At 39.2% G+C, this 72,089-nt stretch overlaps 1 protein-coding gene and 1 pseudogene across 1 annotated transcript; both read right to left on the bottom strand.

Annotated features, from left to right (window-relative positions):
* Positions 1-27,679: 27,679 nt before the first annotated feature.
* Positions 27,680-44,607, bottom strand: LOC117074157 (annotated as a pseudogene).
* Positions 44,608-46,362: 1,755 nt separating this feature from the next.
* LOC117075428 (40S ribosomal protein S18-like) lies at positions 46,363-46,905 on the bottom strand. Its single transcript, XM_033197774.1, has one exon. The coding sequence runs from the start codon at positions 46,861-46,863 to the stop codon at positions 46,405-46,407; it is 459 nt and encodes a 152-aa protein (XP_033053665.1). The 5' UTR covers positions 46,864-46,905; the 3' UTR covers positions 46,363-46,404.
* Between the last annotated feature and the right edge of the window lie 25,184 nt (positions 46,906-72,089).

The raw sequence follows: 72,089 nt of genomic DNA, 5'->3' as shown, positions 1-72,089 counted from the left end.
TGTTTGTGGCTCCTGAAGTGGATCCTCATCTCAGCACCAGCCCTATGGATCAAGGCTCTGGAAGCAGCCCACATTATCCAGGGGCCAGAAACCCACTTCAGCCCCTGTTAACAGGCCCACCAAACACAAGTCATTTGAAATCAGACAATTAGAGGAACAAAAACAAAAAAAAGAATGAGAAAGAGTGAAGAAATATCAAAGGACCTACAGGACACCATCAAACATGCAGATATTTGAATTATGGAAGTCCCAGAAGGAAAAGAGGAAGTAAATATGCTTTAATGAAATACTGTATAAAAACTTTTCAAATTTGGTGAGTAATATCAACATCCAAATTTATGAATCTCGAAAGACTCCAAGCAAGATCAACCTAAAGAATTCTCTGAAGCATATTATAATTAAATTTTCAAAAGTTAAAGACAATGAGAATTCTGAAAGCAGTAAGAGAAAAGATAATCATCATATAGAAGGGAAATCCATAAGGATAACGAAGATTTCCCACCAGAAACTTTGCAAGCCAGGAAGCAGTGGGATGATGTATTCAGAGTGCTGAAGGGAAAACAAAACTTGCCAACCAATAGTACTAAAACCAGAAAAGATGTCCTTTAGAAATAAAGGAGAGATAAAGACATTTACAGACAAACAAAAGCAGAGAGAATTCATTACACTAGGCTTGAAAAAATGCTGAAGGGAGTTATTTGAATTGAAATAAAGGATGCTAAGCAGCAACATAAAAACATATGTAAGTGAAAGACTCAAAAATACAGTCAAATATGCAGTCAAATTCATAATACTTTAATACTGTATTGGTTGTGTATAAATCACTTATATCTATATGCCGATGTTAAAAGACAAATCTCTTAAAAATAACTATAGCTGCAATAATTTTTAAGGGATATACAACATAAAATATATAAGTTGTAACATCAAAAACATAAAATGTGTGAGAGTAAAACTAGAATTTTTTAATGCAATCAAATTTAGGTTGTTATCAACTTTGTGTTGGAAGAATGAGTATTGTAAAAATGTCCACACTACCCGAAGTGATCTACAAATTCAGTGCAATCTCTATCAAAATTCCAATAACATTTCTGACAGAAATGGAAAAAAAATTCTAAAATTCATATGGAGCAACATAAGACCATAAATAGCCGAAGCATTCTTGAGCAAAAATAACAAAGTTGGATGTATCACACTACCTTATCTCAAAATCTACTAGAAAGCTGTAGTAATCATAGCAGTATGGCACTGACATGAAAGCAGACAGACAAATGGAACAGAATACAGACTAGAAATAAATGCAAGCTTATGTGGTCAACACCAAGAAGACATCATGGAGAAAAGACAGTCTCTTCCATAAACAGTGCTGGAAAAACTGGTGTTGGGGATATCTACATGCAAAAGAATAAAATTGAATCCCTATCACACTATATGCAAAAATCAACTAAAAAATACACCAAAGATCTGAGTGTAAGACCTAAAACCACAAAACTCCTAGAATAAAACATGAAGAGAAAGTTTCTTGACATTGGTCTTATCAGTGATTTTTGGATAATATACCAAAAGCACAAGCAACAAAAGCAGAAATAAATAAGTGGGACTGCATCAAACTAAAAAGCTCCTGCACAACAAAGGATACAATCAAGAAAGTGAAAAGCAACCTATGGACTGATAAATGTTTGTAAACCAGTTAATTCTTAAGGGATTAATATCTAAAATATGTAAGAAACTGACATAATTCAATAGCGAAACAATGAATAACCCAATTTAAAAATGAGCAAAGAGAGGTTCCATCAAGTAATGGTGAGCACTCTGGACTCTGAAAAAATGAGCAAAGGATCTGAATAAACATTTCTTCAAAAAAGACATATAACAACAGATATATAAAAGGATGCTCAACATCAGTAATCAGGGAAATGCTAATCAAAACCACAGTGATATATCACTTCATATTGATCCATTTTGCATTGCTATAACAGAATATCTGAGACTAGATAATTTGTAAAGAAAAGAGGTTTATTTGACTCATAATTCTGCAGGTTGTGCAAGAAGCATAGCACCAACATCTGCTTGGCTTCTGGTAGGTATCTCAGGAAGCTTTTACTCATTGTTTTTTGCTCAGTTTTCAATTGGGCTATTCATTGTTTTGCTATTGTGTTAGGTCAGTTTCTCATATAATTTAGATATTAATCCTTTCAGAGTTAAATGGTTTGCAAACATTTATCAGTCTATAGGTTGTTTTTTCACTTTCTTGATTGTATCTTTTGCTGTGCAGAAGCCTTTTAGTTTGAAGGCAGAAAGCAAGGGGAGCCAGCGTGTCACATGGTGAAAGAGAAAGCAAGAGAGGGAGGACAAGGTGCCAGGTTCCTTTTAACAACCAGATCTTATGTGAACTAATAAAACAAGAGCTCACTTATTACTGTGAGGGAGGACACCAAACCATTCATCAGGGATCTGCCTCCATGATCCAAACACCTTCCATTAGGCCCCACCTCCAACACTGGGGGTCACATTTCTGCATGATATTTTAAGAGAACAAATGTTCTAACTATATCACACCTCTCATCTCTTAGGATGGCTTTTGTCAAAAGGACAAGAGATAACAATTGTTAGCAAGGGAGTGGAAAAAAGGGAACTCTTGGACACCATTGGCAGGAATGTAGATTCGTGTAACCACTGTAGAAAACAGTATACAAATTCCTAAGAAATACTCCATGGAAATGAAACCACCACCCCTTGTAAATATATATGCATATACATGTTTATAGCAGCATTATTCACAATAGTCAAGATATGTAAACATCCAAAGTGTCCATTGATGGAAGAATAGATAAAGAAATTGCTACATGTATATACACACACACACATATGCATATATATGTATATATAATGGTATATTATTCAGCCTTTAAAAAGTGGATCCTGCCATTTGTGACAACATGGATGAACCCAGAGGACATTATGTTAAGTGACATAAGCCAGACACAGAAATAGAAATACTACATGATCTCACTTATATGTGAAATATTTTATATATATATATACTGGATACATATAGTAGAATAGTGGTTATGGGGGTGGTGAAGAAGGCAAGGCAGAGGAAATGGAAACATGTAGGTCAAAGTATACACAGTTGCAGTATGTAGGATGAATAAATCTAGAGACCTAATGTACAACATGAGCATAGTTAACAATAGTATATTGGTATTGGTGAGTATTGTATTATATTTCATTGTTAGCTAGTAGATTTTAGATATTTTTACAATGAAAAAAGGTAACTATATGAGATGATGGATATGGTGATTTGATTGGTGTATTAAAACATCATGTTGTATACTTTAAATGTAGACAATTAAAAATTAATAAGCCATAGGCAACTGGGTAAATACACATTGGGTTCTTTGAATGGTAAAGGAGGCTGTGACTGATTGTTGATAGGTATTGAATAGAACATGGTGCCCAGATCCACACAGTCAACACACAAGATGATCATTGGAGATCTTCAACTAATTTCATTATGTTAAGTACTGAAGCCTTGATGGTGGAAACTTGAGCACTGAGACTTCGATAATTAATAGTTAAGTTCCATTCATTAGAGAAATCCTTTTAAGACTGGCCAAATAAAACTACTGGAAGGAGAAGTTGTGATAATAATCACATTTTCTTTGAGTAAATCTTGAATACCAGGTCAAAGGCCAGCAGTACCTTCTTTCAAGAGATATTGTGGTATGTTCACTACGTTTTCTCACAGGGACAGCTCTACAGGTTTTCACTTTGTGCCTCTAACTGGGTCAGGGACTTGGGCTTATTCCAGTGTCACAGACAGTAGGAAATGGCATCTTTTCTATGCCTATAATAGGAAAACTCAAAGCAAGAGGAGCCATCACAATGAACAGCTGTTATTTACTTATTTATTGTTGATTGAAATATTTATTCTACTTTTTAATTTTTGGGGGTACATACTAGGTATATATATTTATGGAACACATAACATATTTTGATACACACATGCAATGCATAATATTCACTTCAAGGTAAATGCAGTATCCATCTTCTCAAGCACTTAATTCTTCATGTTACAATCCAATTATACTATTGTAGTTATGTATGTTTTTAGCTTTCTTTTATTTGTTTGTTTATTATTATACTTTAAGTTCTAGGGTACATGTGCACAACGTGCAGGTTTGTTACATATGTATATATGTGCCATGTTGGTGTGTTGTACCCATTAACTCATTATTTACATTAGGTATATCTCCTAATGCTATCTCTCCCCACTCCCTCCACCCCACAATAGGCCCCAGTGTGTGATGTTCCCCTTCCTGTGTCCAAGTGTTCTCATTGTTCACTTCCTACCTATGAGTGAGAACATGTGGTGTTTGGTTTTCTGTTCTTGTGATAGTTTGCTGAGAATGATGGTTTCCAGCTGCATCCATGTCCCTACAAAGGACATGAATTCATCCTTTTTTATGGCTGCACAGCATTCCATGGTGTATATGTGCCACATTTTCTTAATCCAGTCTATCATTGATGGACATTTGGGTTGATTCCAAGTCTTTGCTATTGTGAATAGTGCCACAATAAACATACATGTGCATGTGTATTTATAGCAGCATGATTTATAATCCTTTGGGTATATACCCAGTAATGGGATGGCTGGGTCAAATGGTATTTCTAGTTCTAGATCCTTGAGGAATCGCCACACTGTCTTCCACAATGGTTGAACTAGTTTACAGTCCCCCCAACAATGTAAAAGTGTTCCTATTTCTCCATGTCCTCTCCAGCACCTGCTGTTTCCTGACTTTTTAATGATCGCCTTCTAACTGGTATAAGATGGTATCTCATTGTGGTTTTGATTTGCATTTCTCTGATGGCCAGTGATGGCGAGTGTTTTTTCATGTGTCTGTTGGCTGCATAAATGTCTTCCTTTGAGAAGTGCCTGTTCATATCCTTTGCCATTTTTTGATGGGGTTGCTTGTTTTTTTTTCTTGTAAATTTGTTTAAGTTTTTTGTACATTCTGGATATTAGCCCTTTGTCAGATGAGTAGATTGCAAAAATTTTCTCCCATTCCATAGATTGCCTGTTCACTCTGATGGTAGTTTCTTTTGCTGTGCAGAAGCTCTTTAGTTTAATTAGATCCCATTTGTCAATTTTGGCTTTCATTGCCATTGCTTTTGGTGTTTTAGACATGAAGTCCTTGCCCATGCCTGTGTCCTGAATGGTATTGCCTACGTTTTCTTCTAGGGTTTTTATGGTTTTAGGTCTAACATTTAAGTCTCTAATCCATCTTGAATTAATTTTTGTGTAAGGTGTAAGGAAGGGATCCAGTTTCAGCTTTCGACATATGGCTAGCCAGTTTTCCCAGCACCATTTGTTAAATAGGGAATCCTTTCCCCATTTCTTGTTTTTGTCAGGTTTGTCAAAAGTCAGATGGTTGTAGATGTTTGGTATTATTTCTGAGGGCTCTACAGCTCCAGGTTACAGCTCCCAGCATGAGCGACACAGAAGATGGGTGATTTCTGCATTTCCAATGGAGGCACCAGGTTCATCTCACTGGGGCATGTCAGACAGTGGGTGCAGCCCACCGAGTGAGAGCCGAAGCAGGGCAAGGTATCACCTCACCCCGGAAGTGCAAGGGGAAAGGGAATTCCCTTTCCTAGCCAAAGAAAACCATGACACACAGCACCTGGAAAATCGGGTCACTCCCACCCAAATACTGCGCTTTTCCAAGGGTCTCAGCAAACAGCACACCAGGAGATTATATCCCGTGCCTGGCTTGGAGGGTCCCATGCCCACAGAGCCTCCCTCATTGCTAGCACAGCAGTCTGAGATCTAACTGCAAGGTGGCAGCGAGGCTGGGGGAGGGGCGCCTGCCATTGCTGAGGCTTGAATAGGTAAACAAAATGGTGGGAAGCTCGAGCTGGGTGGAGCCCACCACAGCTCAAGAAGGCCTGCCTGCCTCTGTACACTCCACCTCTGGGTACAGGGCATAGCCAAACAAAATGCAGCAGAAACCTCTGCAGATTTAAATGTCTGACAGCTTTGAAGAGAGTAGTGGTTCTCCCAGCATGGAGTTTGAGATCTGAGAATGGACAGACTGCCTCCTCAAGTGGGTCCCTGACCCTGAGTAGTCTAACTGGGAGGCACCCCCCAGTAGGGGCAGACTGACACCTCACACAGTTGGGTACCCCTCTGAGACAAAGCTTCCAGAGGAACGATCAGGCAGCAACATTTGCTGTTCAGCAATATTCACTCTTCTGCAGCCTCTGCTGCTGATACCCAGGCAAACAGGATCTTGAGTGGACCTCCAGCAAACTCCAACAGACCTGCAGCTGAGGGTCCTAACTGTTAGAAGGAAAGCTAACAAACAGAAAGGACATCCACACCAAAACCTTATCTGTACATTACCATCATCAAAGACCAAAAGTAGATAAAACCACAAAGATGGGGAAAAAACAGAGCAGAAAAACTGAAAATTCTAAAAATCAGAGCGCCTCCCCCCTGCAAAGGAACACAGTTCCTCGCCAGCAATGGAACAAAGCTGGATGGAGAATGACTTTGACAAGTTGAGAAAAGAAGGCTTCAGACGATCAAACTTCTCCAAGCTAAAGGAGGAAGTTTGAACCCATTGCAAAAAGCTAAAAAACTTGAAAAAAGATTAGACAAATGGCTAACTAGAATAACCAATGTAGAGAAGTCCTTAAATGACCTGATGGAGCTGAAAACCATGGCACAAGAACCACATGACGAATGCAAAAGCTTCGGTAACCGATTCGATCAACTGGAAGAAAGAGTATCAGTGATTGAAAATCAAATGAATGAAATGAAGTGAGAAGTTTAGAGAAAAAAGAGTAAAAAGAAATGCACAAAGCCTCCAAGAAATATGGAGCTATGTGAAAAGAGCAAATCTACATCTGATTGGTGTATGTAAAAGTGACAGGGAGAATGGAACCAAGTTCGAAAACACTCTGCAGGATGTTATCCAGGAGAACTTCCCCAACCGAGCAAGGCAGGCCAACATTCAAATTCAGGAAATACAGAGAATGCTACAAAGATACTCCCTGAGAAGAGCAACTCCAAGACACATAATTGTCAGATTCACCAAAGTTGAAATGAAGGAAAAAATGTCAAGGGCAGCCAGAGAGAAAGGTCAGGTTACCCACAAAGGGAAGTTTATCAGACTAACAGTGGATTTCTCAGTAGAAACTTCACAAGTCAGAAGAGAGTGGGGGCCAATATTCAACATTTTTAAAGGAAAGAATTTTCAACCCAGAATTTCATATCCAGCCAAACTAAGTTTCATAAGTGAAGGAGAAATAAAATCCTTTACAGACAAGCAAATGCTGAGAGATTTTGTCACCACCAGGCCTACCCTACAAGAGCTCCTGAAGGAAGCACTAAACATGGAAAGGAACAACTGGTACCAGCCACTGCAAAAACACGCCGAATGGAAAGACCACCGATGCTAGGAAGAAACTGCATCAACTAATGAACAAAATAACCATCATAATGCCAGGATCAAATTCACACATAACAATATGAACCATAAATATAAATGGGCTAAATGCTCCAATGAAAAGACACAGACTGGGCCGGGCGCGGTGGCTCAAGCCTGTAATCCCAGCACTTTGGGAGGCCGAGACGGGCGGATCGCGAGGTCAGGAGATCGAGACCATCCTGGCTAACACGGTGAAACCCCGTCTCTACTAAAAATACAAAAAACTAGCCGGGCGAGATGGCAGGCGCCTGTAGTCCCAGCTACTCGGGAGGCTGAGGCTGGAGAATGGCGTAAACCCGGGAGGGGGAGCTTGCAGTGAGCTGAGATCCGGCCACTGCACTCCAGTACGGGCAACAGAGCGAGACTCCGCCTCAAAAAAAAAAAAAAAAAAAAAAGAAAAGACACAGACTGGCAAATTGGATAAAGAGTCAAGACCCATCAGTCTGCTGTATTCAGGAGACCCATCTCACATGCAGAGACACACATAGGCTCAAAATAAAGGGATGGAGGAAGATCCACCAAGCAAATGGAAAACAAAAAAAGGCAGGGATTGCAATCCTAGTCTCTGATAAAACAGACTTTAAATCAACAAAGATCAAAAGAGACAAAGAAGGCCATTACATAATGAGAAAGGGATCAATTCAACAAGAAGAGCTAAGTACCCTATATATTTTTACACACAATACAGGAGCACCCAGATTCATAAAGCAAGTCCTTAGAGACTTACAAAGAGACTTAGACTCCCATACAATAATAATGGGAGACTTTAACACCCCACTGTCAACATTAGACAGATCAACGAGACAGAAAGTTAACAAGGATATCCAGGAATTGAACTCAATTCTGCACCAAGTGGACCTAGTAGACATCTACAGAACTCTCCACTCCAAATCAACAGAATATACATTCTTCTCAGCACCACATCGCACTTATTCCAAAATTGACCACATAATTGGAAGTAAAGCACTCCTCAGCAAATGTAAAAGAACAGAAATTATAAGAAACTGTCTCTCAGACCACAGTGCAATCAAACTAGAACTCAGGATTAAGAAACTCACGCTAAAATGCTCAACTACATGGAAACTGAACAACCTGCTCCTGAATGACTACTGGGTACATAACGAAATGAAGGCAGAAATAAAGATGTTCTTTGAAACCAATGAGAACAAAGATACAACATACCAGAATCTCTGGGACACATTTAAAGCAGTGTGTAGAGGGAAATTTATAGCACTAAATGCTCATAAGAGAAAGCAGGAAAGATCTAAAATTGATACCCTAACATCACAATTAAAAGAACTAGAGAAGCAAGAGCAAACACATTCAAAAGCTAGCAGAAGGCAAGAAATAACTAAGATCAGAGCAGAACTGAAGGAGGTAGAGACACGAAAAAAACCTTCAAAAAAATCAATGAATTCAGGAGCTGATTTTTTGAAAAGAGCAACAGAATTGATAGATCGCTAGCAAGACTAATAAAGAAGAAAAGAGAGAAGAATCAAATAGATGAAATAAAAAATGATAAAGGGGATATCACCACCAACCCCACAGAAATACAAACTACCGTCAGAGAATACTATAAACACCTCTATGCAAATAAACTAGAAAACCTAGAAGAAATGGATAAATTCCTGGACACATACACACTCCCAAGACTAAACCAGGAAGAAGTTGAATCCCTAAATAGACCAATAACAGGCTCTGAAATGGAGGCAATAATTAATAGCCTACCAACCAAAAAAAGTCCAGGACCAGATGGATTCACAGCCGAATTCTATGAGAGGTACAAGGCGGAGCTGGTACCATTCCTTCTGAAACTATTCCAATCAATAGAAAAGGAGGGAATTCTCCCTAACTCATTTTTATGAGGCCAGCATCATCCTGATACCAAAGCCTGGCAGAGACACAACAAAAAAAGAGAATTTTAGAACAATATCCCTGATGAATATTGATGCAAAAATCCTCAGTAAAATACTGGCAAACCGAATCCAGCAGCACATCAAAAAGCTTATCCACCATGATCAAGTGGGCATACTCCCTGGGATGTAAGGCTGGTTCAACATATGCAAATCAACAAACGTAATCCAACATATGAACAGAACCAAAGACAAAAACCACATGATTATCTCAATAGATGCAGAAAAGGTCTTTGACAAAATTCAACAGCCCTTCATGCTAAAAACTCTCAATAAATTTGGTATTGATTGAACGTATCTCTAAATAATAAGATCTATTTATGACAAACCCACAGCCAATATCATACTGAATGGGCAAAAACTGGAAGCATTCCCTTTGAAAACTGGCACAAGACAAGGATGCCCTCTCTCACCACTCCTATTCAACATAGTGTTGGAAGTGCTAGCTAGGGAAATCAGGCAGGAGAAATAAAGGGTATTCATTTAGGAAAAGAGGAAGTCAAATTATCCCTGTTTGCAGATGACATGATTGTGTATTTAGAAAACCCCATCATCTCAGCCCAAAATCTCCTTAAACTGATAAGCAACTTCAGCAAAGTCTCAGGATACAAAATCAATGTGCAAAACTCACAAGCATTCTTACACACCAATAACAGACAAACAGAGAGCCAAATCATGAGTGAACTCCCATTCACAATTGCTTCAAAGAGAATCAAATACCTAGGAATCCAACTTACAAGGGATGTGAAGGATCTCTTCAAGGAGAACTGCTCAGTGAAATAAAAGAGGACACAAGCAATGGAAGAACATCCCATGCTCATAGATAGGAAGACTCAATGTCATGAAAATGGCCATATTGCCCAAGGTAATTTATAGATTCAATGCCATCCCCAGTAAGTTACCAGTGACTTTTTTCACAGAATTGGAAAAAACTACTTTAAAGTTCATATGGAACCAAAAAAGAGCCCACATTGCCAAGACAATCCTAAACCAAAAGAGCAAAGCTGGAAGCATCACGCTACCTGACTTCAAACTATACTACAAGGCTACAGTAACCAAAACAGCATGGTACTGGTACCAAAACAGAGATATAGACCAATGGAACAGAACAGAGCCCTCAGAAATATTGTAGTTATTTTTAAAGGTACAATTATTATTGACTATATTCACTCTGCTTTGCTATCAAATACTATGTCTTATTCATTTTTTCTATTGTCTGTACCCATTAATCATCTCCACTCCCCTCACCTAACCCCCACTACTCTTCCCAGGTGATTATCCTCCTTCTATCTCCATGAGTTCAATTGTTTTAATTTTTAGCTCCCACAAGTAAGTGAGAACATGAGAAGTTTGTCTTTCTGTGCCTGGCTTATTTCACTTAAAATTATGATCTCCATTTCCATCCATTCTCTTGCAAATGACTGAATCTTGTTTTGTTGTTGTTGTTGTTGTTGTTTTCCATGTTATCGGGGTACAAGTGGTATTTTGGTTACATGAGTAAGTTTTTTAGTGGTGATTTGTGAGATTCTCCACAGTTTCCCATGGTGACTATACTAGTTTACATTCCCACCAGCAGTGTAGAGGTTCCTTGCTGAATAAGGTGGTATCACACTGTGGTTTTGATTTGCATTTCCCTGATCATTAGTGATGTGGAGCATTTTTTCACATGTTTGTTGGCCATTTGTATATCTTCTTTTGAGAACTGTCTATTCATGTCCTTAGCCTACTTTTTGATGGGATTGTTTGTTTTTTTTCTTACTGATTTGTTTGAGTTCGTTGTAAATTCTGGATATTAGTCCTTGTTCAGATGTATTGATTGTGAAGATTTTTCTCCCACTCTGTGGGTTGTCTGTTTACTCTGCTGACTGTTCCTTTTGCCATGCAAATGCTCTTTAGTTTAATTAGGTCCTAGCTATTTATCTTTGTTTTTATTGCATTTGCTTTGGGTTCTTGGTCATGAAATCTTTGCCTAAGCCAATGTCTAGAAGGGGTTTTTTCAGTGTTATCGTCTAGAATTTTTATAGTTTCAGGTCTTAGGTTTAAGTCCTTAATCCATTTTGAGTTGATTTTTGTATAAGGTGAGAGACAAGGATCTAGTTTCATTCTCCTACTTGTGGCTTTGTTGAAGATCAGTTGACTGTAAATATTCAGGTTTATTTCTGGGTTCTCTGTTCTGTTCCATTGGCCTATGTGCATATTTTTATACCAGTACCATGCTATTTTGGTAACTATGGCCTTATAGTATAGGTTGAAATCAGGTAGTGTGATGCCTCCAGAGTTGTTCATTTTGCTTAGTCTTGCTTTGGCTATGCGGGCTCCTTTTTGGTTCCACATGAATTTTAGAATGGTTTTTTCTAACTCTGTGAAGAATGATGGTGCTATTTTGATGGGGATTGCATTGAACTTGTACATTGCTTTTGCCAGTATGTCATTTTCACTATATTGATTTTATCCATCCATGAGCATGGGATGTGTTTTCATTTGTTTGTGTCATCTATGTAAGAACAGCTGTTCAATAAAGATTTTTGTAATAGTGACAGCTAGTGGCATCTGTTTGTCATGAAATGATTTTACTGGCAATACCCTCTAGTATAAAAGAGGTAGTTCCTTTAAACTTGGATAGTTTGCCCAGAATGACAGTAATGTGGGCTGCTGTATCTAATAAAGCTAGAAAATGTTATCTATTTGTAGAGTTCCAATGAACCACCAGAGTCATACAGAGGCAATTGTCACCGGGTGGTGGTGGGACAAGGCACAGGGATTGCCTGAATCCCTATTTGAGAGGCCATGGTGATTACCAGTTTCAGGGGTCTGGGAATTAGCCAGAGGCATAATTAGTTGGATATGGAAGAGTGGTCTCAAGAGATCCCAGATCTGTGGGCAAGTGATGAGGACTTTTTAACATAATCTTCTTTAATTGTTGCAATTTGGGTGCGGCCTGTCTAGTAATTCTTCGCAAGGCACACAGGGACCTCTAAATTGCCAATAAACAGGATGAACTACATCACCCAGCGGTAATGGGGTAATCTGAGAATTGGAAAAGAAAGGGAGGGCTGAATAGTCCACTCGAGGGGTTCCCTGCACTAGGAGGCAAGGTTTGTTAGGTCAGAATTGTGAGTCAGGATGGACCGAACCCTCACATTGTGCCAGCAGACCAATTTCATTCATGGCACTTAGGATGGTATAGGACATGTGAACAAAGTTAAGCAACATGATCCTGTAGTTGGATGGGGGCACCTTCAAGACCTCTCAGGAGTTTATGTCAATGGGGGCTTTCTTAAAATTAGCAATGTGTTTAGTCTTCCTTCTCTGAATATTCAAAGAAATAATAGACCCATTAAACCATACCAAATTCATGGAGAAGCATGCAGGTCTCCTCAATAGTTTTCCATTGGACTTCCTTAGCAGCAGTGACCACATGGAAGAGTGAGTCAGACTCTAAGCCTTGAAAATCAGTCAGTAAGGAAAGGGCTCTGTAGTTCTTGGTGGTGGTAGAAGTTTTGGGTTCCTTATTTGAGATTTCCATAACCTCCTCAAAAGTGTTGGTCTCTTTATCAAGCCTGCCCTTGTGTTTTGGATGCCCTTTACCCTCTTTGGGTAACTCTGGCTCCAAAATATTATATAAAAACTAAGCTTGAAAGCAAAAGGATCTTTAAGTGAATTATGCGTCTCAGGATCTTAAGTAATGTTGATGAGCAGCCTCATCTCTGGGGTGATGACAAAAGCTTCACGCCTGTGTTAAACACTCTCAGTAACTAATTGGCTCCTTTCTTTTTATCTTTTGGGAAAAAATTGAGAATAATTTGAATTCCTAGACTTGTGATTTTGGGGTTTCAGCTTTTAGTTCCTGATGATCTCTCATGCTTTTTCTGGTTCTTTTTATTGTATCTATTGAAGGTGTGCAACTCTCACCTTTTCTGTTTAACAATAAGCAATCAGATAAGAAAAGGAAATGAACGGCATCCAAATAGTAAAGACAGAAGTAAAATTACTGCTGTTTGCAGGTGACATGATCCTATATATAGAAAACAAACTCCAAAAAGAGGACTCAAAAAAAAAAATCTTTAGAACTGTGAAAGCTGCTGATGCCAAGACGAAATCACTTAAATCAAACCCAAATCAAAGTAGAGCCAGCAGATTGTAAGGGAGGGGATCTCATGCTTGTACATCTGAGATAACAACTATAACAAAGACACTTTGATGGTCCTTCTGCACATATGACTATGATAACAAATATTATAAGAACTATCTGACAGCACAAAAATTCTATATATTTCTATGAAGACATTTCCCCAGCAACAGTGTCATCAACAAGTAACTGCTTGCTCCTGCAGTGAGCCTCTGTAACTAGTAAACTTTGATTTTTTTCATCATTCCCTTTTATTTTATCAGCTTTGTAAGAATTATATTTGACTTATGGATGTTCTTAAAGGGAGCACTGCCACAGCCCATGGAGGCCAGAATCAAATAATTGACCAAGTTAAGCTGGTAAGGCTTTATTCATCACAAGTTGAAGCCATTAGAATTTTCTGCGTAAAGAGAGAACCACCAGTCTACAGTCAACAGCCTAAACCAACAATTACATATTTATACACGTGAAAATTTAGCTTGTCCTTTAACTCTTTCTGAAGTTGAATTGTCAATTACGATCGCAACTTTAAAATCAAGGTACTTAACTAGCTGGCTGAGTGACTGGCCAAACCACCAATCAGGAAAAATGAATTAGTTGAGAAGAAAAGCAGTAAGACTTGAAGAACTCAATAGTGCCTTGGACGTTACCTGGTTCAACCTTTTCCCTTAGCCTGCACATACACACACACACACACACACGCACACACACACACACACACACACACGGGGGGGGAGAGAGAGAGAGAGAGAGAGAGAGAGAGAGAGAGGGAGGGAGAGAGGGAGGGGAGAGAGAGAGAGAGAGAGAGAGAGAGAGAGAGAGAGAGAGAGAGAGAGAGATAGATCATAAATTAAATTAAGACCCAGGGCCGGGCGCGGTGGCTCAAGCCTGTAATCCCAGCACTTTGGGAGGCCGAGACGGGCGGATCACGAGGTCAGGAGATCGAGACCATCCTGGCTAACACGGTGAAACCCCGTCTCTACTAAAAAATACAAAAAAACTAGCCGGGCGAGGTGGCAGGCGCCTGTAGTCCCAGCTACTCCGGAGGCTGAGGCTGGAGAATGGCGTAAACCCGGGAGGCAGAGTTTGCAGTGAGCTGAGATTGCGCCACTGCACTCCAGCCTGGGCGACTGAGCGAGACTTCGCCTCAAAAAAAAAAATTAAGACCCAGAACTGCAGAACTTGTAGGTGATAAAATCTGTCCAGGACCAAAATTCATACATCTTGACAACATAATGTCTTTCAAAGGGTAATAAGCTGAAAGAATATATCTCCCGGATTCCTTCCTTTTTCTCAATTTCTCTTGGTAGCAATGGTCATATTGTTGAAACCTCTTGCTTATCACAACACTGCTGGAAGATTTGTAAAACTTGATTTTGATGGTTTACCTCCTCTACTCAAAAATCTTCCATGTCTCTGATTACTTAGAAAATAACAAAATCTTTAACCCAGCATTCAAGGCCCTCAAGCATCTGGTTCTGCCTTCTTTTTCTTTTTATTTCCCTTTAATGTAACTCTTTTTTAGTTTTTAATTTTTGTGGTTACATGGTAGGTGTATATATTAATGAAGTACATGAGATATTTTGATACAGGCATGCAATGCATAATAATCACATCAAGGAAAATGGGGTATCCATTCCCTCAGGCATTTACCTTTTGTGTTACAAACAATTCAATTACACTTTTTTAGTTATTTTAAAGTGTACAATTAAATTATTTTGACTATAGCCACCCTTTATGCTATCAAATATTAGGTATCGTTCTTTTTTTCTATTTTATTTGTCCCCATTAACCACTCCCACCTCCCTGCCACACTCCACTACCTTTCCCAGCCTCCCAGTAGAAGGATATTAGCCATCCTTCTACTCTCTATCTCCATAAGTTCAATTATTTTGATTTTCAGATCCCACCAATAAGTGAGAACATGTGATGTTTGTCTTTCTCTGCCTGGCTTATTTCACTTAACATAATGACCTCTGGTTCTATCCATATTGTTGCAAATGACAGGATCTCATTCTTACTTATGGCTGGATAGTACTCCATTGTGTCTAAGTATGGCATTTTGTTTATCCACTCATCTGTTGACACTTGGGTTGCTTCCAAATCTTGCCTATTGTGAACAGTTGCTACAACAAACATGGGAATGCAGATGAGTCTTTGATATACTGATTTATTTCTTTTGGGCATACATTCAGATGTGAGATTGCTGGATCGTATCATAGTTCTATTTTTGTTTTCTTGGGGAACCTCCAAACTGTTCTCCATAGTGATTGTACTAACTTACATTCCCACCAACAGTGTATGAGGGTTCCCTTTTCTTCATATCCTCACCAACAATTGTTCTTGCATGTCTTTTGTATAAAAGCAGGTCATTTGTAACTCTTTTTTTTGAGAAATGCCTATTCAAATCTTTTGCACATTTTTAAAATTAGATTATTAGAGTTTTTACTATGGAGCTGTTTGAACTCCCTATATATTCTGGTTATTAATCCCTTGTCAGAGGGGTAGTTTGCAAATATTTTCTCTTATTCTGGGAGTTATCTCTTCATTTTGTCATTTCCTTTGCTGTGCAGAAGTGTTTTTTTTGTTGTTTTTTTTTTTTTTTTTTTGAGAGGGAGTCTCGCTCTGTCACCCAGGCTGGAGTACAGTGGACGGATCTCAGCTCACTGCAAGCTCCGCCTCCCAGGTTCACGCCATTCTCCTGCCTCAGCCTCCCCAGTAGCTGAGACCACAGGCGCCCGCCACCTCGCCCAGCCAGTTTTTTGTGTTTTTTAGTAGAGACGGGGTTTCACTGTGTTAGCCAGGATGGTCTTGATCTTGTGACCTCGTGATCCGCATGATCCACCGGTCTCGGCCTCTCAAAATGCTGGGATTACAGGCTTGAGCCACCGTGCCCGACCGTGCAGAAGCTTTTTAACGTGATGTGATCCCATTTGTCTATTTTTGCTTTCATTGCTTGTGATTATGGGGTATTACTCAAGAAATCTTTTTCCAGACTGAAGCCTTGAAGAGTTTCCCCAATGTTTTCTTTTAGTAGTTTCATAGTTTGAGGTCTTAGATTTAAGTCTTTAATACATTTTGATTTGATATTTGAATATGATGAGAGATAAGGGTCTAGTTTCATTCTTTTGCATATGCATATACAGTTTCCCAGTATTGTATGAGTGTCTGAAGACACAGTCATTTCCCCAGTATATGTTTTTGACACTTTTTGCAACTAAATTCACTGTAGATTGTGGATTCACCGTAGGTGTGTGCATTTGTTTCTGGGTTTTTTATTCTGTTTCATTGATCTATGTGTCTATTTTATACCAGTATCACACTGTTTTGGTTACTATAGCTCTGTAGTATAATTTGAAGTCAGGTAATGTGATTCTTCCAGTTTTGTTATTTTTGCTCAAGGATGCTATTCTGGGTCTTTTGCAGTTGCATTTTTGGATTGTTTTTTCTATTTCGGTGAAAAATGTTATTGGTATTTTGATAGGAATTGCATTGAATCTGTAGATTGCCTTGCAGAGTATGGACATTTTAACAATATTGATTCTTACAATCCATGAATATGGAATATCTTCCCATTTTCTGGTGTCTTCTCCAATTTCTCTCATCAATGTTTTATGGTTCATTGCAGAGATCTTTCACTTCTTTGGTTAATTCCTAGACATCTAATTTTATTTGTGGCTATTGTAAATGGGATTACTTTTTTCCACATTGCTCATTGTTGGTGTATAGAAATGCTACTGATTTTTATATGTTGATCTTGTATCCTTTTAACTTTACTGCATTTACCAGTTCTAGTAGTTTTTTGATGGAGTTTTTAAGTTTTTCCAAATATAAGATTGTATCATCTGGAAACAAAGATAATTTGACTTCTTTTTTTTTTCCGATTTGGGTGCCCTTTATTTCTTTCTCTTGTCTAATTGCTATAGTTATGACTTTCATTGCTATATTGAATAACAGTGGTGAGTGTGGACATTCTTGTCATGTTCCAAATCTTAGAGGAAAGACTTTCAGTTATTCCCCATTCAGTTTGATATTAGTGTGGGTCTGTCATATATGGCTTTTATTATGTTGAGGTATGTTTCTTTTATACCTAGCATTCTGAGGGTGTTTCATCATAAAGAGATCTTGAATTTTACCAAATCCTTTTTCAGCATCAATTGAAATGATTATATGGTTGTTGTTCTTCATTCTGTTGATATGATGTGTCACATTGATTGATTTGTGTATGCTGAACCATTTGTACATTCCTGGGACAAATCCCACTTGGTCATGATGAATAATCTTTTTAACATAATGTTGAATTTGGTTTTCCTGGTATATTGTTGAAGATTTTTGCATCAACATTCATCAGAGATATTGGTTTGTAGTTTTATTTTTTAACGTTTCTTTGTTGGGTTTTGGAATTAGGGTAATACTGGCCTTGTAGAATGAGTTCGGAGGTATTTCCTCCTCCTATTTTTTGGAATAGTTTGAGTATAACTGGTATTAGTACTTCTCTATGCTTGGTAGAATTCAGCAGTGAAGCCATCAGGTCCAGGGCTTTTCTTTACTGACAGACGTTTGCTTGTTTGGTTGGTTGGTTGGGTTTTTGTTTTTGTTTTTGTTTTTGAGATAAAGTCTTGCTCTGTTTCCCAGGCTGGAGTGCAGTGGTGCAATCTCGGCTCACTGCCATCTCCCCCTTCCAGGTTCAAGCGATTCTCCTACCTCGGCGTCCCGAGTAGCTGAAATTACAGTCGTTTGCCACCATGCCATGAAGAAATCCAAAATCTGAGCAGACCAATAACAAGAAACAAGATTGAAGCTGGGACACATTATTACAGCTTCAATATTATTACTTGTTATTGGTTTGTTCAGGTTTTGGATTTCTTCATGGTTTAATCTTAACAGATTTTATGTGTATAGGAATTTATCAATTTCCTCTAGATTTTTCCAATTTATTGACATATAGTAGCTCATAGTAACCACTAATACTCCTTTGAATTTCTGCATTATTAGTTGTAATGTCTCCTTTTTCATCTGTGATTTTATTTATTTGGGTATTCTCTCTTTTGTTCTTTGTCTGGCTAAAGGTTTGTCAATTTTGTTTATCTTTTCTAAAAACCAACTTGTTGTTTTCTTCATTTCAAAATCATTTATTTCCACTCTGATCTTTTATTCTTTTCTACTAATTTTGGGTTCAGTTTGCTCTTACTTTTCTAGTTCTTTAAGACATGTAGCTTTTTCCTTTCATCAACTTTTATTTTAAGTTCTAGGTTACATGTACAGGACATGCAGGTTTGTTACATGAGTAAATCTCTGCCATGGTGGTTTGCTGCACAGATCAACCCATCATCTAGGTATTAAGCCCAGCATCCATTAGCTATTCTTTCTGATTTTTCTTCTTTTTTGATGTAGGCACTTAGAGCATAAATTTCCCTCTTAGTACTGCTTTTGCTGTATCCTACAGGTTTTGGTACGTTGTGTTGCCATTATCATTTGTTTCAAGAAATTTTAAAACTTCCTTCTTAATTTCTTCATTGACCCACCTGTCATTTAGGATCATATTGTATAATTTCCATGTGTTTGTATGGTTTCCAAAACTCCTATTGCTGATTTGTAGTTTTAATCCATTGTTTTCAGGGAGTATGCTTGATATTATTTCAATTTTTGCATGTTTTCAGATGTGATTTGTGACCTAACATATCACCCAATCTTGAGAATAATTTGTATGCTGAGGAGAATCATGTGTATTCTGCAGTCTCTGGGTGAAATATTCTGTAAATATCTATTAGGTCAATTTGCTCTATAGTGTAACTTGCATTCAATGTTTCTTTTTTGAGTTTCTGAATGGGAGATTTGTCCATTGTTGAAATTGGGGTATTGAAGTCTCCAGCTATTAAAGTATTGAGGTCTATCTCTCTCTTTAGTTCTAATAAAATTTGCTTTATGTATCTGGGTACTCCAGTGTTGGGTGCATATATTATAGTCATTATATCCTGCTGCAGGCTGATGTTTTTATCATTGTATAATTATCTTCGTCTCTTCTTACAGTTTTCATCTGAAAATCTATTTGTCTATAAATGTAGCTACTCCTACTCTTTTTGGTTTCCATTGGCATGGAATACCTTTTTCTATCCCTTGATTTTTAGTCTATGTGTCTCTTTATAGGTGAAGTGTATTTCTTGTAGGTAACAGATTACTGAGTCTTGTTTTTTCATTCATTCAGCCAGTCTATGTCTTTTGATTGGAGAGCTTAGTCCATTTACATTCAATGTTACTGTTGATAAGCAGGGATTTACTCATGCCATTTTGTTAATTGTTTTCTGCTTTTTTTGTGTTATTCTCTTCTTTCCTGTCTTCTTTTAAGTGAAGGTAATTTTCCCTGGTGGTATAATTTTATCTTGCTTTTTGTTTTTGTGTATATGTTGTATGTTTTTTTATTTGAGGTTACCATGAGGCTTGCAAATACTATCTGGTAACCCATTATTTTAAACTGATGACAGCTTAACACTTATTGCATAAACAAACAAACATGCAAAAAGAAAACTAATGCAAACTCTACACTTTAATTTCATACTCCCACTTTTTAACTTTTTGTTGTTTCTCATTATGTCTTCTTATATTTTCTATGACTTGAAAAGTTGTAGTTATTTTTCATTGGTTAATGATTTAGTTTTTCTACTTAAAAGTAGTTTGCAACCACAGTTACAGTGTTATACTGTTCTGCATTTTTCTATGTGCTTACTATTACTAGTGAGTTTTGTACCTTAAGAGGATTTATTTTTTCTTTTTCTTTTTCTTTCCATTTTTTTTTTTTTTTTTTTTTTTTTGATGGAGTCTTGCTCTGTCGCCCAGGCTGGAGTGCAGTGGTGCCATCCCTGGTTCACTGCAAGCTCCGCCTCCTGGGTTCACGCCGTTCTTCTGCCTCAGCCTCCTGAGTACCTGGGACTACAGGCACCCGCCATCACGCCTGACTGTTTTTGTTTTTGTTTTTGTATTTTTAGTAGAGATGGGGTTTCACCGTGTTAGCCAGGATGGTCTTGATCTCCTGACCTCATGATCCAACCACTTCGGTCTCTCAAAGTGCTGGGATTACAGGTGTGAGACACGGTGCCCTGCCTACCTTAAGAGGATTTCTAATGTCCTTTGCTTTCTGATTGAAGTACTCCCCTTAGCGTTTCTTGTGGGACAGGTCTGGTGTTGATGAAATCCCTCAGCTTTGTTTGTCTGGAAAAGTCTTTATATCTTCTTCATGTTTGAAAAATATTTTTGGTGAATATACTATTCTAGGGTAAGTTTTTTATTTTTTTCCCTTAAGCACTTTGAATATGTCATGTGATTCTCTTTTGGCCTGTAAGGTTTCCATGGAAAAGTCTGCTGCCAGACATATTGACACTCCGTTGTATGTTATTTGTTCTTTTCTCTTGCTGCTTTTTTCTTTATCTTTGACCTTGAGAAGTTTGATAATTAGACGCCTTGAGGCAGTCTTCTTTGGGGTGAATATATTTGGTGTTTGATATGGTTTGGCTGTGTTCCCACCAAAATCTCATCTTGAATTGAAACTCCCACAATTCCCACATGTCACTGGAGAAACCTAGTAGGAGGTGACTGAATTATGGGGGTGGGTCTTTCCTCTGCTGTTCTCTTGATAGTGCATGAGTCTTATGAGATCTGATGGTTTTAAAAATGGGAGTTTCCCTGCACAGGCTCTCTCTTGTCTGCCACCATCCACGTAAGACATGACTTTCTCCTCCTTGCTCCTCCTTACCTCCCACCATGATTGTGAGGCCTCCCCAGCCACCTGGAACCGTAGGTCCATAAAACTTCTTTTTCTTCCCAGTCTTAGAGATGTCTTTATCAGCAGCATGAAAACAGACTAATACAATGTTCTATAACCTTCTCATATATGGATATTGATATCTTTCTCTAGGATTTCTCTATTATTATCCCTTTGAATAGGCTTTCTATTCCTTTCTCTCTCTCTACCTCCTCTTTAAGGCCAGTAACTTAAATTTGCCCTTTTGAGGCTATTTTGTAGATCCTGTAGGCATGCTTTATTGTTTGTTATGCTTTTTTCTTTTATCTGTCTCCTCTGACAGTATTTTCAAATAGCTTGTCTTCAGGCTTACTAATTCTTTCTTCTGCCTGATCAATTCTGCTATTAAAAGACTCTGATGGATTCTTCAGTATGCCATTTGCATTTTTTTTTTTTCAGACAGAGTCTCACTCTCTCACCCAAGCTGGAGTGCAATGGCATGATCTTGGCTCACTGCAACCTCCGCCTCCTAGGTTGAAGCAATTCTCCTGCCTCAGTCTCCCAAGTAGCTGGGATTACAGGTGCTTGCTATCATGCCTGGCTAATTTTTTGTAATTTTTAGTAGAGATGGGGTTTTGCCATGTTGGACAGACTGGTCTCAAACTCCTGACCTCAGGTGATCCACCCGCCTTGGCCTCCCAAAGTGCTGGGATTACAGGTATGAGCCACTGTGGCCAGCCTGCCATTTGCATTTTTTTTTTTTTTTTTTTTGATGGAGCCTTGCTCTGTCGCTAGGCTGGTGTGCAGTGACACGGTCTTGGCTCACTGCAACCTCCGACTCCTGATTCAAGTGATTTTCTCCTGCCTTAGCCTCCTGAGTAACTGGGTTTACAGGCACGTGCCATTACGCCCAGCTAATTTTTGTATTTTTAGTAGAGACGGGGTTTCACCATGTTGGCCAGCATGGCGTTGATCTCCTGACCTCAGGTGATCCGCCCATCTCAGCCTCCCACAGTGCTGGGTTTACAGGTATTAGTCACTGTGTCTGGCAGCCATTTGCATTTTTTAGCTCCAGAATTTCTGCTAATAAATGTGATTTAAAAAAATTATTTCAATCTGTTAAATTTATCTGATAAAATTCTGAATTCCTTCTCTGTGTTATATTGAATTTCTTTGAGTTTCCTGAAAACAGCTATTTTGAATTCTGTCTGAAGGGTCACATATCTCTATTTCTTCAGGATTGGTCCTTGGTACCTTATTAAGTTAGTTTGGTGAGGTCATGTTTTTCTGGATATCTTTATATTTGTAAATATTCATCAGTGTCTGGGCAATGAAGAGTTAAGTATTTATTGTAGTCTTTGCAGTCTGGGCATGTTTGTGCCCATCCTGTTTGAGAAAGTTTTCCAGGTATTCAAAGGGACTTGGGCCCTAAGTCCAGTAATACTCTTGTTTATGAAGACTTGCAGAGGTACTGCCTTAGTGGTCTTGGATAATATCCAGAATAATTATCTATATTACCAGGCAGAGACTCTTGTTCTTTTCCCTTCCTTTTTCCCAAATAAACAGAATCTCTGTGTGTACTGAGCTGCCTGAAACTAAGGCAGTGGTAATGTAAGCCCTCTGTGGCCACCCATCACTGGGGCTGTACTGGGTCAGACCTTGATATGGTTTAAGTGTGTCCCCAACCAAATCACATCTTAAGTTGTAACTCCCATAATCCCCACATGTCATGGGAGGGATGCATTGGGAGGTAATTTGATCCTGGGGGTGGGTTTTCCGATGCTGTTCTCATGATAGTGAATAAGTTTCATGAGATCTGATGATTTTATAAATGGGAGGTCCCCTGTACATGCTCTCTTGCCTGCCACCATATAAGATGTGGCTTTGCTCCTCTTTTGCCTTTCGACATGATTGTGAGGCCATTACTGGGTATATACCCAAATAATTATAAATCATTCTACTATAATGACACATGCACACGTATGTTTATTGCAGCACTATTTACAATAGCAAAGACTTGGAACCAACCCAAATGCCCATCAATTATTGAATTTAAAAAATGTGGCACATATACACCATGAAATACTATGCAGCTATAAAAAAGAATGAGTTCATGTTCTTTGCAGGGACACAGATGAAGCTGGAAGCCATCATTCTAGCAAAGTAACACAGGAACAGAAAACCAAACCCTGCATGTTCTCACTCATAAGTGGGAGCTGGACAATGAGAACACATGGACACAGGGAGAAGAACATCACACCCTGGGACCTGTTGGGTGGTAGGGGGCAGGGGGAGGAGAGCATTAGGACAAATACCTAATGCATATGGGGCTTAAAACCTAGATAGCAGGTTGATAAGTGCAGCAAATCACCATGGCACATGTATATCTTTGTAACAAACGTGCATGTTCTGCACATATATCCCAGAACTTAAAGTAAAATAAAGAAAAATAATTAAAATAAATGTGGTGTTCCTGTGAGGGGAATTAATGATGTAAGATTCTATTCTGCCATCTTGCTCCACCCTCTTCTAAACTTTGTTTTAAGACAGTTTACATAAACTTTTACCTTTAGTAACTTCTCCTTTGCATAATTAACCTCCTCACATATGCCTATGATCTATGATAGCATGCATATCCCACATTATAACCTCCTGCTTATTCCCAAATAAATGTTTTCTTTGGAGAGCCACTCTCTCTGTTGTTACTTTAGGTTAACATAGTGGGGTGTCAGAAGTGAGATCCAAGCAAGCTCACCTTGCAAGAAATCGGCAGCCCCTGGAATTGTGTACAGTATCCACCTGAGCTTCTTAGGCTCTCTGCATCTGTTGAGTTGCCTTCTCACCTTAGTGAATCTCCTCTGGGATTCTTGAACTTCCTCCTTTTGATTAAGTTTTTTTCTTTATTTGATATCTGATTGAGATAAGGCTGCTTTAGTAAAGGACCTTAAATCCCGCTTGGGACTATAAAGACTTTTATGTCTTTTCTGGTAAATCTTTTCTAGTATAAAGTTGGTTTATCTTTCTGGTAAGTACACTTGGTTTAAGTTTTGGTTACTTATGCATGTCTGTAAATTATTTTGTCCTTTTACTTTTCTTCTCTCTCTCCTCACATGTTTCTGAACATCTTTCAAAAGCGAAGATAAGGATATTAAGCTGATAAGATTTTCTTTTGGCACACGAGTGATTAATAAGAAATAAAATGAGATTCTTCAATTCTAAAGCATACAACACTTTCAGGAACTCCAACTGGTTATATGTTCAAACATTATGGCCCTTCTTAGTGCACATTTGTAAAACAATGAACAAATTTCACCAAAAATAACTCAGAATTCCCATCTCCATATCATCCAATCATTCAAACTTTTCAAAATTGTTTTTCTTAGCGCTATATTAGAAAATTATGTCTATAAAGTTAAACAGTCCAAATGAGACGTCCATTCTTAATTGTCATCCTGAGGCTTCAAAATGCATTTAGAACACAAGCATTACTTCACTGCACAATACTGTCTCAAAGCTGACTGAGTCTTTTTCTTCTCCAAAGACTTCCTCTTCTCTTCCTACAACTCCTCCTCTTCTTTATTCTTCTCTGGCAGAACGTTTATTTTTTTCAAAACTTCTCAGGTACTAACACAATTCTCTTCACAGCCACCAACTCAGATTTTTATATGTGAAATTTCTAAGATGTTAAAATATGCTATTCTGGCATATTGACTATTTAAGTTAAAGACACTTGAGGGCTGGGTGTAGTGACTCGTGCCTGTAATCCCAGTACTTGGGAAGTCAAGGTGGGAGGATCACTTGGACCCAGGAGTTCAAGACCAGCCAGGGCAACATGGAGAGACCCTATCTCTATTAAAAAAAAGAGAGAGAGAGAGAGAGAGAGACTTGAAAAATAGTAGGTACATAAAGACCACTTTGACCTTCATTCTTTTTTTAAAAAAGCAGAAGATAAACTTCCCATGTGAAAGTCAGCCTCCCTATACTGGAAGAAAAGGCACATCCTTATCTTCAAGAACAACACATATACACCTTATTAGAATAACACAACTTTTAAGCCTCCTCGTAGTATTTAGTCACATTTTTAGAGTTTACTATTCTTTGTCCAATCCAGCATATTGGTAACTGACTCTAACTGCTTCTTTGGGGCCTTTACTTCCTTATGTGGGCTCCCATGCTACATAAAATTTGTATTGAGTTTTTCTCCTGTTAATGTATTCTATGTTAATTTAATTTTTGGACCTAATTGTGACCCTAAAGTCTGGTACATTTCACTTACTCTAGAGCCTTCAGATGAGACTCAGGAGCCAGTTACAGAGGCTCATACTTGGCTCACTCTTTCTAGACTTTCTCCAAGCTACTCAGAAGACTGAAGCAGGGGGATCACTTGAGGCCAGGAATTCAAGATCAGCCTGAGCAACATAGTGAAACCCTATCTCTAAAAATACCAAAAAAAAAAATAAAAAAATAAAAAAGACGTGAACCTACGAAAAGTAAGAATTCAGCTTTCTTAAATCTTTATCCATAATGCCTGGTTGAGAGAAAAAAATGTTTAAAATTTTGTCTTTATTTTTCTAAATTTGGACTAAGAATAAAGAAATACATTTGTATAATTTTTTAAAATTTTAACTGTTATTAATATGATTTCAGGTGCCCATTAATTATTGATCCACAGCCTCCCAGACATAGTCCTTGTTTTCCTTGTCTCTATTTTTTGTGTGATTTTTTTCTAAAGAAAAATTATAGTATACCTATTACCATATTGTAGCCCTGTTTATTGTCTTTGAGTTTTTGTTATTTTACAATCTGGACTAAATCTCAAACTCTTCTAGTTTTCTCTAATTTCTCACTACCATAGGTCTCCATGGCCATTCAATTTGTTTAGTTGGTTGCCTGTAAACCTAGATCCATAGCTGAGAACCATTATACAAACTTGAGTTATCATGTTGTGGTTGTATTATTCTTTTAAAACTTTGTACCTGTTGTTAGTCAAATTTCTACAGACATACAACACCTAACAGAATAATGTTGTCAAGCACTTCAAAAGAATACTTCCAAAAACTATGGAATTGACAAAATTGAACTTGCCAGTGAACTCCAGGAAAACTTAGCCTGACAGCCACTCCTTATAGACTTCCTTGTTGCTCAAATGTGGCCAGAAGAATCTTGACATTGACTCAGAATTGTTAGCTATCATCCCTCCCTCCCAATGTGGGACCAGACCAACCAGGACAGGTCGATTCCAGCACTGAAGGACAATTAAAACCTAACTACAGATTGATTTAGCAGCAACGCTTTCAGAGAAAGGTCTTGATCAAAAGGGGAAAATATAAAAGCTGCCTATGGCAAAATTGAGTCACTTATGTCACACCCAAGGCTGCAGAGCTGGCAGATCATGAAGGAGGGACCTCATGCTTATATGTCTGAGCTAAGAACTATTACCAAGACTCTCTGAAGGCCTTATGCACATATGCCCATGGTAAGAACTATTATAAGAACTCTTTGAAAGCATAAAAAATTCCAGATAAATTGCTTCTATGAAGACATCTTCCCAACGGCAATTAGTGTTACCAATGAGTAATCACCAGTCCCTGCAATGGGCTTCTGTGACTGATCAACTTTGTTTTAAGACAGCTTGCATGAACTTCCCCTTTTTGCCTTAATAGCTTCTTCTTGTCCTAACATCTTTGAATATGCCTATGATCTGTTCTAGCAATTGTATCCCAGATTATAATTCCCTGCTCATTCCTGAATAAATGTATGTCTTTGAAGAGCCACTCTTTCTGTTGCTTTTAGGTAGACAAAACTTATAAATGAATTCAGTAAAGTTTCAGGATACAAAATTAATGTTAAAATATCACTTGCATTTCTTGCATCAATAACACACTATCTGAAAAAGAAATCAAGAAACAAACCTATTCATGAAAGCATTAAAAAGAATAAAATAGCTAGGAATACATTTAACCAAGGAAGTGAAACACCTGCACACTGAAAAAATCCATAAATATCCAGTGTTTATGGATTAGGAGAATTAAAATTGTCAAAATATCTATACTACCCAAAAAGGTCTACAGATTCAACACAATCTTTATCAAAATTCCAAATGCATTTTTTTGAGAAAAAAATCTAAAACTTTTATGGAATCATAAGTGACCTAGATTAGTCAAAATAATCAAGAGAAAGAAAAACATGGTTGGAGAAATCATACTTCTTGATTTCAAATTATATTATAAAGCAATAGTAATCAAAACAGTATGGTTCTGGCACAAAAACAGACACATAGCCCAATGAAACAGAATAAACAATGCAGATATAAATTCCAAACTTATAGGTCAACTAATTTTCAACAAGGGCAGCTCTTCTTTATTGGTGCTTTTATCAGTATGTGGTACTAAAATCCATAGTTTCAGTACTGCACATCAAGATCAAGAGTTTCTAGCTTTCATTTTTTTCTTTATTTATCTGAAGATATTTTCTGAGGAATTATTCCAAGTGTAGCAGAAATTGGCCCATGGTGTTTACTGCTGCCTGCTTTATGAGTATATTCTTGCTTAATAGAAGAATGATTAGAAATTTTGTCAGGTCTGTGATGTAATCCTGAATGCAGTAATATAGAAGTCCCTGTTGCAAATCAATGTAGTACTGCCGGCGGACTTCCCAGCCCCACTCCTGTCGGGATGTCGGGACTGCATCAGGAACCCCGTCCAAGAGCTCTACGGGGTGACTCTGCCGGCCTCCTTTGCCAGAGGCCGACAGACCTCTCCCCCACACCTTAAGTGACCAAAAATAAATTTGCAGTTTTGCTCCTTCACTTGCCTACTCGCTGGTTCTTTTGTGCCCACTCTGGTGGTCTTTAGAAAAACAAATCAGTTGGTACCGAAGACCCGGGAGGAGACCCCTCCTCGGGCTTCTAAGGGTTGAGGAACCTCCTCCTGCTCCCACGCGGCAGACGGACCAGGACCTGAGACCCGCTTCCCTCACTCTCACGGCCTCTCTGGGGTAAGTGCCCTTGTCTCCTCTTGACCTCCCTCGGCCAGAAATCCTGCGCAGGTCCGAGGCCCACTTTTGAGCCACCAAGTGGCTCGGGAGACCCGTTCAGGACGGAGACGTCTGCCTGAAGGTAATCTCCACTTTGGCTCCATGAGCCTCCAGTCTGTCTCTGCTGGTTCCAAAGGACGCTTTGAAGCCAGTCAGAGATCCACTTCCATTTCCATTGTGTCCATTGTGTAAGTAAAGAGGAAACAAACGGGAAACCCCCCAGTCCAAATTTCCAAAGAGCACCGGCCTCTCTGGGGTAAGTGCCCTTGTCTCCTCTTTACCTCCCTCGGCCAGAAATCCTGCGCAGGTCCGAGGCCCACTTTTGAGCCACCAGGAGCCACCATGTGGCTTGGGAGACCTGTTCAGGACAGAGATGTTCGCCTGAAGGTAATCTCCACTTTGGCTCCATGAGCCTCCAGTCTGTCTCTGCTGGTTCCAAAGGACGCTTTGAAGCCAGGCAGAGATCCACTTCCATTTCCATTGTGTCCATTGTGTAAGTAAAGAGGAAACAAACGGGAAATCCCCCAGTCCAAATTTCCAAAGAGCACCCCCTTAGGGTGCCTCCTAGCCAATTTAAAAACCTTACAGCTTGAACAAGACCTTAGGAGGAAGCGGTTAATTTTCCTTTCCACTGTGGCGTGATGGACCTCAGCAAGTTCTGCCAGCGGCTAGGCAAGTGGTCTGAAATTAATTACGTACAAGGCTTTTGGGCCTTAAGCTCTCGTCCCTATACTCCTCCTTCTTTCCCCGCTCTCTCCACCCCCTCCCTTCCTGCCCAGACTCCTCCTCCTCCCCCCATCCAGACTCCTCCTTCCTCCTCCTTATCTACTAGTAATCCACTCGGTCCCGTGCCTCCTTTGGGGCGCCCAACTGGCTGTCTTGAGTCCCCTATCTGTGCCCACACCCTCCTACAGTGTTAGCACCTTTGCGAGAGGTAGCTAGGGCAGAGGGGGTAGTCGGAGTACATGTCCCTTTTGCACTGGCCGATCTTTCCAAAATTGAGAAGCGTTTAGGTGATTTCTCAGCTAATCCTACCATATACATAAAGGAATTTAGTTCAAAATCCAGGAGAAAATCCAGCCGCATTCTTAAATAGGCTGACTGAGGTTCTAACCCAATATACCCGGTTAGATCCGGCCTCCCCCACAGGGGCCACCATTTTGGCGTCTTATTTCATTTCTCAATCAGCTCCTGACATTCGTAAAAAACTTCAAAAGGTAGAGGATGGTCCTCAGACACCAATACAAGACCTGGTTAAATTAGCCTTTAAGGTCTATAACTCCAGAGAGGAGACGGCAGGCTCACCTCAAACAGAAGTTACAGCTCCTAGCAGCCACTTTACAGCCCAGTCGTAACCCCAGACCAGAGAGCACACACTCCGCAGACTCCAAGGCTACGAAAGGAGCCTGCTATAAGTGCGGCAAGGCAGGACACTATGCCAACAGGTGTCCGCAAGGTCCCCGAGCCCCAACGCAGCCTTGCTATAAGTGCAAGGCATCAGGACATTGGGCCAGTGAATGTCCTAACCCTCATCCACCAGCAACCCCCTGCCCTGCTTGCCAGCAGGGAGGACACTGGAAGTCTGATTGCCCCACCCTGAGAACAGGTGCTGCGTCTCCACGTGACCCCCTTTCCCAGGATCCTGGGAGCTCCTTCCAGCTCCTACATCTGGACGACGACAACTGAAGGTGCCGAGACTTGGGAACCCCCATCACCCTCGCCGAGCCGCGGGTAACTCTCCTGGTAGCGGGTAAGACAATCAATTTTTTAATCAACAGCAAGGCTACCTATTCTGTTTTGCCGTCCTTCTCTGGACCTAGCCTTCCATCCAATATCTCTGTAGTAGGAGTGAGCGGAAAGCCATCCACTCCACAAAAACTCCACTCCTTAATTGCTGCCTGGCCAACAACTACTCTGCGCACTCGTTCCTCATTCCCAGCTAAAAAGGGCCCCTACCGAAAGCAATCAGTGGAAATCAGTTTGGCTTTCCCCCACTCGCCTCAAACTTACTAAATTTTCTTAACTATCTCATACTCCTCAACCCTGCTGGGACCTTCCTTCTGGGTTTTGCCCCTATTCCAACAAATGCTTCCATTCCTCATTCCTATACTAATACTGTGCCTTATTTTATTCTTCATCCGTACGTCCAAATGCCAACCATGGGCCCCGACCTTAACGACGCCCCTTAACAGCAGGAAGTAGCCAGACAGACCACGGCACCCCTTATCACTATTACCAATAAAAGGTTGGACTGTTTGGACCAACGGAGGCAAGATGGTGCACTTCCGGGTTCTTCTTCACCAACTTTTCCTGTGCGCGCGAAAACGCAGCCAGCGCCCAGGGAAGGTGCAGACCAACTGGGCATGCGCCAGGTGACGTCAATCCGAAGAGACCAAGATTTACCTGGTCGCACCTGTGGAACGCCCCCCCCCCGACACGCCCGTGCCCCGCCTATTGCCCTCCCACTCCTAGAAAAGCCGCTCCAGAGGGACGCCACGCGCCGACTTCCCAGCCCCACTCCTGTGGGGATGTCGGGACTGCATCAGGAACCCTGTCCGAGAGCTCTATGGGGCGACTCTGCCGGCCTACTTTGCCGGAGGCCGACAGACCTCTCCCCCACACCTTAAGTGACCAAAAATAAATTTGCAGTTTTGCTCAAAAAAAAAAAAAAAAAAAATGTAGTACTGCCTACTAGACAAAAATGTCTCCTACTTCTGTGAATATATCTGTTCTGTACTTGCTGATTCTTGATGTTGAGGCTGTTCCTTGTGTGATGGCAAATGTATGAGATATTTGACATTCCTATTGCTAACATTGACAAATTATCAGTATATGGCTGTCTTTTACAGAAATATTGCCTGAATTTAGAAGTACTGGCCTATCCTGACCCTGATCCATCCTTCCTCACTGGGCAGGGCCTCCCTGCAGGAACTCCACCAACTCCAGCCAGAGGCTTAGGAACAAAACCCTAATCTCCCAGGGCCTGAGTCCCTAAGGGGAGAGGTGGCCACAGTCTCTGCAGACTAGCAGACTTAGCCTTTCCTGCTGGTAGTTCTGAGGAATCCAGGCAGCCCAGATGAGTGGGTTTCCCCCCCAGTGAAGCATGCCCCCTCCACCAAGGGACAGTCAAAGTGCTTCATTAAATGGGTCCTGTTCACCCTGCCACCCAGCTGGGTGAGAACCTCCAACAGGGATTATCAGACACCCTATACAGAAGCAATCCTACTGGCATCAGGTTGGTGCCCCTTGAGGTCAGAGATCCCAGAAGAAGGAGAGGCACCATTTTTGCTGTTATCCAGCCTCCTTGAGTGACAACTCCAGGTGTGGGAGTGAACCAGATGAATAGGGCCTGAAGTGAACCCCCAGCAAATTGCAGCAGCCCTACAGAAAAGGGACCTGACCATTGAAAGAAAAATAAACAGAAAGCAACAACAACAGCATCAACAAAACAAAAAGTCTCCACAAAAACCCCATCCAATGATCAGCAGCCTCAAAGATCAAAACTAGACAGACTTATGTAGATGAGAAACAATCAATGAAAAAATGCTGAAAACCCAGAGGCCAGAGTACCTCTTCTGCTCCAAACAATCACCATACCTCTCCAGCAAGGGCACAGAACTGGATGGAGGATGAGATGGATGAATTGACAAAGGTAGGCTTCAGAAGACGGTAATTTAAAAAAGCTTTGGTGAGCTAAAGGAGCATGTTCTAATCCAATGCAAAGAAGCTAAGAACCTTGATAAAAGGTTAGAGGAGCTGCTAGCTAGAATAACCAGCTTAGAGGGGGACATAAATGACCTGATAGAGCTGAAAAACACAGCATGAGAACTTCGTGAAGCATACACAAATATCAGTAGCCAAATCGACTAAGCAGAAGAAAGTATATCAGAATTTGAAGACCACTTTGAGTCTGAAACAAAATATACAGACAAGGTTAGAGAAAAAAGAATGACAAACAAGCAAACAAACAAAGCCTCCAAGAAATATGCAACTACGTAGAAAGACCAAATCTATAATTGATTGGAGTACCTGAAGAAGACAGGGAGAATGGGAACAAGCTGGAAAACACACTTCAGGATATTACCCGAGACAACTTCCCCAACCTAGCAAGATGGCCAACACACAGATTCGTGAAATACAGAGGACACCACCACTAAGATACTCTATGAGAAGGACAACCCCAAGACATATAATCATCAGATTCTCCAAGGGCAAAATGAAGGAAAAGGTGTTAAGGGCAGCCAGAGAGAAAGGCCAGGTCACCACCCACGAAGGGAAGCCCATCAGACTAATAGTGGACCTCTCAGCAGAAACTCTACATCCCAGAAGAGATTAAGGGTCAATATTCAACATTCTTAAAGAAAAGAATTTTCAACCCAGAATTTCATATCCCACCAAACTAAGCTTCATAAGCAGAGGAGAAATAAAATCCTTTTCAGATGAGCAGATGCTGAGGGATTTTGTCACCACTAGACCTGTCTTGCAAGGGCTCTTGAAGGAAGCACTAAATATAGAAAGGAAAATCTGGTACCAGTCACTGCAAAAATACGCCAAATTGTAGAGACCAATGACACTATGAAGAAACTGTATCAACTAGTGTGCAAAATAACAGATAGCATCACGATGACAGGATCAAACTCACACATAACAATACCTTAAATGTAAATGGGGTACATACCCAGTTAAAAGACACAGACTGGCAAATTGGATAAAAAATCAAGACCCATCAGTGTGCTATATTCAGGAGATTCATCTCACGTGCAAAGACACACATCGGCTCAAAATAAAGGGATGAAGGAAAATTTACCTAGCAAATAAAAAGCAAAAAACAAACAAACAAACAAGCAAAACCATGGGGTTCAATCCTAGTCCCTGACAAAACAGACTTTAAACCAACAAATTTCAAAAAAGACAAGGGCATTGCATAATGGCAAAGGGATCAATTCAATGAGAAGAGCTAACTATCCTAAATATACAGACATTGGATACAGGAGGATCCAGATTCATAAAACAAGTTCTTAGAGACATACAAAGACACGTAGACTCCCACACAATAGTAGTGAGACACTTTAGCACCCCACTGTCAATGTTAGACAGATCAAAGGACAGAAGATTAACAAGAATATTCAGGACTTGAACTCAGCTCTGGATCAAGTGGACCTAATAGACATCTACAGAACTCTCCATCCCAAATCAACAGGATACACATTCCTATCAGTGCCACATAGCACTTATTCTAAAATCGACCACATAATTGGAAGTAAAACACTCCTCAGCAAGTGCAAAAGAACTAAATCATAAAGAGTCTCTCAGACCACAGTGCAATCAAATTAGAACTCGGGATTAAGGAACTCACTCAAAACCACATGATTACATGCAAATTGAAAAACCTGCTCCTAAATGACTTCTGGGTAAATAATGGAATTAAGGCAGAGATCAAGAAGTTCTTTAAAACCAATGAGAACAAAGAGACAATGTACCGAAATCTCTGGGATACAGCTAAAACAGTGTGTAGAGAAAAACTTATAGCACTAAATACTCACATCAGAAAGCCAGAAATATCTCAAATTGACACCCTAACATCACTATTAAAAGAGCTAGAGAAACAAGAGCAAACTAATCCAAAAGCTAGCAAAAGACAAGAACTAACTAAGTGTAGAACAGAATTGAAGGAGATAGAGACACAAAAAACTCACCAAAAAATCACTGAATCCAGAAGCTAGTTTTTTTGTAAACATCAACAGAATAGATAGACTACTAGCTAGACTAATAAAGAAGAAAAGAGAGAATAATTAAATGACAGAATAAAAAGTAATAAGGGGATATCACCACTGACCCTAGAGAAATACAAACTACCATCAGAGAATACTATAAACATCTATATGCAAATAAACTAGAAAATCTAGGAAAAATGGATAAATTCCTGGACACATACAGCCTCCCAAGACTAAACCAGGAAGAAGTCAAATCCCTAAATAGATCAACAAAAAGTTCTGAAATTGAGGCAGCAATTAATAGCCTACCAACCAAAAAATATCCCAGGACCAGATGGAGTCACAGCTGAATTCTACCAGAGGTACAAAGAGGTGATGATACCATTCCTCCTGAAACTATTCCAAACAATTGAAAAGGAGGTACTCCTCCCTAACTCATTTTATGAAGCCAGAATCATCCTGATATCAAAATCTGCCAGAAACACAACAACAACAAAAGAAAACTTTAGGCCAATATCCCTGATGAGCATCAACGTGAAAATTGTCAATAAAATACCTGCAGATCAAATCCAGCAGCACATCAAAGAACTTATCTACCATAATCAAGTAGGCTTCATCCCTGTGATGCAAGTCTGGGTCATCACATGCAAATAAATAAACGTAACCAATCACATAAACAGAACCAAAGACAAAACCACACGATTGTCTCAATAGATGCAGAAAAGGCCTTCAATAAAATTCAACATCGCTTTATGCTAAAAACTCTCAATAAACTAGGTATTGATGGAACATGTCTCGAAATAGTAACAGACATTTATGACAAACCCACAGCCAGTAGCATATTGAACGGGCAAAAGCTGGAAGCTTTCCCTTGGAAAACAATTACCAGACAAGGATGCCCTCTCTCACCACTCCTATTCAACATATTATTGGAAGTTCTGGCCAGAGCAATCAGGCAAGAGAAATAAATAAAGGGTATTCGAACAGAAAGAAAGGAAGTCAAATTGTCTCTGTTTGCAGATGACATGGTTATATATTTAGAAAACCCCATTACGTCAGCCCAAAACTCCTTAAGCTGATAAGCAACTTCAGCAAATTCTCAGGATATAAAATCAGTGTGCAAAAATCACAAGTATTCCTTGACACCAACAGTAGACAAGCAGAGAGACAAATCACAAATGAACTCCCACTCACAATTGCTACAAAGAGAAGTAAATACCTAGAAATACAGCTAACAAGGGATGTGAAGGACCTCTTCAAAGAGAACTACAAACCACTGCTCAAGGAAATGAGAGGACACAAAGAAAAGGAAAAACATTCCATCCTCATGGATAGGAAGAATCAATATCATTAAAATGTCATATTGCCCAAAGTAATTTATAGATTCAATGGTATTGAATTGAATGCATCAAACTACCATTGATATTCTTCACAGAATTAGAAAAAAAGCTACTTTAAATTTCATATGGAATCAAAGAAGACCCCATACAGCCAAGACAATCCTAAGCAAAAAGAACAAAGCTGGAGGTATCACACTACCTGACTTCAAACTATACTACAAGGCTACAATAACCAAAACAGCATGATACTTGTACCAAAACTGACATATAGACCAATGGAACAAAACAGAGACCTCAGAAGTAATACCACACATCTAAAACTATCTGATCTTTGACAAAAAAAGAAACAATGGGGAAAGAATCTCTTATTCAATACATGGGGTAAATGGTGCTGGAAAAACTGGCTAGCCATATGCAGAAACTGGGCCCCTTCCTTACACCTTATACAAAAATCAACTCGAGATGGATTAAAGATTTAAATATAAACCCAAAACCATAAAAACCCTAGAAGAAAACCTAGGCAACACCATTCAGGACATAGGCATGGGCAAGACTTCATGAATAAAACACCAAAAGCAGTTGCAACAAAAGCAAAAATCAACAAATGGGATCTAATTAAACTAAAGAGCTTCTGCACAGCCAAAGGAAGTATCATACCTGCAGAATGGGAGAAAAATTTTGCAATCTACCCATCTGACAAAGGTCTAATGTCCAGAATTTACAAGGAACTCAAACAAATTTTCAAGAAAAAACAAACAAACAATCCTATCAAAATGTGGGCAAAGGATATGAAAAGATACTTCTCAAAAGAAGACATTTATGTGGCCAAAAAACAGGAAAAAAAGCTCAATATCACTGATCACTAGAGAAATACAAATCAAAACCACAATGAGATACAATCTCACACCAATCAGAATGGTGATTATTAAAATGTCAAGAAACAATAGATACTGGTGAAACTGTGGAGGGAATGTAAATTAGTTCAACCATTGTGGAAGACAGTATGGTGATTCCTCAAGGATCTAGAATCAGAAATACCATTTAACCCAACAATCCCATTACTGGGTATATAACCAAAGGAACATAAATCATTCTCCCATAAAGATACATGCACACATATGTTTGTTGCAGCACTATTTACAATAGAAAAGTCATGGAACCAACCCAAATGTCCATCAATGATAGACTGGATAAAGAAAATGTAGTACATACACACTGTGGAATACTATGCAGTCATAAAGAAGAATGAGATCATGTCCTTTGGAATGACATGGATGAAACTGGAAGACATCATCCTCAGCAAGATAACACAGGAAGAGAAAACCAAACACCACATGTTCTCACTCATAAGTGGGAGTTGAACAATGAGAACACATGGACACAGGGAGGGGAACAACACATCCCAGAGCCTACTGAGGGATTGGGGGTGAGATGAGGGAATTTAGAGGATGAATCAATAGACGCAGCAAATTATCATGGCACGTGTATGCCTACGTAACAAACCTGCACATTCTGCACATGTATCCCACAACTTAAAGTAAAATAAAATAAATTTACAAATTTTTAAAAAAGAAAATGTGTGATACCGGCTCAGGGGGGCATGCCCAAGATGGCCAAATAAGAACAGCTCCAGCCTCCAGCTCCCAGTGTGAGCAACAAAGAAGACAGGTGATTTCTGCATTTTCAGCTGAGGTACTGGGTTCATCTCACTGGGGCACGTCAGACAGTTGGTGTTGGTCTACGGGTGCAGCCCAACCAGCGAGAACTGAAGCAGGGCGAGGCATCATCTCACCTGGGAAGCACAAGGGGGAAGGGAATTCCTTTTCCTAGCCAAAGGAAATTGAGACACACAGCACCTAGAAAATCGGGTAACTCCCACCCTAATACTGCCCATTACCAAGGGTCTTAGCAAATGGCACACCAGGAGATTATATCCCACACCTGGCCCAGAGGGTCCCATGCCCACGGAGCCTCCCTCATTGCTTGCACAGCAGTCTGAGATCTATCTGCAAGGTGACAGCGAGGCTGGGGGAGGGGCACCATCATTGCTGAGGCTTAAGTAGGTAAACAAAGCCACCTGGAAGCTCGAATTGAGTGCAGCCCATCACAACTCAAGGAGGCCTGCCTGCCTCTGTACACTCCACCTCTGGGGATAGGGCATAGCTAAACAGAAAGCTGCAGAAACCTCTGCAGAGGCAAATGTCCCTGTCTGACAGCTTTGAAGAGAGCAGTGGTTCTCCCAGCATGGAGGTTGAGATCTGAGAATGGACAGACTGCCTGCTCAAGTGGGTCCCTGACCCCTGAGTAGCCACACTGGGAGACATCCCCCACTAGGTGCAGACCGACACCTCACACCTCACACGGCTAGGTACACCCCTGAGATGAAGCTTCCAGAGCAAGAATCAGACAGCAACACTCGCTGTTCAGCATTCTGTAGCCTCCGCTGCTGATACCCAGGCAAAGAGGGTCTGGAGTGGACCTCAAGCAAACTCCAACAGACCTGCAGCTGAGGGTCCTGAGGGTCCTGACTGTTAGAAGGAAAACTAACAAATAGAAAGGACAACCACACCAAAACCCCATCAGTACATCACCATCATCAAAGACCAAAGGCAGATAAAACCACGAAGATGGGGAAAAAGCAATGCAGAAAAGCTGGAAATTCAAAAAGTCAGAGTGCAACTCCCCCTCCAAAGGAACGCAGCTCATCGCCAGCAACGGAACAAAGCTGGACGGAGAATGACTTTGACAAGTCGAGAGAAGAAGGCTTCAGTTGATTAAACTTCTCAGAGCTAAAGGAAGAACTACGTAACCAGTGCAAAGAAACTAAAAACCTTGAAAAAAGAATGGATGAATAGATAACTAGAATAATCAATGCAGAGAAGACCTTAAAAGAACTGATAGAGATGAAAATCATGGCACGAGAACTACGTGACAAATGCACAAGCTTCAGTAACCGACTCAATCAACTGGAAGAAAGAGTATCTAGAGATTGAAGATCAAATGAATGAAATGAAGCAAGAAGAGAAGTGTAGAGAAAAAAGAGTAAAAAGAAATGAACAAAGCCTCCAAGAAATATGGGATTATGTGAAAAGACCAAATCTACGTCTGATTGGTGTGCCTGAAAGTGACGGGGAAAATGGAACCAAGTTGGAAAACACTCTTCAGGATATCATCCAGGAGAACTTCCCCAACCTAGTAAGGCAGGCCAACGTTCAAATTCAGGAAATACAGAGAACACCACAAAGATACTCCTCGAGAAGAGCAACTCCAAGACATGTAATTGTCAGATTCACCAAAGTTGAAATGAAGGAAAAAATGTATAGGGCAGCCAGAGAGAAAGGTCGGATTACCTACAAAGGGAAGCCCATCAGACTAATAGCAGACCTCTCGGCAGAAGCTTGACAAGCCAGAAGAGAGTAGGGGCCAATATTCAACATTCTTAAAGAAAAGAATTTTCAACCCAGAATTTCATATCCAGCCAAACTAAGTTTCATAAGTGAAGGAGAAATAAAATCCTTTACAGACAAGCAAATGCTGAGAGATTTTGTCACCACCAGACCTGCCCTACAAGAAATCCTGAAGGAAGCACAAACAGAGAAAGGAACAACTGGTACCAGCCATTGCAAAAACATGCCAAAATGTAAAGTCCATTGATGCTAGGAAGAAACTGCATCAACTAACGAGCAAAATAACCAGCTAATATCAAAATGACAGGATCAAGTTCACACATAACAATATTAACTTTAAATGTAAATGGACTAAATGGTCCAATTAAAAGACAGAGACTGGCAAATTGGATAAAGAGTCAAGACCCATCAGTCTGCTGTATTCAGAAGACCCATCTCACATGCAGAGACACACATAGGCTCAAAATAAAGGGATGGAAGAAGATCTACCAAGCACATGGAAAACAAAAAAAAGCAGGGGTTGCAATCCTAGTCTCTGATAAAACAGACTTTAAACCATCAAAGATCAAAAGAGACAAAGAGGGCCATTACATAATGGTAAAAGGATCAATTCATCAGGAAGAGCTAACTCTCCTAAATATATATGCACCCAATACAGGAGCACCCAGATTCATAAAGCAAGTCCTTAGAGACTTACAAAGAGACTTAGACTCCCATACAATAATAATGGGAGATTTTAACACCCCACTGTCAACATTAGACGGATCAACGAGACAGAAAGTTAACAAGGATATCCAGGAATTGAACTCAATTCTGCACCAAGTGGACCTAGTAGACATCTACAGAACTCTCCACTCCAAATCAACAGAATATACATTCTTCTCAGCACCACATCGCACTTATTCCAAAATTGACCACATAGTTGGAAGTAAAGCACTCCTCAGCAAATGTAAAAGAACAGAAATTATAAGAAACCGTCTCTCAGACCACAGTGCAATCAAACTAGAACTCAGGATTAAGAAACTCACGCTAAAATGCTCAACTACATGGAAACTGAACAACCTGCTCCTGAATGACTACTGGGTACATAACGAAATGAAGACAGAAATAAAGATGTTCTTTGAAACCAATGAGAACAAAGATACAACATACCAGAATCTCTGGGACACATTTAAAGCAGTGTGTAGAGGGAAATTTATAGCACTAAATGCTCACAAGAGAAAGCAGGAAAGATCTAAAATTGATACCCTAACATCACAATTAAAAGAACTAGAGAAGCAAGAGCAAACACATTCAAAAGCTAGCAGAAGGCAAGAAATAACTAAGATCAGAGCAGAACTGAAGGAGGTAGAGACACGAAAAAAACCTTCAAGAAAATCAATGAATTCGGGAGCTGATTTTTTGAAAAGAGCAATAGAATTGATAGATCGCTAGCAAGACTAATAAAGAAGAAAAGAGAGAAGAATCAAATAGACGCAATAAAAAATGATAAAGGGGATATCACCACTGACCCCACAAAAATACAAACTACCGTCAGAGAATACTATAAACACCTCTATGCAAATAAACTAGAAAACCTAGAAGAAATGGATAAATTCCTGGACACATACACACTCCCAAGACTAAACCAGGAAGAAGTTGAATTCCTGAATAGACCAATCACAGGCTCTGAAATTGAGGCAATAATTAATAGCCTACCAACCAAAAAAAGTCCAGGACCAGATGGATTCACAGCCGAATTCTACGAGAGGTACAAGGCGGAGCTGGTACCATTCCTTCTGAAACTATTCCAATCAATAGAAAAGGAGGGAATTCTCCCTAACTCATTTTATGAGGCCAACATCATCCTGATACCAAAGCCTGGCAGAGACACAACAAAAAAAGAGAATTTTAGAACAATATCCCTGATGAATATCAATGCAAAAATCCTCAATAAAATACTGGCAAACCGAATCCAGCAGCACATCAAAAAGCTTATCCACCATGATCAAGTGGGCATACTCCCTGGGATGTAAGGCTGGTTCAACATATGCAAATCAACAAACGTAATCCAACATATGAACAGAACCAAAGACAAAAACCACATGATTATCTCAATAGATGCAGAAAAGGTCTTTGACAAAATTCAACAGCCCTTCATGCTAAAAACTCTCAATAAATTTGGTATTGATTGAACGTATCTCTAAATAATAAGAGCTATTTATGACAAACCCACAGCCAATATCATACTGAATGAGCAAAAACTGGAAGCATTCCCTTTGAAAACTGTCACAAGACAGGGATGCCCTCTCTCACCACTCCTATTCAACATAGTGTTGGAAGTGCTGGCTAGGGAAATCAGGCAGGAGAAATAAAGTGTATTCATTTAGGAAAAGAGGAAGTCAAATTATCCCTGTTTGCAGATGACATGATTGTACATTTAGAAAATCCCATCGTCTCAGCCCAAAATCTCCCTAAACTGATAAGCAACTTCAGCAAAGTCTCAGGATACAAAATCAATGTGCAAAAATCACAAGCATTCTTACACACCAATAACAGACAAACAGCCAAATCATGAGTGAACTTCCATTCACAATAGCTTCAAAGAGAATAAAATACCTAGGAATCTAACTTACAAAGGATGTAAAGGACCTCTTCAAGGAGAACTACAAACCACTGCTCAGTGAAATAAAAGAGGACACAAACAAATGGAAGAACATACCATGCTCATGGATAGGAAGAATCAATATTGTGAAAATGGCCATACTGCCCAAGGTAATTTGTAGATTCAATGCCATCCCCAGTAAGCTACCAATGACTTTCTTCACAGAATTGGAAAAAACTGCTTTAAAGTTCATATGGAACCAAAAAAGAGCCCGCATTGCCAAGACAATCCTAAGCTAAAAGAACAAAGCTGGAGGCATCACGCTACCTGACTTCAAACTATACTACAAGGCTACAGTAACCAAAACAGCATGGTACTAGTACCAAAACAGAGATATACACCAATGGAACAGAAAAGAGCCCTCAGAAATAATACCACACATCTGTAGCCATCTGATCTTTGAGAAACCTGACAAAAACAAGAAACAAGGAAAGGATTCCCTATTTAATAAACGGTGCTGGGAAAATTGGCTAACCATAAGTAGAAAGCTGAAACTGGATCCTTTCCTTACTCCTTATATGAAAATTAATTCAAGATGGATTAGAGACTTAAATGTTAGACCTAAAACCATAAAAACCCTAGAAGAAAACCTAGGCAATGCCATTCAGGACACAGACATGGGAAAGGACTTCATGTCTAAAGCACCAAAAGCAATGGCAACAAAAGCCAAAATTGACAAACAGGATCTAATTAAATTAAAGAGCGTCCACACAGCAAAAGAAACTACCATTAGAGTAAACAGGCAACCTACAGAATGGGAGAAAATGTTTGCAATCTACTCATCTGACAAAGGGCTAATATCCAGAACCTACAAAGAACTCAAACAAATTTACAAGAAAAAAACAAACAACCCCATCAAAAAGTGGGCAAAGGAAATGAACAGAGACATCTCAAAAGAAGACGTTCATACAGCCAACAGACACATGAAAAAATGCTTATCATCACTCGCCATCAGAGAAATGCAAATCAAAACCACAATGAGATACCATCTCACACCAGTTAGAATGGCAATCATTAAAAAATCAGGAAACAACAGGTGCTGGAGAGGATGTGGAGAAATAGGAACACTTTTACACTGTTGGTAGGACAGTAAACTAGTTCGACAATTGTGGAAAACAGTGTGGTGATTCATCAAGGATCTAGAACTAGAAATACTATTTGACCCAACCATCCCATTACTGGGTATGTACCCGAAGGATTATAAATCATGCTGCTATAAAGACACATGCACACATATGTTGATTGCAGCACTATTCACAACAGCAAAGACTTGGAATCAATCCAAATGTCCATCAGTGACAGACTGGATTAAGAAAATGTGGCACATATACACAATGGAATACTATGCAACCATAAGAAAGGATGAGGTCATGTCCTTTGTAGGGACATGGATGCAGCTGGAAACCATCATTCTCAGCAAACTATCGCAAGAACAGAAAACCAAACACCACATGTTCTCACTCATAGGTGGGAACTGAACAATGAGATCACTTGGACACAGGAAGGGGAACATCACACACTGGGGCCTATTGTGGGGAAGGGAGATGGGGGAGGGATAGCATTAGGAGATAAATCTAATGTAAATGACAAGTTAATGGGTGCAGCACATCAACATGACACATGTATACATATGTAACAAACCTGCACGTTGTGCACATGTACCCTAGAGCTTAAAGTATAATAATAATTTTTAAAAAAAGAAAATACGGTACGTAAACACCATGGAATACTATGCAGCTATGAAAAAGAATGAGTTTCTGTCCTTTACAGAGACATGGATGAAGCTGGAAGCCATCATCCTCAGCAAACTAACACAGAAACAAAAACCAAACACCACATGGTCTCACTCATAAGTGGGAGTTGATCAATGAAAACACGTGGACACAGTAAGGGAAACAATGCACACCAGGGCCTGTTACGGGGTGGGGAGGGTGAGGGATCGGAACTTAGACGAGGGGTCAATAGGTGCAGCAAACCACCATGGCACACGTTTCACCATGGCACACACCTGCATGTTCTACACATGTATTCTGACACTTAATTAAAAAAAAAAAAGAAAAGAAGTAGTGGCCTAGGGAATGCAAATGTAGATCATTTCTGAAAACTTGGGTTTATAGGCACATCTGTGATACTATCTATTAAAATGGAATTCTGGGCCAAAGATAAAGAAGTGGTGTCTCTGATAAATATCATCTATTTTTGGTTTATTAAATGACTGATTGGCCTTCCAGTTTCTGATCCTTTTCAACTTAACAGGTGTTTTCTCTAATATTTTTAGAAACTCATATTTTAGCTCATCTAATAATTCTAGAGTAACTGTAGAATCCATATATTACCAGCAACGCTTTCCATCAATGAACACAGGAATCTCTCAATTGGATCGTTTGCAAGTCAAATGAATGTATACATGTGTTATCACTGTTGGTTTGTACTGAAGAGAGAAGGTTATGTGATGCAGACTGTTTTTAGCCATGAAATAAGATGTCTGTGTCAAATCCTTGCTTGCTTTTACTAACTTGGTACATTTTACCACATCTGATTGTAGATGTTCAATGCTGATCTCAGAGTCTGGTGTTTGTAGGGTTATGGTTTCAATTAAAACCAGTTCTTGAATCTGTTGAAAGTAAGTACCACATTTAGTATCCAGCACTCTAGGGAGTGAAGACAAGCATGTGCTACTTTAATAACATGTTCAAGTTTTTGAGCCTGTTCCTCCCCTTTCACTGCCAAAAAATTACAGGTTGACAATATCATCCACACTCCTCACAGAATTATTTCTGTTTCCTCTAAAGAGAGCTCAATTTTCATCTTCCTTTAGTGCAACACTGATACCCAGCACTCTTCCAAAGTTTCTGGTGAAATCCACTAATTCATTCACATTACCTCCTCATCAGTCTGCAGACATTTTACTCCAAGGATTCCTAATGAATTTGGTGAAAGAATAGTACATGTAAACAATTGCAGTGTTTACTGTAAGCTGAGAGACATTGAGATGCTGTCCCACATCTTGGATAAGGTTGGCCATCTGCTGGCACTAGGAGAGCTCTTTATGGACCTGCACTCCACAGTGACTACTTGGCCTGTCATCCAGCTGTTCCCTAGTAAGAGCCAATGAGAAGAAGCTCCACGTCTGGCACCATGACACTTCCTCCTCCATCCACTCCCCACAAATTATACCTTTTTCTTTTCATTGGCCTACAATAATTGTACACATTCATGGGGTACATAGTGACATTTCAATACACATAATGCATAGTGAGCAGATAAAGGTAATTAGCATATTCTTCATCTTGAACATTTATTATTTCTTGAACATTCAGTTCTTGAACATCTTGAACATTCACTTTTTTTCATTCTAGTTATTTGAAACTATATAGTATATTATTGTTAACTCTATAGTAATTCTACAGGGCTATAGAACTCTAGAATTTATTCCTCCTATCTAACTACAATTTCATATCTTTGAAGAAATTTTCCCTGTTCTCCTCTTTCCCTTACCTTTACCAACTTCTAGTATCTTCTGCTGTACTTTTCACTTCTATGAGATAAGCATTTTTAGCTTCCATTATATGAGTAAGAATATGCAGTGTTTTACTTTCTAATCCTGGATTACTTCACTTAATATATTGTCTTCTAGTTCCATCCATGTCATGGCAAATGATGGAATTTTATTCTTTTATGACTGAATAATATTCATTGTGTGTATATATACCACATTTGCTTTATCCATTAATCTTTTGTTGGAAATCTAGGTTGATTTCGTATATTGGTTATTGTGAATAGTGCCACAATAAATATGGGGGTGCAAATGTCTCTTCAATATTCTGATTTCCCTTCCTTTGGATAAATGCCCAGTAGTGAGATTGCTAGATCATGTGGTAGTTCTATTTGTAGTTGTTTGAGAAACCTCCATACTGTTCTTTATGGAAGCTGTAGTAGTTCACATCCCCACCAATAGTCTGTGAGTTCTATTTTTTTCTGCATCTTCACCAGCATTTGTTATTTTTTGTCTTTTTGGTAACAGCCATCCTAACTGGGGTAAGCTGATACCTCAGTGTATTTTTGTTTTTCTTTCCCTGAGATGGAGTCTCGCTCTGTCACCCAGGCTGGAGTGCAGTTTGGTACGATCTAAGCTCACTGTAGCCTCCGCCTCTTGGGTTCAAGTGATTCTCCTGTCTCAGTTTCCAAGTAGCTGGGACTACAGACATGCACCACCACGCCCAGTTAATTTTTTTGTATTTTTAGTAGAGATGAGGTTTCACCATGTTGGCCAGGCTGGTCGTGAACTCCTGACCTCAGTGGATCCACCCTCCTTGACCTCCCAAAGTGCTGGGATTGCGGGCGGGAGCCGTGGGCAGGAGCCACCGCACCCAGCCCTCACTGTGGTTTTGAATTGCATTTCTCTGATGCTTAGTGATGTTGAGTATTTTTGTATATAGATTTATTAGCCATTTGTATGTCTTCTTTTGAGAAATGTCTGTTCATATTATTTGCTCCCTTTTTATTGAATTGTTTGTTCTTTTGCTGTTGAGATATTTGAGTTTCTTGTGTATTCTGGATATTAATCCCCTATTGGATGAATAGTTTGAAAACATTTTCTCCCATTTTGTAGGCTGTTTTTTCTTTATGTTGATTATTTTCTTTGTTACACAGAGCTTTTTAGTTTTATATAGCCCCATTTGTTTTTGCTTTTGTTGCCTATGTGTTTGAAGTCTTATTCATAAAATCTTTTCCCAGACCAGTGTCCTAAAGTGTTTCTACTATTGTTTTTTCTAGTGCTCTTATAGTTTGAGGTCTTAGATTTAGTTATTTGTCCCATTTGGAGTTCATTATTGAATAGGGTGAGAAGTGGGAGTTTAGTTTCATTCTTCTGCACATAGATATCCAGTTTTCCCAGCACTATATATATATATATTTATATTTATTTATATTTATATATATATATATTTGGTATATAAACTATTTATTAACAGACAAGGCCTATAGACTTATTTCTTCTTGGACACACCCACGGTGCGGCCACGGCAGCCAGTGGTCTTGGTGTGCTGGCCTCGGACACGAAGGCCCCAGAAGTGGTGCAGCCCTCTATGGGCCCGAATCTTCTTCAGTGGCTCCAGGTCTTCACGGAGCTTGTTGTCCAGACCATTGGCTAGGACCTGGCTATATTTTCCATCCTTTACATACTTCTGTCTGTTCAAGAACCAGTCTGGGATCTTGTACTGGTGTGGATTCTGCATAATGGTGATCACACGTTCCACCTCATCCTCAGTGAGTTCTCCCGCCCTCTTGGTGAGGTCAATGTCTGCTTTCCTCAACACCACATGAGCATATCTTCGGCCCACACCCTTAATGACAGTGATGGCAAAGGCTATTTTCCGCCGCCCGTCGATGTTGGTGTTTAGTACTCCCAAAATATGCTGGAACTTTTCAGGGATCACTAGAGACATGGCGGCAGCACAAGCGGCGGCGTGTAGGCCTCCAGTGGAAGAGAGCCCCAGCACCATATATTAAAGAGACTATCCTTTCTCCAATGAGTGTTCTTAGTGCCTTTAATTCAAAATTCAAAAATCAATTGGCTGGAGATACATGGATTACTTTCTGAATTCTCCATTCTGTTACATTAGCCTATGTATCTGTTTATATGCTGATACCATGCTCTTTTTTGTTGTTCTTGTTACTACAGCTTTGTAGTACATTTTGAAGTCTGGTAGTGTGGCACCTAAAGCTTTGTTCTTTTTGCTCAGTGTTCCTTTAGCTATTTGAGGTCTTTTGTGATTCCATACAATTTTTTTTTTAAATTTTCTAAATATGTGAAGAATGTCATTAGTATTTTGATATGGATTGCATTGAATCTATAGATTGCTTTGGGTAGCATGGTCATTTTAACAGGATTAATTACTTTGATCCATGAGCAAGGAATAATTGTTTTGTAGTTTTCCTTGTAGAGGTCTTGTAACTGCTTGGTTACATTTATTTCTAGGTATTTTTCTTTTGTAAATATTATATGTGAGATTTCCTTCTTGATTTCTTTTTCAAGTAGTTTGTTGTTCATGTATTGAAACATTACTGAATTTTGTATATTTATTGTGTATTCTGCAAGGTTACTGAATTCATTTATTAGTTATAAGAGTTTTTTCATAAAGTATGTAGGTTTTTCTACATATAAAATCATGCTCTCTGAAAACAAGGACATACTGATATCTTCCTCTCCAATCTAGATGCCCTTTATTTCTCTCTCTTGCCTAATTGCTCTGGCTAGGACTCCCAGGACTATGTTGAATAAGAGTAGTGACAGTTGGCACCTTTGTCTTATTCCATTGCTTAGAGCAAAAGCTCTCAGCTTTTCCCCATTTACTATGATGTTAGCTGTGGGTTTGTCACATGGCCTTTATTGTGTTGAGTTACTTTCCCTCTATACACAATTTATTGAGAGTTTTTATCATGAAAGGGTGTTGAATTTTATCAAATGCTTTTTTTTGTTCTTCTATTTCTGTGACAAATGTCTTTGGTATTTTGAAAGGGATCATATGGGTTGGTCATTCATTTTGTTGATATGATGTATCCTGTTTATTGATTTTCATATGTTGAACCATCTTTGCATCCATGGGATAAATCCCACTTGATCATAGTGCATTATCTTTTTTGATGTATTGTTGGAATCAGTTTGTTAGTACTTTCTCAAGGATTTTTGCATCTATGTTCATCGGGGCATTGGCCTGCAGTTTCCTTTTTTTTATTGGGCCCTTGTATCTCACTGAGTTTCCTGAAGATTGCTATTTCAAATTCTTTTTCTGGCATTTTATATATTTCCTTATGATTGGGGTCTGTTATTGGAGAATTGTTACATTACTTTGGAAGTGTCATGTTTCCTTTTTTCACATTTTACCTATTCCTATGTTGATAACTATGCATCTGATGAAACAGTCACCACTTCCAATTTTATGAAATAGGTTTTATAGAGAAATATTTATTTGTTTAGGTGGGTCTTGAGGTGTTGATTCTGTAAGGTGCATTGGCTTTGGTTCTAGGTGGATGTAGTAGTGTGGTCTCTGTGTGGTTTCTTTAGCTGTAACCCGTGTTAGTGACATTTACAAGTGTCTCAGTGACCCATGCTGAAATGAGTGTGGCAATGGTGGTGTGGCTTTGCTAGGGGTGGACTCATTGGTCTGTTTCTCAGGTTAGGGGTGCATGTATGTACACAGCAGATTGGCCAACTTGATGTCTGGCTCACTGGGGTTGGAACCACGTGACTATTACTCTAGTCAGGGGCACCATGTGTGATTCCTCATCTGGCCTGGAGACATGTCTGCCAGGGATGGCCCTCAGGGCTGTTTCTCAGGCCCAGAACATGGGCACATAACTGCTTGGTGGCCTAGGGAAATATCTGCTGAAGGTGGCCCATGGGGCAATTTCGCAGGCCTGGGACATGGCCACATGCCTTTTTGGCAAGCCTGGGTGTGTATCTGTTGCGGTTGGCCCTCAGGGCTGTTTCTCAGGTCTGGGATGGAGGAGCCCATACTCAAAAAATATTGAGAGAGCTTAACTGCACAGGTGAATAGGCTGGTGTGAGACCTAGCTGTGTCTCCTTCCACAAGGTCAGTCTAGTAAGGGTGTAGCATCAGAGGGGGCTCCCCCAAAGCCTATCAGCAGACCTGGTGAGGGAGTTACCTCTCTCATCCTTAATCCACAGTACACAACTGCAAATGCAAAGATACATAAAGGAACCATGTGACTGAGTAAGAGCTTATCTACTGCTCATTGCTGTCAACTGCCATCTACTAAAACACAGCCCAAATTACAAAGTCAAAAATCACTTTACTAAATTTACCCCCTATGAAACCAAGAGCAAGAATTCTACAACAAAGAAAGGCCCTGTACAGAGCCTTAGTCCTCAGAAAACTTCCAGAAATGAAGTCAACAGATGAAACTCAATTTATACCTCAATTAAAAGAGTATCAGCCCTCCCAGATGAGCAAGAATCAGCATAAGAACTCTGGCAATTTAAAAAGCCAGAGTGTTCCCTTACCTCCAAATGAGCCCACTGGCACCCCAGCAATGGTTCTTAACCAGTTTGAATTGTCTGAAATGACAGACAAGGAATTCTGAACCTGGCAAGGAAGTTCATTGAGATTGAGGAGAAAATTGAAACTCGATCCAAGGAAGCCAAGCAATCCAGTAAACCAATTCAAGGCTGAAAGATAAAATTCCCATTTTAAGACTAACCCAAACTGAGCATGAGCTGAAATATTGGCTACAAGAATTTCATAATACAATTGGAAGTATTGACAGCATGATAGACCAAGCTGAGAAAAGAATCTCAGAGCTAAAGTATGAGTTATTTGAACCAGCACAGTCAGACAAAAATAAAGAAAAATAAATAAGAAAAATGAAAAAATTATCTGATAAATATGGGATTATATAAAGAGACCAAATGACTTAGCATCATTTCTGAGATAGAAGGAGAGAGAATAAGCTATATGGAAAATATATTTTAGGACACAGTTCATAAAAATTTCCCTGATCTCACTAGAGAAGTCAATATGCAAATCTAAGAAAATACAGAGAACCTCAGCCAGACACAAGATGACCATTCCCAAGGCCCATAGTCATTAGATTCACCAAGGTCAATACAAAACAAAAAACTTTAAAAACAACTAGAGAGAATGGGGTAGGTCACCTACAGAAAAAATCCCATCAGGCTAGCAGCAGATTTCTCAGCAGAAATCTTACAAGCCAGATAAGATTAAAGGTCTATTTTTACTGTCCTTAAAGTAAAGAAATTCCAACCAAGAATTTCATGTCCTGCCAAACTAAACTTCATAAGTTAAAGAGAAGTAAAATCTTTCTGTAACAAGCACATGCTGAGGGAATACATTTCAACCAGACCAGCCGTACAAGAGGTCCTTAAGGGAATACTAAATATGGATTCAAAAGAATGACACCTGCTATCACAGAAGCACACCTAAGCCCATAGCCCACAGGCACTATAAGGTAACTATGCAATCAAGTCTATATAACAATCAGCTAACAACACCATGATAGGATCAAAATCACACATATCAATACTAATCTTGAATGTGAATGGGCTAAATGTCTCACTTAAAAGATACAGACTGGCAATCTGGATTAAAAGACAAGACCCAACCATCTGTTGTTTTCAAGAGATCCATGTCACATGTGGCAATACCCACCAGCACAAAGTAAAAGGATGGAGTAAGATCTACCATGAAAATAGAAAACAAACACACAAAAACAGGAGTCATTATTTTTACATCAGATGAAACAGACTTTAATAAAAATTACAGACAGTAAAGCGCTTACATAATGATAAAGGATATACTCCAACAAAAAGTTTAACTACCCTAAATATATACACATCCAATATTGGAGCACCCAGATTCATAAAGCAACTTCTTTTAGACCTACAAAAACACTTACACAACTACACAACAATAGTGGGAGACTTCAACACCCCACTGTCAGCATTAGATGGATCACATCAAAACAAAAATCTAAAAAAGAAACTCTGAGGTTGGGCACAGTGGTTCACACCTGTAATCTCAGCCCTTCAGAAGGCTGAGGTGGATGGATCATTTGAGCCCAGGAGTTTGAGACCAACCTGGGCAACATAACAAATCCTGTCTCTATAAAAAATACAAAAATTAGCAGGGCATGGTGGCATGCACCTGTAATCCCAGCTGTTCAAGAGGCTGAGGCAGGAGGCTCAATTGAGCCTGGGAGGCCAAACCTTCAGTGAACTGTGATCAGGCCACTACACTACCGCCTGGGCAAAAGAGTGACACCCCAGCTCAAAAATAAATATATAAATAAATAAAATAAATAAATAAATAAGAAACTTTGGATTTAAACTCAACACTTGCCCAATTGGATCTAATAGACATATACAGAATACTCCACCCAAAAAACACAGAATATATAGTCTTCTCATCTGCACATTGAATATGTCTTAAGATTGACCACATGCCTGGTCAGAAAGCAAGCCTCAATAAATTCAAAAAAATTGAAATCATACAAAGCACACTCTCAGACCACAGTGCAATAAAAATAGAAATCAATGCCAAGAATATTTTTCAAAACTACACAAATACCTGGAAATTAAACAACTTACTAATGAATAACTCCTGGGGAAACATTAAAATTAAGAAAGAAATAAAAGATTATTTTAAATCAATGAAAATAAGGACACAACAATACAAAAATCTGCGGAATGCAGCCAAAGCTGTGGTAACAGGAAAGTTTATAGACCTAAACACCTTCATCAAGAAGTTAGAAAGGTCTCAAATTAGCAATCTAACTTTGCACCTAAAGGAAATATTAAAAAAAAAAAATAACAAACCAATCCCAAAGCTAGCAGAAGAAAGGAAATAACTAAAATTAGATAATAATGTAATGAAATTAAGATGCAAAAATCCACACAAAAGATCAATGAAACCAACTGTTGGGTCTTGAAAAAATAAATAATATCAATAAACCCCTAACTAGACCAACAAAGAAAAAGAAAATCCAAATAAGCACAATCAGAAGTGACAAATGTGATATTATAATTTATCCCACAAAAATACAAAAGATCCTCAGAGAAACAATGAACCACTCTATGCAGACTAATTAGAAAATCTAGAGAAAATAAATAAATTCCTTGAGGCACACAATCTCCCAAGATTGAATCTGGAAGAGATTGAAACCCTGAGTAGACCAAAGTCAACTTTTGAAATTGAATCAGTAACAAAGAACATGACAACAACAACGAAACGCCCCATACTGGATGGATCCACAACCAAATTCCACCAGATGTACAAAGAAGAACTGATACCAGTTATACTAAAACTATTTCAAAAGATTGAGGAGAAGGTCCTCCTCCCTAGTTTATTCTATGAAGCCAGCATCATTCTGATACCAAAATCTGGCAGAGATGCAATGAAAAAATAAAACTCTAGACCAACATCCTTCAGGAACATAGACACAAAAATCCTCATTAAAATACTAGCCAGTCAAATTCAGCAGCACATTAAAAAGTTAACCCAGCACAATAAAATGGCTTTATTCCTGGGATGCAAGCTAGTTTAATATATACAAATCAATAAATGTCATTTACCACATAAACAGAATCAAAAACAAAAGCTACATGATCATCTCGATAGAAGCAGAGAAAGCTCTTGATAATATCCAACATCTCTTTATGATAAAAACCCTCAATAAACTAGACATTGACAGAACATACATCAAAACACTAAGAGCAGTCTATAACAAACCCACAGCCAACATTATCCTGAATGAGCAAAAGCTCAAATCATTCTCCTAGAGAACTGGAACAAGACAATGATGCCCAATCTCACCACTCCTATTTAACATATTACTGAAAGTCCTAGTCAGAGCAATCAGACAAAAGAAAGAGAGAAAAAGCATCCAATTAGGAAAAGAAGAAGTCGAACTATCTCTCTTCACTGATATTATTATATACCTAGAAGACTCTACCAAAAAGCTTCTAGAATTGATAAACAACTTTAGTAAAGTTTCAGGATACAAAATCAATGTACAAAAATTAGTAGCATTCCTATATACCAACAACACCCAGACTGAGAGCCAAATCAAGGACAAAACTTCACTTGCAATAGCCACACAAAAAAGAAATACCTAGAAATACAGCTAACAAAGGGGGTGAAAGATCTCTAAAAGGAGAACTACAAAACACTCATAAAAGAAATCAGAGATAATGCAAATAAATGGAATAACATTTCATGCTCATAGATTGGAAGAATCAATATCATTAAAATGGCCATACTGCCCAAAGCAATTTACAGATTCAATGATATTCTTATTAAACTACCAATATGATTCTTGACAAAATTAGAAAAAACTATTCTAAAATTTATATGGATCCACAAGAGCCTAAATAGACAAAGCAATCCTAAGCAAAAAGAGCAAAGCCAGAGATATAACATTACCTGATTTTAACTATACTATAAAGCCACAGTTACCAAAACTGCTTGGTACTAGTACAAAAACAGACATAATGGGACAAAATAGAAAATGATAAATAATGCTGCACACCTACAGTTATCTGACCTTCAACAAGGCCAGTGAAAACAAGCAAAGGGGAAGGGACTCCAAGTCAATAAATAGTGCTTGGATAACTGCCTAGCAGAAGATTGAAAATGGATCCATATCTTTTCCCTTTCACCAGATACAAAAATTAATTAAAAGTAGATTAAGAATTTAAATGTAAGACCTCAAACCATAAAAATCCTAGAAGAAAATCTAGGAAATACTCTTTTCAACATCAGCATTGGGAAAGAATTTCTGGCTAAGCCCCCAAAAGCTATTGCAACAAAATAAAACAAAAAAGACAAGTGGAACTTAATTAAACTAAAGAGCCTTTTCACATAGAAAGAAACTATAAACAGAGTAAAAAGACAATCTGCAGAATGAGAGAAAATATTTGCAAGCTACGCATCCAACTAAGGTTTAATGTGTAGAATCTGTAAGGAACTTAACAACTGAGAAAAACAAATTAATCCCATTAGAAAGTGGGCAAAGGACATTAACAGACACCTCAAAAGTGGCCATGAAACATGAAAAAAATGCTCAGCATCACTAGCCACCAGAAAAAAAATGCAAATCAAAACCACAAGAGATACCATCTCACACCAGTAGAATAACTATTATTAAAAAGGCAAAAAATAACAGGTCTTGTTAAGGTTGCAGGGAAAAGGGAACATTTACACACTGCTGTTAGGAATGTATATTAGTTCAACCATTGTGGAAAGCAGTGTGGTGATTTTTCACAGAACATAAAACAGAATTACCATTCAGTGCAGCAATCACATTATTGGGCATATACCCAAAGGTATACATAAATTGTTCTACCATAAAGATACATGCACCCATATGTTAATTGCTGCAACATTCATAATAGCAAAGACATGGAATCGACCCAGATGCTCATCAATGGTAGATTGGATAAAGAAAATGTGGTAAAAGACATAGGGTGGGGCGAGATGGTGAAATAGAAGCCTCCACTGACCATTACCCTGTAGGAACACCAAATTAAACAACCATCTACACAAAAAAAGCACCCTTCATAAGAACAAAAAATCAGGTGAGTACTCACAGTACTTGATTTTAACTTCCCGTCATTAAAGGCACTGAAGATGGTAAACAGGTGGTCTTGAATTGTCCATTCCACCCCTCCCCCACTCCTCCTGCAGAGGTCGCATGTCATGAAGAAAACTGTGCATGGGGGAGATAGAGAGTGCAGTAATCGAGACTTTGCATTCAACTCAGTGCTGCCCTGTCACAGGGAAAGCAAAACCATGCTGACTTCAGCTGATACCTACCTATGGAGAAAGAACTTAAACCAGCTCTAGCCAGGGGGAAATCACCCATCCCAGGAGTCAGAACTTAAATTCTGGCAGGCTTCACCACCATGGGCTGAAGTGCTCTGGGGCTGTAAATAAACTTAAAGGGCAGTCTATGGCACAAAAATTGCAATTCCTGGGCAAGTCCTACTGCAGAGAAAAACTCAAAGCCAGTGGACTTCTGGGGCATACGATTTACTGAGACACCAGAGAGAACAGCTAAAGGAGTGCTTTCACTACTCATCCCCACAACCCAGGCAGCACAGCTCATGACTCCAAAGAGAAGGGTCCAATTCAACAAGAAAAGCTAACTATCCTAAATATATATGCACCCAATACAGGAGCACTCAGATTCATAGAGCAAATTCTTAGATACCTACAAAGAGACTTAGACTCCTACACAATAATAGTGGGGGATTTTAACACCCCACTGTCAATATTAGACAGGTAATTGAGACAGAAACTTAACAAAGATATCAAGGCCCAAACTCAGCTCTGGATCAAGTGAACCTGATAGATATCTACAGAACTCTTCATCCAAAAACGACAAAATATGCATTCCTCTCATCACCACATGGCACTTACTCTAAAACTGATCACATAATCAGAAGTAAAACACTCCTCAGCAAATGCAAAAGAACTGAAATCATAACAAATAGTCCCTCAGATCACAGCACAATCAAACTAGAACTCAATATTAAGAAATTCACTGAAAACCACACAACTACATGGAAATTGAGCAATCTGCTCCTGAATGACTATTGGGTAAACAATGAAATTAAGGTAGAAATCAAGTTCTTTGATACTAATGAGAACAAAGAAACAACATATCAGAATCACTGGGACACAGCTAAAGCAGTGTTAAGGAGAAAATTTATAGCACTAAATGCCCATCACAAAGCTAAAAAGATCTCAAGTTAACAACCTAACATCACAACTAAAAGAACTAGAGAACAAAGAGCAAACAAACCCAAAGCCAGCAGAAGTCAAGAAATAACCAAGATTAGAGTTAAACCGAACGAGATGGAGACACAAAAAGCCCTTCAAAAAAATCAACAAATCGAGGAGCTGTTTAATAATTTTAAAAATTAATAAAACAGACTGCTAGCTAGACTAATAAAGAAGACAAGAGAGAATGATCAAATAAACACAATCAGAAATGATAAAGGGGATAGAACCACTGACCCCACAGAAGTACAAACAACCATCAGAGAATGAAATAAACACCTCTATGCACATAAACTAGAAAATCTAGGAGAAATGGATGAATTCCTGAACACACAAACTCTCCCAAGACTGAACCAGGAAGAAATTTAATCCCTGTATAGACCAATAATGAGTTCTGAAGTTGAGGCAGTAATAAATAACCTGCCAACCAAAAAAGCCCAAGACCAGACAGATTCACAGCAAAATTCTACCAGAGGTACAAAGAAGAGCTGGTAGTATTTCTTCTGAAACTATTCCAAAAAATTGAAAAGAAGTGACTCCTCCCTAACTCATTCTATGAGGTGAGCATCATCCTGATGCCAAAACCTGGCAAAGATACAACAACAAAAGAAAACTTCAGGCCAATATCCCTGATGAACATTTATGCAAAATACTGGCAAACTTAATCCAGCAGTACATCAAAAGGGTTATCCACCATGATCAAATTGGCTTCATCCCTGGGATGCAAGGTTGGTTCAGTATACGTAAATTAATAAATGTGATTCATCACATTAACAGAACTAAAGAAAAAAAAAACACATGACTGTTTCAACAGATGCAGAAAAGGCCTTCAGTAACATTCAACATCCCTTCATGTTAAAACTCTCAATAAACTAGGTATTGAAGAAACATACCCCAAAATAACAAAAGTCATATATGCCAAACCCACAGCCAATATCATACTGAATGGGCAAAAGCTGGAAGCATTCCCCTTGAAAACTGGCACAAGATAAGGATGCCCTTTCTTACCACTGCTATTCAACATAGTATTGGAAGTTCTGCCCAGGACAATCAGGCAAGAGGAATAAACAAAAGTGTTCAAATAGAAAGAGAAGAAGTCAAATTTTTTTTTTGCAGATGACATGACCTACATGATATGGTTTGGCTCTGTGTCTCCACCCAAATCTCATCTTGTAGCTCCCATAATTCCCACATGTTGTGGGAGGGACCTGCTAGGAGATGACTGAATTATGGGGGCAGGTCTTTCCCATGCTGTTCTCCAGATAGTGAATGGGTCTCATGAGATCTGATGGTTTTAAAAAATGGGAGTTGCCCTGCACAAACTTTCTCTTTGCCTGCCACCATCCATGTAAGACATGACTTGCTCCTCCTTGCCTTCCACCATGATTGTAAGGCCTTTCCAGCCATGTGGAACTGTAAGTCCAATTAATACAGGAGTTATTAAGAAATAATTTTTAGGCAGCTAGAAAGGGTAAAGGTTCTTGGTGGAAATTTTCCTATGATAAGAACCTCCAAACCATTTATTTTCTAACAGAAAGGTGGCCTAAAGAGTTAGGCTGACAAGCTTTGATATGCAAATGCAAGCCATTAAAAACTGAGTTCACTCAATATGGTGATTCCTGCCTTTTTGTCACCAGGTGTGCCAAGTGTTGTGGCCACCTCCAGATAACACCATGTGTTCAGAATATCATGGTGGCCTGCGTTTGCATATTAAAAGGCTAAGGTGGGAGGGCGAGGGTTTTCATGGGTTACATGAATGACACCCCTAGTCAAACCAATCCCCTGGGCCCTATGTAAATCAGACACTGCCTCCTCCAGCCTCCAACATAACCTACCGTTTTTCTGCCACACATGGTGTTCCCTCTCTTGGCTTAGAGCCCCCGTCCTTCTGTCTCTGTACAGGGGAGCTTCTTCATTCTTTCTTGCCTATTAAACAGTCTCCACTCCTTAAAACCACTCCACATGTGTCCATGCCATTTTATCTAAATCGGTGCAGGTCCAAGAACCCTGGTATTCCTCTAGTCATTGGAGCTGTATCATTTTGATGCATTGGCTGGGAATTCACTCATCAGAGCAGTGAGTATTAGGTGTGAATCTTAACCTCAAATCTGTCCTTTACTCTTGAGCCTGTCTTCCTGCTATCTTGTTGCCAAACTTTCTCTTTCTGTCTGTGGTCTCTTATTCTCTCTGTATGAAATGTTTGGAAATTTTTACAGTTCAGGGAAACAGGAAAGATGGCAAATTGTGGCAGGTAGTAACTCAATAAGCATCTCTCTCTCTATGGTTTCTCTGTCAAGAACATGGTATTTCTAAGACAACAGTGCCTAAATTAATTCATTAGTAAGGGGATTTTAAGTATGGAACTTAACCAGAACCACGTTTCTAAGGGTAAATGCTTTAGCATGGGCCATAATAAGTAGCCAGTCTAGCACATTGCCTCATTAAAGTAACCTTGCCCAAAAGTGACACGGTCTCTCTGGAGATCTGGTTTTCAGGGAGTCAGGCAGATCACACAGGTTTAGGAATTCAAAGGGGAATCACACAAGGCAGATAAACTAAGGCTGCATGGGTAAAGTGTGGTTAGTCCCACCACTTAGTCCATCCAGTCCCATGGCTTGGAGGACCACGACTTCAATCATGCCAGCACATTTAACATGGTGCTAGAATCCAGGAACCAGGGAGGGAAAACAGTTGGAGGATGCTCCCACAGTCTTCTTCTCTACCCTGGGTTGTATGGAAAGGAAGGAGACTAAGAGGACACTTTTATTCTCGATTCTTTTTCTGGATGGGTAACAGATTATCTTCAGCTTGCACCCCTCTGGACTACACTCTGAAACACTGTAACTTCCTTAACATCAGGACTTTGAACAGAAAAGCAACTCATTTTCTTTTGGACAAGGACATGGTATGTTTACTAAACCTTTGCAAGCACTGTAAGATCAACCCAGTCCTTTTAGCAATCATATTAGGCAGACCTGGGGAAAATAGTTCCCCAAAAGTTAGGGAAGCAACTTTCTGGGGAGCCATCTGAGGATCCCCCTTATTTGGGGCCCCTTCAAGTTCCCTTATCATTATAGAACCTTAGGCAAATAAAGCAAAACTTAAGCTGATTTTCTGATGACCCCAGTAGGTATATAGAAGTTTTCCAAAATTTAATTCAGGTGGCAATATATCTCTTATAATATACCAAAAAGAAAGAAAGCAGATGGGGAAAGCAGAGAGAAAGCAGGAACACCATTCCCAATTGGGAGAGAAGCAGTTCCCCTTAACAACCCTAACTGGAATCCCAATAACTCAGGAGATGAATGGAAAAGAAGTACTTTTAATATGAATTCTAGAAGGCCTACAAAAAACCAGGGCCAAACCTCTCAATTATTCTAAACTGTCTATAATAAACCAAAAGCCAGATGAAAATACTGTAGCCTTTATGGAAAGGCTGAGAGAGGCACTAATGGAGCACACCTCTTAACCCCTGATTCAGTTGAGGGACAGCTCATCCTGAAGGACAAGTTTATTACACAGGCAGCTCCTGATATTAGGAAGAAATGACAGAAGCAAGCTATAGGACCAAATAGCACCTTATAAAACCTCCTGAAGGTGGCCATTACAGTCTTTTATAATAGGGACCAGGAGGAGACCCAAAAGAAAAAGAGAAAGCTCAGGAGAAGGACAAAGTCTCTGGCAGCAGCTTTGCAGGCCTGCAAAGTCCAGGACTCCCAAGGTGTATCCACCAGTTGCTATCATCGTGACAGCCCAGGGCATTTTAAAAAGGAATGCCCAGGTAGCAAGATGAAGCCACCTCAATGCTGTCCAGCCTGTAACGGAAACCACTGGAGATGGAACTGTCCCCAGAGATGGAGGTCACTGGGTGCAGGACCAGTCTCACAGATGATCTAGCAGAACTGATGGGTCCTGGGGCTCAAACCCCAGGTCCAGTGGCTCAAACTGCCATTATAGCACAGGAGCACTGGGTGATTCTGGAAATTAAAGGAAGGGAAGTAATCCTCCTGCTAAACTCTAGAGCCAGTCTCTCTCTTTTCTCCTCTGTAATCAGGCCTCCACTCTTCCCATACCACGACCATAAGGAGTATCTCAGGAATAACTCTAATCCAATATTTTTCTCAACCTTAGTTGCAATTAGGAGGACCTATTGTTTTTTTTTGGTTTTTTTTGTTTTTTGTTTTTTTTTTGAGGCGGAGTCTCGCTCTGTCGCCCAGGCTGGAGTGCAGTGGCCGGATCTCAGCTCACTGCAAGCTCCGCCTCCCGGGTTCACGCCATTCTCCTGCCGCAGCCTCCCAAGTAGCTGGGACTACAGGCGCCCGCCATCTCGCCCGGCTAGTTTTTTGTATTTTTTAGTAGAGACGGGGTTTCACTGTGTTAGCCAGGATGGTCTCGATCTCCTGACCTCGTGATCCGCCCGTCTCGGCCTCCCAAAGTGCTGGGATTACAGGCTTGAGCCACCGCGCCCGGCCAAGGACCTATTGTTTACACATGCTTTGAAGCCATTGTCATGATAGCTTTACTAGTCAGAAAAGCCTCCAAGTCAACCCTAGGAAATAATTTCACTGTTTACACTCCACATGATGTGGCAGAATCACTGTCCTCTAAGGGGAGCTCTTAGCAAACAGCCAGTAGAGCAAGAAGTACATAAGGCAGGATAAGTAGTAAGTCACTTTCTCCAAACACAGTGCTCAATTAGCTGAGCTAATAGCTCTTACAAGACCACATGAATTAAGCAAGGGAAAGAGGGTTAACATTTATACTAACTCCAAGTATGCTTTCTAAATTCTCCATACTCATGCTGCTATTTAAAAGAAAAAATATTTTCTTATCACCAATGGAGCTCCTATAAAATATCACCAGAAAATTAACAGGTTATTATCCTCAGTTTTTGTTCCATGACAGGTAGCAGGGATGCATTGTAAGGAACATCAAAAGGGAACCAATGAGGTAGCCAAAGAAAATAGATTAGGCTAATCAGGCAGCTAAGTTAAAGGCAAGGAAGCCTTAAAGCTTCAACGCACTGCAAGCTCCTTCTAATCTAGGAAGGCTCCATAAGAGAAATTAAAGCTCAGTATTCCCCTGCAAAAATAAAATAGACCGCTTGTCGAGGGCATTCTTCCCAGCCCTTAGAATGGCTACAGTCAAAGGATGGCAAACTCCATTTGCCAGCCTCCAGCCAATGATAACTTAAAATCCTTCACCAAGCTTTTCACTTGGGAAAGGACAAAACTTATCAATGTGTTCAAAGGTTGTTTTCAGGCAGGAAATCTCCAAATTGGTTAAGCATGTAACCTCTCTACCTCACTTGCAATAGGAATTAGCACAACTGGCAGAAGTCCAACCCCAGGAAATAGAACAACCTTTATTTAACCCTGGAAATTTGGTATTAAGAAAAATTCTCATCTCCATCTCCTTCCCTAAGCCAAGCTGGGAAGGGCCCTACACTGTTCTTCTTTCAACTCCCTGGGCAGTAAAAGTTACAGGAATCAACTCCTGGATACATCACACTCAAGTCAAAGCCCAAAGAGCTAAGGGAACAACCCCTGACAGCCCAGAGGAATGTCCTGAATATCAATGTTAAGAAATAGAAGATCTTAAGTTGAAAATTATAAAAGGTAAGTAACTGAGTGAGGTCTACTCATCTTATTCAGTCCCACTCTTACCTCACCAGATACCTTTTATTATTTCTACCCTTTCCTCTCAAAATTTGCCACTAAATAGTAAGACTTCTTTTCAATTCATATTTGCAGGGAGATTTAATTATACATGGAATTGCATTTGTAACTTTGTAGATCCCCAAAGGGAAATGTTATATCTTGACAAGTAAAGTTTTCAACAGAAATTATTTACTCTGCGACTTTTGTGGTATAGTAGGATTAATAATTGCAAGAAAAATTTAGTAAAGGTTGTTTTGCTTATAGCAGGGGTAATAGTTATGGATAATAAGCAAGCATAAAAGTTTTACTATCATTAAGTTTAATAAGACTTTTTATTGAAAATTAATAATATAATGCACTCTAAATTATGGAAAGAAGGTTATAAAGAAAAAGATTTTATATAGGAAATGATTTTGTATGGTAGACACTTGTCCTAAAAGGAAATAACTGGTAGTTTAAAGGATGGATGTTTAGGACAAGTCAAAAAGTTTAAGTGTGTTGTTAGAGGGTCTGTGAAAGTCATAAAAGATTTTAATAATTAAAGGAAAGGAATTGTCAAGATTAACGCTAAAGGTATTTTAGCGACCCAATAATGTATCTCTCCCAAGCATATTGCAAGTTATAAAAATAGCTAAGCCTAAAGTTATTCTCTAATGGTAAGCCAAGGAGAAATGTATGCTTTTCTCAAGGAAAGTGTTACTTTTATGTTAACGTTTCTGGTAATGTACAGGGACATCTAGTGGAGGCAAACCGGTATTGCAATTCATTGATGCAACTATACAGGTGTCAAACTCTACTGTCAGTTACGGCCTATGGGACACCCACTAGCAGCGGTCATCTTAATGCTCATATTCTAACCCTATATTTTAAACCTTCTTGTAAAATTTATCTCTTTTTGCCTAGAAGCAATAAAAATTCAAACAGTGCTGCAAGCAGAGCCATACATGGACATGCCATTCTTCCAAAAACTCTTAAATCAACCTAGGAGAAGGCCCGACTGCTGTTCCCCCACATGACACCCCTTTGCAGCAGGACGTAGCCGGAAAGAATCATCACCCAACACCCGCTAAAAGCAGTTAGGTTTGCTTCTCTTGAGGGAGGGAATAAGACAGGAGTAATTAAGAAATAATTTTTAGGCAGGTAGAAAGGGCAAAGATTCTTGGTGGAAATTTTCCTGTAATAAGAAGCGACCTCCAAACGATTTCTTTTCTAACAGAAAGGCGGCTTAAAGAGCTAGGCTGGCAAGCTTTGATATGCAAATGCTAACCATTAAAAACTGGGTTCACTCAATATAGCCATTCCTGCCTTCTTCTTCTTGTCACCAGCTGTGCCAAGTGTCATGGCCACCTCCAGATAACACTATGTGTTCAAAACATCATGTTCCTCTGCATTTGCATATTAAAAGGCTGAGGTGGGAGGGCCAGGTTTTTCCACAGGCTACATAAATGACACACCTAGTCAAACCAATCCCCTGGGCCCTATGCAAATCAGGCACTGTCTCCTCACGCCTCCAATAGAACAATAGACAATTTTCCAACACACACAAGGTTCCCTCTCTTAGCTTGGAGCTCCCCTCCTTCTGTCTCTGTACAGGGGAGCTGCTTTATTCTATCTTGCCTATTAAACACTCTCCACTCTTTAAAACCACTCCACGTGTGTCCGTGTCATTTTATCTAAATCAGTGCAAGACCAAGAACCCAGGTGTTCCTCCAGTCATCAGAGCCATAGCACAATTGAACTGCTTTCTTTTGTAAATGGCCCTGTCTGAGGTATGTCTTTATCAGTAGTGTGAAAATGGAGTAATAAGTAAACCAGTACCAGTAGAGTGGGATGTTGCTGAAAAGATACCTGAATATGTGGAAGTGACTTTGGAACTGGGCAACAGGCAGAAGTTGGAACAGTTTGGAGGGCTCAGAAGAAGACAGAAAAATGTGGGAAAGTCTGGAACTTTCTAGAGGCTTGTTGAATGGCTTTGACAAAAATCCTGACAGTGATATGAACAATAAGGTCCAGGCTGAGGTGGTCTCAGGTGGAGATGAGAAACTTGTTGGATACTGGAGCAAAGGTGACTCTTGTTATATTTTAGCAAAGAGATTGACAGAATTTTGCCCCTCCCCTAGAGATCTGTAGAACTTTGAATTTGAGAGAGATGATTTAGGTTACCTGGCAGAAGAAATTTCTAAGCAGCAAAGCATTTCAGAGATGACTTGGGTGCTGTTTAAAGCTTTCAGATTTAAAAGGGAAACAGAGCATTAAAGTTTGAAAAATTAGCAGCCTGACAATGCAATAGAAAAGAAAATCCCATTTTCTGAGGAGAAATTCATGTCTGCTGCAAAAATTTGCATAAGTAACAAGGAGCCAAATGTTAATCACTAAGACAATGGGAAAAATGTCTCCAGGCCATGTCAGAGACCTTTGCGGCAGACCCCTCCATCACAGGTCCATTGGTTTAACAGGAAAAAAGTGGTTTCATAGAGTGAGCCCAAGGTCTCTGTGCTGTGTGCAGCCTGGGAATTTGGTGCCCTGTGTCACAACCACTCCAGCCATGGCTGAATAAGGCTGATGCAGGGCTTGGGCCATGGCTTCACAGGGTGCAAGCCTCAAGCCTTGGCACCTTCCATGTGGTGTTGAGCCTGTGAGTGCACAGAGGTCAAAAATTGAGGTTTGAGAACCTCTGCCTAGGTTTCAGAAGATGTATGGGAATGCCTGGATGCCCAGGCAGAAGTTTGCTATAGGGGTGGGGTCCTCATGGAGAACCTCTGCTAGGGCAGTGCAGAAGGGAAATGTGGGGTGGGAAATCCCACACAGAGTCCCTACTGGGGGACCACCTAGTGGAGCTGTGAGAAGAGGGCCACTATCCTCTAGACCCCAGAATGCTAGATCCACTGACAGCTTGCACTGTGTGCCTGGAAAAGACGTAGACACTCAACACCAGCCCATGAAGGCGGCAGGGAGGGAGGCTGTACCCTGCAAAACCAGGGCTGGAGCTGTCCAAGACTATGGGAACCTACTTCTTGCATCAGTGTGACCTGGATGTGAGATATGGAGTCAAAGGAGATCATTTTGGAGCTTTAAGATTTGACTGCCCTGCAGGATTTCAAACTTGCATGGGGCCTGTAGTCCCTTTGTTTTGACCAGTTTCTCCCATTTGGAATGCCTGTATCTACCCAATACCTGCACCCCCATTGTAACTAAAAAGCAAGTAACTTGCTTTTGATTTTACAGGCTCCTAGGTGGAAGGGACTTGCCTTGTCTTGGATGACACTTTGGACTGTGGACTTTTGAGTTAATGACTTTGGGGGACTATTCAGAAGGCATGACTGGTTTTGAAATGTGAAGATATGAGATTTGGGAGGGGCCGGGTGGAATGATATGGTTTGGCTCTGTGTTCCCACCCAAATCTTATCTTGTAGCTCCCATATTCCCACATGTTGTGGAAGGGACCTGGTGGGAGATGATTGAATTATGGGGGCAGGTCTTTCCCATGTTTTTCTCATGATAGTAAATGGGTCTTATGAGGTCTGGTGGTTTTAAAAAAATGAGAGTTGCCCTGCACAAGCTTTCTCTTTGCCTGCTGCCATCCATGTAAGACGTGACTCACTTCTCCTTGCCTTCTGCCATGATTGTGAGGCCTCCCCAGCCATGTGGAATTGCAAGTCCAATTAAACCTCTTTCTTTTGTAAATTGCCCAGTCTTGGGTATGTCTTTATCAGCAGCATGAAAACAGACTAATACACTATATCTAGAAAATCTTATACTCTCAGCCCAAAAGCTTCTTAAGCTGATAAGCAACTTCAGCAATCTCAGGATACAAAGTCAATGTACAAAAATGCCAGCGTTCCTATATACCAACAACAGGCAAGCAGGGAGCCAAATCGTGAATGAACTTCCATTCACAATTGCTACAAAAAGAATAAAATACCTAGGAATACAGTTAAAAGGGAAGTGAAGGACCTCTTCAAGGAGAACTACAAATCATTGCTCAAAGAAATCAGAGAGGACATGAACAAACGGAAAAACATTCCAGGCTCATGGATAGGAAGAATTAATATTGTGAAAATGGCCATAATGCTTAAAGTAATTTATAGATTCAATGCTATTCCTATCAAATTACTGATTACATTCTTCACAGAATTAGAAAAAAAGTATTTAAAAATTCACGTGGAACAAACAAATAGCCCAAATAGCCAAAACAATCTTAAGCCAAAAAGAACAAAGCTGGAGGCATCATGTTATTCAACTTCAAATTATACTACAAGGCTACAGCAACCAGAACAGCATGGTACTGGTACAAGAACAGACACACTGACCAAGGGAACAAAATAGAGAATTCAGAAATAAGACCAAACACTTACATCTGTCTGATCTCGGACAAATCTGACAAAACTAAGCAATGGGGAAAGGGTGCCGTATTTAGTAAATGGTGCTGGGAGAACTGGCTAGCCATATGCAGAAAATTGAAACTGGATCCCCTTCTTACACTATATACAAAAATTAACACAAGGTGGATTAAAGACTTAAATGTAAAACCCAAAATTATAAAAGCCCTAGGAGAAAATATGGGCAATACAATTCAGGACATAGGCACGGGCAAAGATTTCATGACAAAAAATGCCAAAAGCAATTGTAACACAAGTAAAAACTGACAAATGGGATCTGATTAAATTTAAAAGCTCCTGCACAGAAAAAGAAACTATCACAGTGAACAGACAACCTACAGCATGGGAGAAAATTTTTGCAATCTGTTCATCTGACCAAGGTCTAATATCCTGTGCCTAAAAGGAAATTAAACAAATATACATGAAAAAAACAAACAAACCCATTAAGAAGTGGGAAAATGACTAGAACAGACTCTTCTCAAAAGAAGATATGCATGCAGCCAACAATCATATAAAAAAAAGTCCAACATCATTGATCATTATTTGCAAACCAAAATCACAATGAGATACCATCTCATGCCAGTCAGAATGGTGATTATTGAAAAGTCAAAAGCAACAGATGCTGGTGAGGTTATGCAGAAAAAGGAAGCTTTAATGCTGTTGGTGGGAGTGTATATTAGTTTAACCATTGTGAAAGACAGTGTGGTGATTCCTCAAAGAAACAGAGGCAGAAATACCATTTGACCGAGCAATCCCATTAACTGGGCATATACCCAAAGGAATAGAAATCATTTGATTATAAAAATACATGCACGTGTATGTTCATTGTGGCACTATTTGCAATAGCAAAGACATGGTATCTACCCAAATGTCCATTAATAATAGACTGAATAAAGAAAATGTGTACATATATACCATGAAATACTACGCAGTCATAAAAAGGAATGAGTTTATGTCCTTTGCAGGAACATGGATGGAGCTGAAAACCATTATCCTCAGCAAACTAACGCAGGAACAGAAAACCAAACACTGCACGTTCTCACCTATAAGTGGGAACTGAATGATGAGAACACATGGACACATAGAGGGGAACAACTCACACTGGGGTCTGTCTGGGTGGGGAGGGTTGGGGAAAGAAGAACATCAGGAAGAATAGCTAATGGATGCTGGACTTAATACCTAGGTGATGGGATGATCTGTGCAGCAAACCACCATGGCACACGTTTACCTGTGTAACAAACCTTCACATCTTGCACCTATACCACTGAACTTAAAATAAAAGTTGAAGAAAAAAAAAAGAAAGAAAGTGTACATATGCACAATGGAGTGCTATTCAGCCACAAAAAATAACGAGATGTGTCATTTATCACAAAAGAATGAAACTGAAGGTCATTTTGTTAGGTGAAATAAGCTAGGCACAGAAAGACAAACTTCATGTTCTCACTTAAGTGTAGAAGCTAAAAATTAAAGCAATTGAGCTCACGGAGGTAGAGTAGAAGAATAGTTACCAGAGGCTGGGAAGAGTAGGGGAGGTAAGGGTGGAGGTGTAATGACTAATGAACACAAAATTAGTTAGAAAGAATAAATAATACCTAGTATTTGCTAGCACAACAGTGTGATTATTGTCAAAAATAATTTAGGCTGGGCACGGTGGCTCACGCCTGTAATCCCAGCACTTTGGGAGGCCGAGGTGGGCAGATCACAAGGTCAGGAGTTGGAGACCAGCCTGGCCAACATGGTGAAATCCTGTCTCTACTAAAAATACAAAAATGAGCCAGGCGTGGTGGCAGGCACCTGTAATCCCAGCTACTCAGGAGGCTGAGGCAGGAGAATCACCTGAAATGGGGAGATGGAGATTGCAGTGAGCCAAGATCATGCCACTGCACTCCAGCCTGGGCAACAAGAGTGAGACTCCATCTCAAAAAAGTAATAAATAATAATAATAATTTAATTCTACATTTAAAAATAATGCAGAGTATACAGAATTGGATTATTTGTAACACAAAGGTACTGCATTTACCCTGATGTGATTCGTATGCATTTCATGCCTATATAAAAATATTTCAAGTAACATACAAATGTCTACACCTACTATGTACCCACAAACATTATAAATAAAAATAAACTTAAAAAGTTAAGCACACATACAAAGAAAATGTGGTACATATACACCATGGAATACTATGTAGACATAAATAGTATGAAATCGTGTCTTTTGCAACAACATGGATGTAGCTGGTGGCCATTATCCTAAGCAAAGTAATGCAGAACGAGAAAACCAAATACCACATCCTCTTACTTATAAGTGGGAACTAAGCATTGTGCACACATGGACATAAATATAGGAGCACTGTGGACTACCAAAGGGTGAAGGGTGGGAGGTGGGTTAAAAAACTATGTATCAAGTACTATGTTCATTGCCAGAATGTCAAGATCAATATCCACACTCTGAACCTCATTATCACACAATATTTTTATGTAATAAATCTGCACGCGTATCTCCTATATCTAAAATAAAAGTTGAAACTTTTTATTTATGAAACATTTTAAGAACTACTAGGAAACCTATTTCAACATTATACTAAAAAGATCATTCAGCTTAATCAAATGGGATTCATCCCAGACATGTAAGGATGGCTCAACATACACAAATCAATAAACTTGATGCATCTCATAAATGAAATCAAGGGCAAAAACTATATCATTACTTCAAAAGACTCAGAAAGAGCACTTGATGAAATTCAACATCTTTCATGATAAAAACTCTGAACGCATTAAGTTAAAGATTCCACGAGGTGGGGTGAGGGGGACTCTATTAGGGCTAACAAACAAATTCGGTAAAGTTGAAGGGTGCACAATCAACATACAAAAATTAGTAGTGTTTCTATATGCTAATAGTGCACTATCTGAAAAAGAAATTATGAAAACAATCCCACTTTTAATAGTTACCCCAAAATACCTAGTAATAAATTTAACCAAGGAGATTAAGATATCTACAATGAAAAAGATAAAACATTGATGAAAGGCATTGAGAAGGGTACAAATAAATGGAAAGATATACCATGTTCATGGTTGGAAAAATATTTTTAAAATATCCATACTATCCAAAGTGATCTACAGATTTAATGCAATGTGTATAAAAATACCAATTGCATTCTTCACAGAAATTTTAAAAATGTAAAATGTATATGGAACTATAAAAGACCATAAATTGTCAAAATGATCTTAAACAAAAAATACAAAGTCAGGGGCAAAATCTCAAAATATTCTATAAAACTATAGTAATTAAAACAGCATGATACCAGCATATAAACAGACACATGACCACTGGGACAGAATAGAGAACCCAGAAATAAATCCATGCATTCACTGTCAATTTTTGACAAGGCACCAATAAAACACATTGGGGAGAGGGACAGCCTCTTTAACAAATGCTGCTAAGAAAACTGAAGATCTATGTGCAGAAAAATGAAACTAGATGCTTATCTCTAACTATATATGAAAAAAGAACTCAAATGTAAAACCAAAAACTATGAAAATACTAGAAGAAAACATAAGGGAATTGCTTCATGACATTGTCTGGGCAATAATTTTTTTGGATAAGAACTCAAAATCACTGGCAAAAGCAAAAATAGACAAATGGGATCATATACTAAAAAGCTTCTGCGCAGCAAAGAAAAAAATCAACAGAGTGAAGAGACAACCTATAGAATGAGAGAAAATATTTGCAAAGCAAGTTAGTAACTAAAAAACAAAAAATCTTGTTACATATGGGCAAAAGATCTGAATAAATATTTCTCAAAAGAAGCACACAACTTGCTAATAGGTTTATTCTTTACCTGTTCAACATCACTATCATCAGAGAAATGCAAAATCAAAAATCAAAGTGAGTGTCACCTCACCCCACTTAGAATGGCTAACCAAAAAAACCCACCAAATGCTGGCAAGGATGTGGAGAAAGGACACACTGTTGGTGGAAACATAAATTAGTACAGCCATTATGAACCACAATATGGAAGTTCCTAAAAACCACAAATTAAACTACCTTGTGATCCAGCAATCCCCCTTCTGAGTCACATCCACAGGAAATGAAATCGGTATGTCAAAAAAAAAAAAAATCTGTAATCTCTTGTTTACTGTAGCATTATTCTCAATAGCCAAGATATGTAATAAACCTAACTGTCCATCAGTGAATAAATGGGTACAAAAAATGTGGTAGTTATACACAGATAAATACTATTTGGCCATAAAAAAATAAAATGTTACTTGCAACAACATGGATGAACCTGAAGCCATTATATTAAATGAAATAAGCTAAGCATTGAAGGACAAATACCACATGTTCTTACTCATATGTGGAATTGAAAAAAGTTGATATTGTACGAGTAGAGAGTAGAATAGTAGTTACTCCGGTCTCGGGAGTGTGAGAGAGGGGGATAAGAAGGGGTTGGTAAATGCGTAGAAAGTTGCAGTTAGGTGGAATAAGTTCTAGAGTCCCATTGAACGGTAGGGTGAATATAGTTAACAACAACATACTGTATATTAAAAATTGCTAGAAGTTTTTTTTTTTTTTTTGGAGACGGAGTCTCCGTCTTGTTGCCCAGGCTGGAGTGCAGTGGCGCGATCTCGGCTCACCGCAACCTTCGCCTCCCGGGATCAAGGGATTTTCCTACTCAGCCTCTAGAGTAGCTGGGATTACAGGCATGCACAACCATACCCAGCTAATTTTGGGTTTTTGGTAGAGATGGGGTTTCTCCATGTTGATTAGGCTGATCTCAAACTCCTGACCTCAGGTGATCCGCCCGCCTCGGGCCTCCCGAAGTGCTGGGATTACAGGTATGAGCCACCGCGACTGGCCGATGATTTTTAAATATTTCACCAAAAAGAAATGGCAAATGTTTCAGGTGAGGAAATATGCAATTAATCTGATTTTATCGTTACACAATGTATGCATGTATCAAAACATCACACTTTATTCCATAAATATGTACAATTATTATCAATTAAAAATAAATAAAACTTTAAAAAGATGTGGCTAGTACTCTTGGTACTCTTGGTACTCTTCCCCTAGTTTAGGTACTTGGTACTTGGTACTCTTCCCCTAGTTTAGCCTTTAGAGGAAAAACTTTACATAAATTGAATCATACAACTATATTATCTCTTGCTTGTTTAACTCAAAATTATTTTGTTAGGTTCACCCTTGTGGTTCCATGTAGCTGTAATTTGTTTTCATTTCTATATAAAAAATTCCATTGTGCAAATTATTGGTAGTATTGGATGGTTTTAAATTTTTTGTTGTTTTATTGTGAGCATTCCTATACACATATATCCTGCTGCACATGTACATGAGCTTCTCTACATATATAGCTATTAATAAAATTGCTCAGGTTTAAAATATACATATGTTCAGCTTTACCAAATAATGTCAAACAATTTTTCAAAGTTTTTATACCAATTTCTACTGTGCCAGCAGTGAAAGAGTTCTTGTTATTCCACATTACCAACCCTGATATTGTCAGACTTATAATTTTTTAATCCATTGATGTGTAATAATATCTCATTATGGTTTTAACTTTCAAATCTCTGATTACTAATGAGGATGAGCACTTTTAATGCATTTTTGGCCGTTTAAATTCCTATTATAAAATGTTCGTTTTTTCTGTTTCTTTCCATTGAGTAGTCTGTATATTTAAAATTGATTTGTAGAAATTCTATGTCAGTGTCATTTGTCAGATATGTGTTGCAGTCTACAGTCATACCACCCTGAACACACCTGACCTTGTCTGACCTAGGAAGCTAAGCAGGGTTGGGCCTCGTTAATCCTTGAACAAGAGATATGTGTTACAAATATATTTTATCATTTCACAACTTACCTTTTTCTTAAATATGTCTTTTAATGAAGTATGTACTTAAAATTAATGTAGTTGACTATATCAGTCTTTTCCTTTATAGTTAATGCTTTTTGTGTGTTATGCAGTAAATTCTTTCCTACCCTGAAGTCTTGAGGATAGTCTTCTATGTTATCTTCTAAAATGTTTGTAGTTATTTTTTCACAGGACTTGGTGAAACCCAAAATTGTATTTTTGTGTATAGTGTGAAGGAAATGTAAATTTCCAAATTATCTGTATGAATACTCATCTGCTGTAAAATAATTTATTGAATAAAGAATATTTTTACAGTATTCTGCAATGCCTCCTCCAGCATACAGCACTAATCCATGTGTTCACATGTCAAATTATAGATCTCTGTTTTTTCTTTTGGTCTGTTTTGTTTATTCCTATTTTAATAACACTGCCTTAAATATATAGCT

Source organism: Trachypithecus francoisi, unplaced genomic scaffold (genome assembly GCF_009764315.1).
Source record: "Trachypithecus francoisi isolate TF-2019V2 unplaced genomic scaffold, Tfra_2.0 Lachesis_group5, whole genome shotgun sequence".
NCBI classification, from domain to species: domain Eukaryota; kingdom Metazoa; phylum Chordata; class Mammalia; order Primates; family Cercopithecidae; genus Trachypithecus; species Trachypithecus francoisi.
This window is presented reverse-complemented; position numbering and strand designations above follow the sequence as displayed.

Bases quoted from the DNA above. Each gene is read 5' to 3' on its own strand.
- LOC117075428 (XM_033197774.1), bottom strand. From the start codon at position 46,863: ATGTCTCTAGTGATCCCTGAAAAGTTCCAGCATATTTTGGGAGTACTA.